The sequence below is a fragment of the Ascidia mentula genome, chromosome 9 (genome assembly GCF_947561715.1).
Source record: "Ascidia mentula chromosome 9, kaAscMent1.1, whole genome shotgun sequence".
Lineage (NCBI taxonomy): Eukaryota > Metazoa > Chordata > Ascidiacea > Phlebobranchia > Ascidiidae > Ascidia > Ascidia mentula.
Window position 1 is genome coordinate 3,144,699 of NC_138574.1, and position 62,960 is coordinate 3,207,658.

The window sequence follows — 62,960 nt, forward strand, 5'->3', positions numbered from 1 at the left end:
TTTTCCGTTGCTGCTACCGTTTTACCAACAAGATGAAATTTTCCGACCACAAACTAAGTTGCCGACAATATTTCCGCAGCAGTCGTAATAACAATAATCGGTGGTTATTTTGGCCCAACTCTGTATTTTAGCCATTTAAGCAACCGTAAAAGCATTTTTTAAGATTCCCTAACGTCAGCAATAATAGTGAAACAGCAAGTAATGTTTGCTCTCGGCTACGCATGTAGCTAAGAGTCAAGTTAAGGCAGCACACCAAAATCAACGTCAATATTACGTCACTTAAGAAAACGCTCCTATTCGCTCCTGTACTATTTGTTGTTTTTGCATAAAACCCACATATAAAGAACTGTAAATAAATCAATAACTTTTACTTACTAATAATAGATCAATTAAGATCGTCAGTGAGCTGCAGTCTCTTGGACGATTATCACCTTCATTCTCTGTCGTTGCCCAAATGCCTGCAGCAAACAACAGCGAAACATAGTCGTTCTCTGCACCATAGATGTATTTAACAACGAAAAATGGCATTTATAGCTTTAAGTTAAATTTCCTCCAATAAACAACTTTTAATCTGGATTAGTCTTCTCAAAGTGTGCCAAACCAAGAGAATTTCGTTCGTAGACATAAGACTGATACTGCACATATAATAATTCGATTATCTAGATCCGTTCAAAGTGAAAGTTGCTTTTTTGGATGTTTTCGTGTTGTGTGATTATACGATTTTAAGTTTTTACGATGTGGTAGTATTTAAGCTAATGATTTGTGTTTAAACTTTGTGTTTCCGTCATCTTATTGCAAAGGTTTAAGTTACATAAAGCACGTTTAAATTTCCTGTTGTCATATATGTTGCTGTTACTTGCCTGCCGAACATTTTTTTTGAAGAAAACCCGTTGATGTATATAGTATAACACATATTCACCTCATTGATAGTTATCAGCATGGTTGCTGTATTTTGTGAATCCTTAAATAAATTCTCAAAAATGTTGTTGGACCCCACATAATTGTGGATAGTAGGACATTTAAAGAGCAATTGTGGACGGATTTTCCGTCATTTCAGGTTTTTATTTGCCTTGACGTCTCGTTCAATTTGGACATGGCGCAATCGAAACGAAACAAGAACATTAACTAACAAATGCAGTTAATGTACAGGAGTCGGAAGAAATGACGAGTTAAAGAGTATAGCGATGGATAATAAAAATTTCAACGAAAAGGCGCTGATTGTGTCAAATCCAAATCGATTTAATAATGACAATAAGTAAATGACAAGAAATTTAAATTTAAAAGTTTTCTACTCAATAACAACTACTAAAGTACATTGCTTAGCACACAAAGGAACCAGTATCGATACAAATCTACGAACTTTCTCCATCGAATGTTTCATTTGCGTGACCATTATTGTTTTCCAGTTTCGTTGTCCCAAAATCTATCATGGCAAATTTTTTATCCTGGTTCGCATCTGGTTTGTTTTCGTCTTTCAGATTTTTACTTTTAACTTTAAACGAATTCAGCATGGCAACTTTCCTAGAAACGTTTTCGTCAACATTTGTTTGAACAAAATTACTTTTCATAAACTCCTTAATGATGTCACCAGTAATCTCCAAGTAGAAAAGAAAAAATCCAATATTGTCGGAGTATAAGGCTGGAATTAAATTCTTTCCCAATTTGTAGGCAATCTCTTCTTGGTTTTCCTTAATTTCCTGACGAAGCTCTTTGAATATTTTGACATATTTTGTTTCTCCGCTCTGCTTGCTCAAGGACAAAAGAAAATCTGTGTTGCTTCTCACTTCCGTTGTCCAGGGCCTGAATTTAAACATTAGGCCCACAAAGATAAGAGACATTATGAACAGGACAATGCTTTGGATGTAGGCGATGACTTGTGGAGCATGAAAGGAGTGATAGATGCACTGATATGTCTTATCACATAAAAAACTTCTTTTTGGTGGTGCAAAATGAGCACCTAACAGGTAAACTAGAATCACACTGAAAGAAAAGGTTAAAGAAATCGCATTTCTAATGAAATAAACCGTTCCAATGTGGCTGTTGTTTTCGTAGGAAATTTGATTAAATGGCTTCGCTTGGCTGGAGTTGTCCAATTCACTTTCAAGCATCGAAATATTGACAGTTTGCCGTAAAGCTACAAGTTGTTTGTAACCTTCCACTAATCGCATGTTTTCTCTCAAACTTTGGACGTTGTTTGTCGAACTATGTTTCGATAACTCTTCCAACTGCTCTGCAGGTGACTTTTTTCGAAGTGTTTCCAAAATGCAAAGATCTTCTGCTTTAAGAATGTATGGTTTCAACTTCCGTTCATTACTGCTGAGTTTTTCGCCAGTGTGGGATATAAAGTCTCTTGTTCTTTTCAACCGTTCATTTGGGCCTTCGTGTTCTTCTTGAGGCAGCAGTTTTATTAAGGCTTCGACATCATTTTTAATTTTTAACAAAACTTGCTTCGTACAGGACCCATCCAAACAAGAAAACCTTTCCCTTAACTTGCGAATGTTTTCAATTTGACGAAGAGCCAGTAAGTGACCTAAGGCCTCTATCCTCACATCACAATCCAAGTTTTCGAACTCATTTTCAGGTTGGAAAGCGGTTTCTCCGAGCCACGAACTACATTTAATGTAGATAGATCGTAACATCAAATGAGGAGGTTTATCAATTAATTTTATTACATCAGTGTGGGCTGTGGTTTCATAATAACACACTTGCTTCATCAGAGACTTTAATTTTGGAGATACATCCTCTTCGCATGTGTCCAGTAACTTTAGGCGTTCATCGGTTGGCTTCTGAAGTGTATTCAAATCAATGTGCCTCATTGAAACAAACCTACCAGGTGGTTGCCTCAGGTAAAAATCCAAATGTTGTACCGCGTCTTCTTGTACAGCAGTTAGAATATTGTCAAAGTTTTCATTTCGCCGTGACTAATTTCCCTTTTATCACAAAATGCCTTCGCAATCTGCCGACAAACAGTCCATTGCCTGCGTTCAAATTTATATGATTCAGGCGACCCAGCAGTGGTTACTAATCTGATAAGAAAATCAGCTGACCCACCGAATTCGGAAACCAAGTCAAACACCTTCCGAAATGACGATATTTCATTTCCTACGGATGGAATGTGTTCCCAAAAGTTGGCAAGTGCATACAACACACCAGTGGCCAGTAATGATATCCACCAAAAGTTAACAAGAACATAATCTGCATCCGGAATGCACATTTTGTTGATGAAACTCATCTTAGGTCTTGTAAAAGTTTCTGTGTTACTACTGTTCAGAGGAAAGCAGCTCAATGCGTTGTTGACGGATTTGTAAACCAAGTAAAAACTAGATGAAACCATAATCACTGTCATATACGTGCGTAACGATTCCCACCATGGTTTTACTTTGTGTATCGTGAGGAGATCAGCTTCAAGCAGATTCCCATTAAAAGACATGATTCAGACTAGTATTACAGAGTGTCACGATCACTAAATTCAATTCTGTACTAAACAAACGGAATACTTATAAATTGTTAAAGCGTTCAAGTAAATATTAGCTGAATATTGTCAGTAACCTGTCATTTTTTACATTTCAATATTTTAAAAATAACCTAAATCCTGTTACTTCCTGCAAATGATTTAATTCTACACACCTTTCACATTGTTGGTGACGGAAAGGTAAAACTGTTGTAGCCAAATGTATGGAGCTTAGCAATCGTAAACACCCATTCGTGTCCAATGAAAAACCGTCTGGCCCAATAGGTCGCCAATGATGTAGAACCCTAATAAACGTAAGATCACGTTTGATTTGTTTTGAATCAACCTATTATATCGTTTTGCTTGCTCACTGAGTTTAAAAGTAATACTTCTCATGGTAAACGCGTTCTGTTCCTGAAAATTTGTGCGAGCTTGTATGACAAAAAAATTATCGAAATGCTAACTTTGTAAAAGGTTGAATGTTGCGTTAACAACAAGTTAATAAGCCGGTTTTCTTGAACAATTGAATCGAATGCACTACGCGCAATCGCTCCACCCGTTTTTTGCGCAAGAGGAGCGACGGAGCGCTCAATTGCTCTCGCGCTCAATTGGTTCGAAGGAGGTGAAATGAATCCGCTTCGCTTTCATCACCAAACCTCACACGTAAACACATGCGAACTATGGATTTGATTGGGATGTTTCAATTCATCTAACTTCCGGCCAAACCAATTCGATTCCGGCTGCACCTGTAAACGGGCTTATGAAACGTTATTTTGAAAAACGTGTCTAGCGCTGCAAGAGCTATTCTCATTCGACCTGGAACGCTTCACGCTTGATTAACCGCAGTAGCGCACAGTACTTTCCACCGGCATTCACGTTTTCTTTCCATACATGTTCCTGCTGTTGGCCTAATTTTACATCACAAGCAAACGAATCATTTCCTCCATAAAGTCCGGATGACATAGTTCCTTCTGTGCTCAGGCAAGCATCAATTTGTACAATGTTGCGTCATGAGCTTGCACTGTTGAACAGCCGAATAATATAGAGAACCTTTTGACGAAACCCGAAGGGTTGAGAACCAAACTCACATTTTTTAAGGAAAGCGAAAAGTTGACAGTGACATGGCACCCTAAACTAGAATATCAGCGTAAGCAGGTTTTTGAAAGGCCTAAAGGGGTCCGCGATCACCCTTGGGTCATTAAAGGGGCCGACCGGAGTAAGAGCCTCTAAATCTGAACCATCACTGGCTAAAGTAATTGGGATCAAACACAATAGGTTTTTCAAGCGTTTTAAATGAAAAGTTTCGTGGATGTCTCATGACTATGCTTATCACACCTTACTACACAAGGCAATGGTTATGCATTGCTTCGAAATTTTGTGTGAAAGTTATTAAATGCATTTTGTATGTCATTGTGATATCGCAGTTTAAAAGTGTTGCAAACATGTAAAGCTGTTGAGCCAGTAAAATCAGTCACAATCGTTTGGCTCAGTTGGAGTCGTTGACCATACATGAAACCCAGTATTGGTAGCGTTACACGTTCCTACACGGAAATAAGTAACGCACTTTCAAAACGTCATACTCTGCAGATCAGGCACACTGCGTTTTTAACATATCAATGTTATACTTGGCTCTTCCATCCCACTGTTCTGGCTTCACACGAACGCGGGTTCATTTATGAAAAACAATGATGTGAATAAATGATCAACACTTTGGAGGTGCTTGTCTGTACCTGCAGCTTTTGTCCAAATTTTTACACGGTGCTAAGTATAAAGTACTCATTTGATCTTGGCGAGTTATGTCCATGTGGAAACACAAGGTTGTTTTAAACGTATTCTCAATGTACATATACTGATTCATACTTCCCATCCAGTGGCTTTAATAAATTCATTTTCACACTTATTCAAACCATCACATTTTGAAACAGCTCGGATCAAACACAGGAGGACGTTTATGAAGCCTTGAATGTAAAATCATTAAGAAGCTTTTTAACTTGTGAGATCGGTTATTGACAAGGTTTGAGTCATAGAACACAAATAAAACCCAGCACTGGTAACGTTGCACATTCCTACATACAAACGTTCGTTTTGAACAGTTCAACAGCTAAGTCGTGTTGTTTGCGGTATATCTTGGCCTACTTGATCCTGTTTATCACAAGGTCAATAGCTATCATACGCTATAACTAATAAGATAAAGCACAGAGGGCGTTTGAGTCTTTTTAGATAAAGAAATCTGTCATTATTGCAGGTTTTGACTCACAAAACAAACATAAAACCCAGCAGTAGCACCATTACGCATTCCCACACGGAAATACGTAAGGCTACAGCGCTGTCATCTATGTCAAATAAAAGTTGGTTTAGACGCGTTTGTTAAAGGTTTCCACGCTATGCCTACTCATGGTAACATGGGTTGTATTCAGCTTAAATTATATCTTTTATGAAGTGTGGTGGATCTATCTATGGTTATTCTGAAATGACAAGTGTATTAGTACAGAAACAGAAAAGGGTTTAGTGTAAAAGGCGTCTTTATTGGAAACACATTGAAACAAGTAAGCCACAAAAAGTACCCCCATTTAGGTGGTATGAAGTGCTGGATATTTAAAAATACTATGTGGTTATGCAATTCGAACATGTTCGAATGGAATACCATTACCTTAAATATTTACCATAAAAATACCATTTCTAAACGTTAAAAAACACTTTTGCAGACATATTCGAATGTAAATAAATTGGTAAAATCATTGTGTTTGCTGGATGGAAACATGTTTGTTGATTTGCTTTCGTTGTACAATTTGAAACCATGGTGGGAGAGTATTCGTACCATTGCTTTTACATCGATGATAGTTTTAAGTTTATTCCTAATTTACAAGGAAGATGGAAACGCATTAACATGCATTCCTTTAAACGCCAGTAATACAGCATTGCCATTAAACGAAATGATGTTGTTTGTGAATGAGGAATGTAAATTGGAGGCCAGTTTGTTACAAATAAATTTTTGGTGGATTTCATTCTTGCATTGTGTTGGTTTGTATATGGCCATGAACTTCTGGGAATTCGTTCCTGATGTCAGAAACCAAATTGCCAAGTCCAGAAAGTTGTTTGATAATGTAAATAGTGTTGGGGACTCAGTTGATACAGTCATCAAATTGGTTACCACACCTTAATGGCCAGATTCTCCTGAGCCAGAAAGTCAGGCAAGATGCCAAGCAATAAAACACTCGACGCTTTTCGGTACGTGCATGAAAATACCGGAGAAGCTTTGTGCCAACTTATCGCTCTTCGTCAAATCGAAAACATTCGTAAACTGAAAGAAGGTCACTCAAATTCAACAAGCGCGAGACAAAATGTTTTAAACAGGATTTTTGATGATTCCTTTATATTAATGAAACTTTTAACCTGTCCAGCCGAACAAGAAAATTTGGAAAGAAATGTCAAACATCTGAGTTAGAAAGTGCTTGGAAACCACACTTGTCAAAAGTATTGGAAGATTTATTGTTAAAGACGAGTAATCCAACTGTTATCCGTTATTTAGAATCCATTAGAGAAAATCCGCCTTCCGTTCAGCTAAGCAAAATAGCAGAAACATATCAAAACACTGAAAAGATTATAAACGAGGAGAAAAACGTAAGTGACCACTTTCGACAACAGAAAGGATACAGACAACTTTTTCTATTACTTCAGATACTTTACATTGGCGAATTGCACCGAAAGATAGAAACCAGCATGTCCAGGGATGATTGTTACCAAATGCTGTGAACTGCTGGGAAAGAATGGAAAGTGGGAAGTTATTACTTTTATAGAAACATAGCTGCTCTTGTGATCAACCTTGCTGTAACTGCTTGTATTTTCCTTCTTCTTTTTAACTCAAAACAGGTCTTCGTTTGCCTACACACTTACAAGTGTATTTACCGCTTGTTCGGAACGCAACGAATTATAGCGACTGCTCAAATGAGTTTGGTGGTGTTGCAGTCTTGTATTTTTGTGGGTCTACTGGTAAAATTCGTCATACTGAGTAATGATCCTGATAAGGGAATAAAGTTTCTTTTTCGTTTGTGAGAAAGTAGCGGACAAACAACATCCGCAAGATCATTAATGAAACTGTGTCAACAAATAAGAAACAATGCCCAAACGATAAGATATAGGTTGAACAAAAGTATGTTGAAGGCGGCCTCAGCCGGAGATGCTGCCTTTTTTCAGTTTTATTCCAACATTATCAACACAGAAATGGACGTGTTTTTAATAAGCGACTTGTCCAGAAACATCACAAACGATTCGGTTGAACTTGAACGACTTGCAGAAATCAAAAGAAGCGGAAACATTTGGCTACGTTAAAGAATAATTCACAACTTGTAAGAAAATAAATCAAAAGCCTTCTGTCTTTTTTAAGAAACTAAAATACAACAGCGTAAAATTCGGACTAGAAAAGCTTTGCAACTATGTTTGGGCAACAATTGTTTTCTCTCATTAAACATATGTTGCGTAGTTTCGTAATTTTTTTTGCCTCTTCCATACCATGTCAAAATGTCACATGGCGTAGTGGAAATACAACAAACGACGTTGAACAAAGTCGAATATGTAGTTTGAAGGAATTTTAGTTTTGACTTGTTATGGTTTGATTCACTTTGATTGTCACCCTGTCGTACTTAAATGTACATATTTTATTTGAATACTGTTTGTGTCTCAGACTTTATATGCTAGGTTGAAATTTTATCTTATTACTGCTTGACCAAAAAAATATGAACAAACGTGTTATTTGTTTCATCGTCATCGGAAGCGCCAAACAATGAATACATTCAATACATTCAAACAAGTTTACAACACTGGTTTTACCAAGTTCGTGTTAACATACACGCAAAAAAGCGATGAAATATTGACAGCTGCATCAACCAACATTTTTGCGTCGTGACGTATCCATAATTTTGATACTGGTTGTAAGTTTTGTTGTATTTTCGCTTGTTTTTAGTCAGTATTTTTTATGGGTGATTTCATGTCGTTTTTTTTGTGATAAATGTTTGGCTGAGTAAAGTGTTCATTTAATTTTTGTGAAATATTGTATTTCGCAACATGGCATCGCAGCCAAGAGATCTGCGGTAAGTTTGGATATATTTCGTAGTCAAGTTTTACTGATGCACTGGCGATGAACCTCCCGAAAAATAAGGTCAAACCATTTATCACTGCTATAGTCATATGTTTTTTGAATGTGTGTTTTGCTGCACTCTCACGATATAGCTTTAAAATATAATGGAATGCCATAAAGACATCAAGCTCTGCTAGTGTGTAGCCACAAAGCTGGTATACCACCTATAGGTGATTTTGTATCAGGATTTTTCGTCTGGTTAAAATTACGACTGAGTTGAATATTGGAGATGCAGAATTTTACGAAAATGAAACAATGCATGTTTTGTTAAACTTTCATGTAGATTGAAGTATGGCAATGTGGGATTTAATGAAAATGATCATTTCTCGTGCTTAAATTCAATAAAATACGTGCGCTAGTGGGCAGCGGTGAAGCGCGCCAGTTGAAAGTTATTTGTTCAAGTCTTTACAGGCAAATGGAAATACTGCACGACCAATTCGTCAAAAGCTTGAACAAACTTTTGCAAGCAACATGATCGCAATGCTAAACGGTCACATAAAATTATTTTTACCATTTTCACGCTTTACAGCGACTACCGATGAAATAATTTCACACGTGTCTCTTTCATGAATTGTTCTGTTTCACATTTAACTTAATTCCACTAATGGGAGGGCAATTCTATTTGCATGTAAAAATGCGTACACAAACAAACCTATGTAAACGCTGAGACGGCATTTCGCAAGAAAAATGTGTGTTGACGTAAATTTGATTTTTTCTTGTAAAACCAGAAAATGCGAATATATTTCTGGGGTATTATTAGATAATTTCAGGTGAAAGGTGTTTGCCTGCTAAATGCATTGCTGCAATTGAATTCGCCTGCTAAATGCATTGCTGCAAGTAAATATGCTGAATGACGTGATTGCAAAATGTTTCACTCGTTGCTAATCACGAGTACACCTGTGAATTACTCGTAAAATTGTTTGTAGAGCGGCCTTATCTTGACGGGCAAACACTTGTGATAAAGAAAAAGGGCACAACCTTTCGCATTGACTTGTGTTTCCAATGCAATCCTTGACCTTTAGACTTACCAGCGAACCTGGTCTGATGTTTGTAACAGTGAATTGAGAGGGAGCAAAGTTTATTCTCGCGTTATTTGCGTTGCTTGCTCTGTTGAGACAGTGGCAAACACATCGTAGTTTCTGTGTTGGTTAACATAAAAATTTTTCAACACTTGCAAAATGAAACGATATTTTAGCTACGTGATTAATTTAGGGCGCTCGACTTTCGAATCAACATCCTAAATCGTTTGTGATTTTCCGCTGTACACACTTCCTGGTCCATGATCTACATTTACGCATCATGACGGCGGTAAAAATCACGGGAGTTGGAAACATAACTAAATAAGTTAGAATTGACGTAACTTGTTCAGTAAACGGAACTCCTACTGTTACGAATCGTTGTCAAAATCATTGGTGTCTATCCATGTAGCAACATAAAGAGCACTTTTAGAACCAAAGATTCCCTCAAATATTTTACATTTTTGGAAGAAAAGTGTTTACTTTCTTCGTCTTTAGAACCTAAAAAAAATATAAGCTGAAGGCAAAAGATCACGTGGATATTGAAAACCACTCAAAAGTTGGCATTCGCTTTTAGACATTCCGCTCCCGGCATTTACAGGTTCAGCGCACCCTAAGGTTTATGGGTGATTTTATGTCTTTTTTCGTGATAAATGTGTGGCTGAATAAAGTGTTCATTGATGTTTTATGAAATATTGTGTTTCGCAACATGGCATCACAGCTGAGAGCTCTGCGGTAAGTTTGGATATATGTCGTAGTTAAGTTATACCGGTGCACTGCCGCACAACTTTGCCACATTTATGTTAAAGTTTTATACCTGGTAAACATGCAATTTCCCGAAAATAAAGTCAAACCATTTGTTACTGCTATGGTCATATGTTTTCTGAATGTGTGTTTCGCTGTACTCCCACGATATAGCTTTAAATTATACTAGAATATCACAGAGACATCAAGCTCTGTTGCTAATGTAGCCACAAAGTTGGTAGGTGATTTTGTATCAGGATTTTTCATCTGGGTAAAATTACGACTGAATTGGAGATGAAGAATTTTACGAAAATGAAACAGTATATGTTTTGTTATATTTTCATGTAGATTGAAGTATGGCAATGTGGGATTTAATGCAAATGATCATTTCTCGTGCTTAAAATCAATAAAATACGTGCGCTAGTGGGGAGCGGTGAAGCGCGCCAGTTGAAAGTTATTTGTTTAAGTTGTTACTGGTAATTTCAATACTGCACGATCAACTCGTCAAAAACATGAACAAACTTTTGCAAGCAACATGATCGCAATGGTAAACGGTCACAGAAAAATTACTTTTACCATTTTCAAGCTTAACGGTGACGACCCATGAGATAATTACACGTGTCGCTTTCATGAATTGTTCTGTTTCACATTTAACTTAATTCCACTAATGGGAGGGCAATTCTATTTGCATGTAAAAATGCGTACACAAACAAACCTATGTAAACGCTGAGACGGCATTTTGCAAGAAATATGTGTGTTGACGTAAATTTGATTTTTTCTTGTAAAACCAGAAAATGCGTATATATGTCTGGGGTATTATTAGATAATTTCAGGTGGAAGGTGTTTGCCTGCTAAATGCATTGCTGCAATTGAATTCGCCTGCTAAATGCATTGCTTCAAGTAAATATGCTGAATGACGTGATTGCAAAATGTTTCACTCGTTGCAAATCACGAGTACACCTGTGAATTACTCGTAAAATTGTTTGTAGAGCGGCCTTATCTTGACGGGCAAACACTTGTGATAAAGAAAAAGGCCACAACCTTTCGCATTGACTTGTGATTCCAATGCAATCCTTGACCTTTAGACTTACCAGCGAACCTGGTCTGATGTTTGTAACAGTGAATTGAGAGGGAGCAAAGTTTATTCTCGCGTTTTTGGCGTTGCTTGCTCTGTTGAGACAGTGGCAAACACATCGTAGTTTCTGTGTTGGTTAACATAAAATTTTTTCAACACTGGCAAAATGAACCAATATTTTAGCTACGTGATTAATTTGGGGCGCTCGACTTTCGAATTAACATCCTAAATCGTTTGTGATTTTCCGCTGTACACACTTCCTGGTCCATGATCTACATTTACGCATCATGACGGCGGTAAAAATCACGGGAGTTGGAAACAAAACTAAATAAGTTAGAATTGACGTAACTTGTTCAGTAAACGGAACTCCTACTGTTACGAATCGTTGTCAAAATCATTGGTGTCTATCCATGTAGCAACATGAAGAGCACTTTTAGAACCAAAGATTCCCTCAAATATTTTACATTTTTGGAAGAAAAGTGTTTACTTTCTTCGTCTTTAGAACCTAAAAAAAATATAAGCTGAAGGCAAAAGATCACGTGGATATTGAAAACCACTCAAAAGTTGGCAATCGCTGTTAGACATTCCGCTCCTGGCATTTACAGGTTCAGCGCTGTCCTAAGGTTTATGGGTGATTTTATGTCTTTTTTCGTGATAAATGTTTGGCTGAGTAAAGTGTTCATTGATGTTTTATGAAATATTGTGTTTCGCAACATGGCATCACAGCTGAGAGCTCTGCGGTAAGTTTGGATATATGTCGTAGTTAAGTTATACCGGTGCACTGCCGCACAACTTTGCCACATTTATGTTAAAGTTTTATACCTGGTAAACATGCAATTTCCCGAAAATAAAGTCAAACCATTTATCACTGCTATGGTCATATGTTTTCTGAATGTGTGTTTCGCTGTACTCCCACGATATAGCTTTAAATTATACTAGAATATCACAGAGACATCAAGCTCTGTTGCTGTGTAGCCACAAACTTGGTAGGTGATTATGTATCAGGATTTTTCCTCTGGGTAAAATTACGACTGAGTTGGAGATGCAGAATTTTACAAAAAAGAAACTGTACATGTTTTGTTAAATTTTCATGTAGACTACAATTGAAGTATGGGAATGTGGGATTTAATGCAAATGATTATTTCTTGAGCTTAAAATCAATAAGATACGTGCGCTAAGGGGGAGCGGTGAAGCGCGCCAGTTGAAAGTTATTCGTTCAAGTCGTTACAGGCAAATGGAAATACTGCACGACCAATTCGTCAAAAACATGAACAATTTTTTGCAAGCAACATGATCACAATGCTAAACGGTCACATAAAAATTACTTTTACAATTTTCACGCTTTGCGGCGACAACCGATGAGATAATTTCACACTTGTCGCTTTCATGAAATGTTCCATTTTACATTCAACTTAATTTCACTAATGTGAGGACAATTCTATTTGCATTTAAAAATGCGTACACAAACAAACCTACGTAAACGCTTAGACGCATTTCGCAAGAAAAATGTGTCTTGACTTAAATTTGCTTTTTTCTTGTTAAACCAGAAAATGCGTATATATGTCTATCATTCTGACGAGTACCATTAGATAATTTCAGGTGAAGAGCGTTTGCCTGCTAAATGCATTACCGCAAGCAAATATGCTGAATGCCGTGATTGTAAAATATTGGACTCGTTGCAACTTGCGAGTACACCTGCGAATTACTCGTAAAATTGTTTGTATAGCAGTTTTATGTTAAAGGGCAAACACTTGTGCTAAAGGAAAAGGGCACAACCTTTCGCATTGACTTGTGATTCTGAGAGCAATCCTTGACCTTTAGACTTTGTGCCATTGAGCCTAGTCTGATGTTTGTAACAGTGAATTGAGACGGAGCAAAGTTTGTTCTCGCAGTATTGGCATTGTTTGCTCGGCTAAGACAGTGGCAAACACATCGCAGTTTCTATGTTAGTTAACATAACATTTATTTTTAATACCAGCACAACGCTTCCAATTATGATTGAACGTTCTTTGTTTCCCCGCTGTGTTTGCTTAAAGACAGAAGAAAATATTCATTGTCTCTGCCGTCCGAATCTTTGTTGTTTCTGAACTGAAATTTAAGTCGCTTATTTTCACTGCCCAAGTAAACAAACAAGACAATGCTCTGGGTGTACGCGGCGACTTGTGTGTATGTGTATCACATTGAAAAGCCCCGTCACTTTATGTCTGTTGTAAGGTGCTGTCATTTGGGGCGTTTAACTTTCAAATCAATATCGTAAACCTTTTGTATGGCCTTTCCTTTCATGATAGCATCAAATTCCTTTCATGCAACCAAAGGGATTTAGAAATGAAATCATCGAGGAAATTGAGAAAGGTATACTCGCTTTTGTTCAAATGAAGGATTGTACTAAACAAAGACCATCTTAAAAAAAAACGCAAACGCAGGTAGTAACACAGGCAATGAAGTGCGCTCATAGGCCAATGAAAAACATAAAAGAAATGTGTTTATTTTTACTAATAACCAGCTTTAAAGACTATGCGTAAATCAGTTGAATGATGTGATTGACATCAGATATGTCCACTGAGAGATTGAAAATATTTTTTAAAATCCAACTCTGCTAACTTTTTCGGTCCATGTTCTACATTTCTTTCGCGTGAGGCGACAAACATCAGAGTAAGAAACGAAGCAGTGTTTTGTCTAGACTTTGTGAACATAACGCGCAATTAAAAAAATAGGTCTTTTGCACTGCACAATGGCGGCCCATTGTATGAATTACATTGTATCTGTCATTTTTATTTATATTTTCAGTACAGAACATTTTTAACCGTTTTGTTTTAACACAATCCCGGACATGACAAGGAAAATTCGTACTATACCATATAGTAGAGGTTTACATTGTACGTCTTTTTCTTGTCTTTATCCCATCATTTGGGATGGTTTGTTGCGTTATTACATGAAGTTGGCTTTTGTGGACAACAAAACAACATTCTTCATGCATTGCTGCAAATGCTTATGTTCGGTTGAGGGAATGCACTCGTTGCAAATACCTGATCAAACGGGGTTATGTTGTAGGCGACTATTGTCACAACATCCATTGTTATTGATGTGCATTCATTTTTGACCATCATTCCCTTGTTATTAGTTTTTGGTTAAAAATGTTTGTTGCGTGATTGTCTGCTAAAAGCATTGCAGCAAGCGCTTGGGTTAGGATGGTTATTTTGCAAAATAATGCACTCGTCGCAATTCGGTCTTTAACCTCGCGGGAATGCACACTCAACTTTCGAATCAACATTATAAAAGTGCAAAGTACGCGTGAGCTGAAGAAAAAGGTTACAACTATAACAACAAAATTTCTGATTGCGAAACAAACGTTGACACTTTATCGGCCTGTGTTCTGACGTAACTGGATCAATGTTTGCATGTGAGAACTATGCTGAGGTAATGTGAAGTTTAAATGTAAACATGGACATCTCTAATGATATGCGATAATGACTGGCATAGGCAAAACGAACAGAATTTTAAAACCCACACCTCCGAGGTTAAATAAACCAAACAACTCGGGAAATTTAAATTTGGAGAAATATTGTGAAAGAGGGTGTAGAGTTTATGCAATTATCTGGTTTCTCTTGATAACTGAAATCAGGTTTTTGTGCGTCAAAAAATGCACTTATTTCTTCGAACGCGGTAGTGAATTTTCAGAACATTTTAGGCGTTCCGTCGCAACACAATCCCGGATTTGTCAATGATATTCCTGATGTATATGGCAACCCTGTTGCGGACGTTTACATTGGACCGTCTTCTTGCCGTCTTTATCCTATGTTTGCGATGATTTTTTATGTTATTACATGAAGTTGGTGTTTGTGGTCAACAAAACAACATTCTTCATGTATTTCTGCAAGTGCTACGTTAGGGTGAGGAAATTGCAAAAAAATACAATCGTTGCAAATACTTCTGTGCACTTTACTTTCGAATCAATACGAAAATTTTTTGCATCCATAGACATATGTTTACCAACAATTTTAAATCACACTACATTGTAATACATTAAACGGGGTTGTGTTGTAGGAAAAGTTTACAACCACTTACAACAAAAGTCTCGATTACAAAAAAAAAGTTGACACGTCTTTTTTGTATTAGTGAATTGTGCAAAGGTTACGTAGAGTTTGGTGCAGACATTAAAATCTCTAATGATTTACTATAATGGTTAGCAGCGGGAATGAACACTCAACTTTCGAATCAACATTGTAAAATGTGCAACTCCTAATATTTACCAACAACATTAAATCACGTTACAGCTGGAAGAACCTCACGATAAATTAGGCACCAATGAGCTAAAGGAAAAGGTTACAAACTTTCACAACAAAATTTCTTGCGAAACAAACGTTGGCATTCTACTAGTCAGCGTTCCTGGACCAATGTTTGCATTAGTGAACTTTGCTGAGGTAATTTAAAGTTTAAATGCAAACATGGACAACTTTCATGACACACGATAACGACTGGAATTGGCAAAACGAACGAAAATTAGTAACCCATATTTCTGAGGTTGAACAAACTAAACAACACGGGAAAATGAAATGTCCAGAAATATTGTGAAATAGGGCGTAGAGTTTCTCTTGGGATCAAATTAATATTTAACTTCCTGGTGTTTGGTTTTTCTTTGCAACTGAAATCAGGTTTTTGTTGGTCAAAACTTGTAGTTGATATACGTCTATCACTCATAACAAGAGAAAAACGAATCAAAATACACTTCTATGGAGAGCTCGGATTTAAAACTCTGGGTGAAGAGCCGAAAGTTGAGGACGGATAATTAATGCAGGCGTCTGTTTTGGGATAGGGGGTTTACAAACTAATTCAACTCCAGTAAAAACACTCTTCAAAACTTGGGAACCGTCAACATTCCAATCAGCACTGGTAAACATCAGCCTTTTTGTTGACGCACAACGCTAAACCACATCAGAGTTGACAGAACATTGCAGTAAATAATTAAAACAGTGTTGAAAAACAGAGGTAAAAACATACACATTGAATTCTGAACATACGTTAGCCCTTATGCCGTGTACCACATGAACCTGGACCATTGTTTGTATAGTGAACTGTGACAAGGTTAGGTGCAGTTGACTGCAAACATTACCACCTCCGAGTTTCTGTGGTAAGTAACAGCAAACATATGGCGGTTTCGATGCCAGATGACACAACTATTTGATTAATTTCACCAACACAAAGAACAACTTAAATAAAAGCACTGTTCCCATGTTTGTGACAACCAAAACGTTACCAGAGTTGTTTAAGAAAGCACCGGAAAGATATTTTGCAATAACATAGTCGTAGCTCCAGCAGTGATTCGCGTTGACCGTGCGGTGGTTTTTCAGGTATAGTGAAGATAAGGTATCTAGTAACCAAAATATCATTACAAATTTGCAGATTTTACAAAATACCTTTACTTAAACTATACATAATGTCGTTGGACATAACAAACCTTCAGGGTGGAGTACTGAGCGCACATAAATTAAAACCTTGGTGGGAAACGATCCGTACCTTTACGTATGCAGCGGTGAATGGTACAAGCTTGTATCTGTTGTACAAAGCGAATACTGAATCAATCAGATGCCTTCCTTTAAATAGCAATGAAACTAAATGGTTCACAAGAGCTCAGATGGAGTTTGTTAATGAGCAATGCAAAAACGATGCCGACTTTTTCCAGATCAACTTCTGGTGGATTTCGATGCTCGTTTCTATTTGTTTGTACGCGGCAGTGAATTTTTGGGAGTTTATACCTCATGTTGTTAACGAGGTTGCCAGGTTCAGGAAGTTGTTTGATCTTGTGTCTGGTTTTGGGGGTTCGACAGACGTGCTTGTCAGGTTGATCACAACTCCAGATTTGCCCCAATCTTCTGACCTAGAGCGACAAGAAAGAGCTAACTGTAGAAAAATTGCAAAGGAATTTTTCAGAAGAACTGAAGGTAATAGAAAGGAAACTCAGACGAGCATCAAAAATGTATGTAAAGATTTACTTAAAAACGTACGCCACGATGTTGTTCGTTATCTTCATACCTTCCCCTACCTAGATCTCAATACAACATGTCCTGAAAAAGGTCGTTTTAGCTACATACAAAATAATAAAAGTGTTGAAAAAGATGATTTGCCAACTGAAATCCTTTTAAAAGAACCCACTGAAGACAATGAAACTTTTTTAGAAGAATGGGAAAAAGACATGTCTTTAAAGTTGGGAGCTTTGATAACGAAAATATTTCACCGAGAGAAAGTTCCTCAAAGCATAAAATCTTCATCGCCTTGTCGCGAAATTTTGAGGCATATTTTTGACATATTATCACAAAATAAAGAAAACAATCCAAAGTTGATTGATAAAGAACATTTGAGTGAAACCGACAGAGCACACGCTTTAAGTCAGCTTTTTGCTCTCCGCCAAATCGAAAACATTCGAAAGCTAAACGAAAATTTTTCTAAATTATCAGAAAAAAAGATAGAAGTTTTAAAAAGTATTCAGATGGACGCCGCCTTTCTAATTAAACTGTTGCCAGACAAAGAAGAAAGGAAAAAAATTGAAGATGCTTTTAACGCAATGAGGGAGCGCAATGGAGAAAGAGACACATCCGAAAACAAAACACAATACCATCAAGTGAAGACTGAACTTACAAATTTTAACAAGGTTTTCCAAACAAGACAAATCTCTGCTGATATAGAAGAGATTAACAATGCACCAAGCACCCAAGATGACAGCAAAATAACACAAATTTTGAAAGGGCCATATTTAAATAAATCAGTTCTTACCGAACTAGAGAAGATCAGAAGCCAACCTGCATCAGAACAGCTGAAACAAATAATGGAGTTTCTTTCTCAAAACGAAGGCACATCCGAAAACAAACCAAAAGGATTACACCAATTTAGAATGATAGCAGCATACAAACAACTTCTCGCACTGCGTCAGATTGCCACTGTTAAAAAGTGCATACATCTGGAGCACGTAGAAATAGAGATAGAGAATGAGAACATAAGCAACAACAAAACTGACGCTGAAATGAAAATTGACGCCGAAGTTTGGTACTTTTGTAGGAACTTAGTTTCTCTAGTCTTTGCTACGGGTGCGGTTGCCTTGTTTTTGATTTTTATTGACACTTCGAAACTAAGTTTCGTTTGCAATGGATCCTACGAATGCCTCTACCGTTCGTTCAGAACGCAACGCGTCATCGCCTACTCACAGAGCATTTTGATGAGCTTTCAATGCGTGATCTTTGTTGTTCTCTTGTTTGCCTTTAGACTCCAACGTAATCATCCAGGCAGCAAATACGGTTTTCTTCTGAAGTTATCCCAAAATAGCGGAGAAACAAAAAACGTTAACAGGTTTCACAAAATCCGCAAAGATATTCAAAAGAAGGAACTAAAAATTGTCTACGGATTGCGAAAATGCTTGATCTCAGCCGCCTATGCTGGCGATTACGATTTTTTTCTCTTCTATACTGACATTATGAACGAAAGCATTGCTGAGTTTCTTCGAAGCGATTTCATGCAAAACAACACAGATCCAGTCGTTCTCAGAACAGTTTCTGTGCTTGAAAGAGTTGCAACCAAAAACGATCGCAAAAGTCAACAACAAAAAGAAGGGTGTCCAGGTAATAACAATGAGGAAACAGCATCTCAAGGGGGACGCAATAATGACAATGAGGAAACAGCATCTCAAGGGGGACGCAATAATGACAATGAGGAAACAGCATCTCTTGTTCTTGCGACCAGTACAGTTTAAGTCATGTTTGACTTCGTGGTTTGCCCTGTAAATAGAATCTGTTATCTAAAAACGTTCTTTCTGTGTTGTCGTATATGTACATAGTAGGCCCGAGTATGTAGTTTTTCGCGGAGCAAAACCTTGTGTGTGATATTTAACAAAGTGTATTTTATTAGACAGCGACTGTTAGTATTTTGTTCCGGTCTTCAATATTGTGTTCTCTGCTGTAGGCTACGTTGTTCACTCAGAACGATTTACATGTTGTTGCAAACAGATTGGATTGTTATTGACCGCTATCATGTAAAACCATACAATCTTCTACAAAACTTTAGTTGAACTAAAATGAAGTCTTATTGTTGATGGAGATTTAAAATTACTCTAATCTTCGATTGTTCAAATTGTGCTGAAATTATTTTTTTTATAGGCAAAATCAGTTTAATACATGCGATCCATCAGGAGTTATTTTGTAATCAAACGCCATTTCGCTTACATCGTCGCAATTTGTTGGTTTTCATTTTTCGCAATTTGTTGGCTTAGCTTGTAACCACATAATAAACATTGTCATGTCGTTTTATTGGGTGGATGTGTTTATTACCAATCCTTTTTCACAAACAAAGCAGTTCAATGTTAAATGACGAATCTGGAAAGCCTACGTAAACATTTTGCGTTGTTGATTCATGATACCAGCTTGATGCCTAACTCCAACGTGACAGAAGTGTTCAGCAACTTAATTATTTTTTCGGGTGAAAATTCAGGATGAGGCACATTTTGTTGCACCATTGCCAAAAATAATCTAGTTTAAACCACCCATGTTAGTGGATTCCAAAGTGCCGTTGTAAAGAATGAGTGAACACATTGAATACAGGATTTGCTGGCCACAACAAAGAAAATAATTCGCTTGAATTAAATGATACGTTCGAAACTCCACCGCTCTATGATGTCATTAAATTTCCTGTGATTTGTCCGTGCAAGTTTTTTATTGCTTAGCCGTTGTTGTTTTACAACTGATAGCTGTTTTACTGCCATCGTTGACCTTTTGATGGTTTTCGATTCTATTGTCGCTCTGTTCACACTTTAACATCGTCAAGCATTTGTTCTGTTTTGGAAACCATTTTATTGGGGGGTGTTACGTTTATACCTCTGTTTGTTGTCCAAAACGCGCAATTTAAAGTTTTTCAACCACAATTTAGAAGACTTGTAAGTAATTTTCCGTTGTTGATTTAAGACGACAGCTTCTTCGCCTAATGAGAAAATTTGTAATGCTATTTTTTATGTTAAACACAATGTTTCCATCAGGAGGAATGTAATGTTGCTCTCTAGCTACTAATAGAGAATTATAACCATTCCATCTGCTTACTGTTATCTCCTCCATCATTCTTGCATCAAGGTTTTTTTGCACTATGGGAGTAACACAAGCTTAATTATAACATGTTTTAGTAGCCAAAGAAAGCACTTTTCACAAGAAAACCTGAGAGTAAGTTGAACTGGTTGAATAAGAAAAACTTATTCGCATCGCGGCACTGGTCTATGTTGATATTTTGAAATGCAAACGCGTTAGACCTGTACCAAATATATAAAGTCAAAGCAAAACAAAGTCTTTTGCGATGGAGAAATAATGCGAAGTCACCCAACCTGTGCCAATCCCGCGCCTTGATGACTATGTAAACAAAAGAAACACCAAGCAGTCAATTCAACGTTTCTGCATACATCCGCATCATGGTCCTGGGAGCAAATCATGAAATCGACAGGATAAATGCAACAAACAAACAATTCTGTGTGAAATAAGCAAGTGCATGATATCGGCATCCAACGTTGGCGATCATATCTTCCTTGTACTTTACAAAAGCATCAATCCGGGCAAAAACATCATTGAATTTCATCGAGGTCATTTCATTCGAAACAACACAAAGAGCGAAGCGTTCAGTAGAGTTTTTGTGCTTTAAGGAATAACAATACAATAAGATAAAAGCCACAGCAAAACATAGGAAAAAAAGGGGATTTAAATCATTGCAAGAATATTTAAATTATTTTTCACTCATTTATAAATTGAACACAGCCATTCGCACCCATACGTTCCTGGACACGAATTCCAATGCGCTTTGTTCATGGTAGGCATTGTTCAAACTTATTTACCAATGTTTTCAGCGATTCCAATATTTATGGCAATTTAAACAAAGGCAACACCAAGCGGTTATCATCCCTCCTACACCGTACACTTGGCGGCACAAAAAAGCGACAGGTCAGAAAAAGCTGCCGGCAACACCAACAAACTATGCCTTAACCGAACAAACTATTCCTTAAATAAAACAAAACAGACACTTTAATTTCCTGTTTTTAGAGGCCATTCTGCAAAATCATGTTTTAAATTCTGGGACTCTAAACTTGTGAACGTGAATGGCATAACTGTGCGGAATTATGAGAAACATAGTCAGCCATACTATATTTGTACAACACCGGTGTCGTTTCGAGTCGAACCAGCCACGTCCGATCGATGAAACACACAAAAAAAGAAAAGAAAAATCAAGACAATGTCCAACAGTTTTTCGCATACTTATTGCCTTAGTTTCTTGCCAAACAAGTGAGAATTTGAATCAAAGATATTTTAACCTGCTGCCTATACGGCAAACGAGAAGTATTTATTATCCTGTGGCAAAAAAATGTGTTGTTCAGACACGTACAATTACTTGTCAGTCATATGTAATATCACATCATTCGCAGCAAATTAGCATCAAGCAATCTAACGAGACTGGGCATAGTTGCTTTATTTAAGCAACGGCAGTAAAACGATTGGATGCTCTGGTTGTAGGCAGCATACCTACATGTTTGAAAAGCTACCGGATGGAGTCATGTTTTAATTGTTTTAAGACGGAACTCACCCTCTTGACACATTGTTATCATAAGACTGGTGTCTAACCATTAGAACAAAAACGGAGCTTTGTTGAACCGCGCTTGTAAAGGCTTTCTGGCAAATACAAAATTTAAAGTTGTAACGCCTTATTATCTTTTAAACCAGCCTGCATTACAATTATATCTTTCAGTGTACTGATTGCCATACATTGTTGATTTATTTCGTTATGCCATCGACAAACACTTTCCGGATAGCACCGGCGGGCTGGCTTTGCAAACTTTATTCATTGGTCAGTATTTATATAGGATAAAACAATTCCTAATTGCAAGCATAGTTGCTGGTTGATTTGTGAACAATTTCGCTTAATAATAACAAGTCAACAGCATGCAACAAAGCGGGGGCGTATATCTAGTTTTATCAAATATAGATCGGATGAAGGTGTAAGTTAATGTCTTCATGTACTTTGAACTTGTTTTCACTGCATTCTAAGTATTTTAAGTTTGACCCGCAAGACTCTTTGTTCGGTTATCGTTTACCATCCTCCCACGGAAATACTCAATTGCGCTAAATAGCATAGAAGCTAGGCATAATCAAGTGGGCGCTGCAGTGGTAAGCTTTCAGTCTTCGTTGCATGCTTTTGGCCACACGCTACTTTGTGAAATAAGCAAGTGCATGATCTCGGCATCCAACGTGGGCGATCATATCTTCCTTCTATTTTACAAAAGCATCAATCCGGGCAAACACATTATTGAATTTCTTCGAGGTAAACACAAAGCGCGAAGTGTTCAGTAGAGTTTTTGTGCTCAAAGGAATAACAATACAGTAAGATAAAAGCCACAGCAATACCAAGAAAAAAGGGATTTAAATCGTTGCAAGTATATTTGAATTATTTCACTCATGTACAAACTGGACACAGCCATTCGCACCCATGCGTTCATGGGCACGAATTCCGATGTGTTTTATGCTTGGTATGTACTGTTAAAACTTATTTGCTTAATGCTGTAAGCGGTTCAGATATTCATGCAAATTTAAACAAAGGCAACATCAAGCGGTTATTATCCCTCCTTGCGCCGTACACCTGGTGGCACAAAAGAGCGTCAGGTCGGAATTTACTTCGAGGTACACACAGTGCAAAAGCTGCCGCAACACCAACAAACTATGCCTTAACCGATTACTGTGGGAGACGAAGTAGCTACACGATATAAAACAACATGTTAGTCTTCTCGACTGTAAAAGCAGTTGGTCAGTTGTGGCATGAGCAGAGCATGTCAAATCATTTTACCGTAACCGATCTACAATGCACATAATGACTCGCTCCTTTCCGAAATAAGCACTGTATTTGGTCTCCAAAGGTAAAGCCACTAAAGAGGAGAGAATGTTTGTGAAATTTGGGGCATTTATGATAAAACAAATACCAAAACGGTATCTATGAAAACTAAAAAAAAGGCACTTTAATTCCATGGTTTTATAGAGGCCATCATGCCAAATAATGTTTTAAATTCTGGGACGCTAAACTTGTGAACGTAAATGGCATAACTGTGCGGAATTATGACAAACATAGTCAGCTATACAATATTTGTGCAACACCGGTGTCGTTTCAAGTCGAAACAACCACGTCAGGGGAGATCAAACACACAAGAAAATAAACGGATCATCAAGACAATGTCCAACAGTTTTTCGCATACTTATTGCCTTACATTTCCTTATAGTTTCTTGCCAAACAAGTGACAATTTTGAATCAGGGAAATTTTAATCTGCAGCCTTCACGGCAAGCGAGAAGTTTTCATTATCCAGTAGGCAAAAAAACACAAGGTTCAATCATGTACAATCACTTGTAAGTCATTTGGAATGTCACATAATTCGCAGCAAGCAATTTACTGGTCGTAATTGCTTTATCCAAGCAACGGCAGCAAACCGATTGGGTGCTCTGGTTGTAGGCGGCATGCCTACATGTTTTAAAAGCTACAGGGTAGAGTCATGTTTTGGTTGTTTTATGACGGAACTCCCACACTTGACACATTGTTATCATAAGGCCGGTGTATAACCATAACAACAGAATAGAAACTTTGTTGAACCGCGCTTTCAAAGGCTTCAGGATTAATTTGAAAGCAAACATTACCTTAACGACCACTTCCACTTGGGAAAATGATAACCGAACAAAGAATCTTGCGAGGCCAAACTTAAAATACTTAGAACACAGTGCAAAGAAGTTCAAAGTCCATGAAGACATTAACTTACACCTCCATCCGACCTATATTTGATAAAACGAGATATACGCCCCCGCTTTGTTGCATGCTGTTGACTTGTTATTGATAAGAAGAAATTGCAAACAATTCACAAATCAACCAGCAACTATGTTTGCAATTAGGAATTCTTTTATCCTTTATAAATACTGACCAATGAGTAAAGTTTGCAAAACCAGCATGCCGGTGCTATCTGGGAAGTTGGTCGATGGCATAACCGTGGTAAAAAGGAAAAGTCCAACCGTGTCGTCATTTTCTGTCAATGTTTTTTGGGTAATGAATGATTCTTCCACTTTGATAAAAACACGGTAATGCAACCATTTTTCCAGGAAGTACGTAGGTCTTGTAAAAGTACCTTTGAGGGTGAAATATATTGTGGTTAATGTTCATTTCTTGCAAAAAGTTGCAATTTTCAAACCAACATGTTGCTAATCGAACTACTCCATCAGGTGGTCAGTAAACAAAAAAATCTTGCCGTCAGATGTTTTGGTTTCTCAATATTTGCCTAATTCCACATACAAATAACATATTTTAGCTATATTTGTAATTTTGATATCATAGACCAAATATAAAATACGACAGGAATTAAAAGTGCCACTAGACAAGGAGATCTGCTGTATTTTGGACTTGGCGCACTTTCAACCACTTTGGAAGTGTTAGCAAAAGAGTAAAGTTTAAAGAAATGACACATCGTGGAAACAGAAATGAGACAAGACAATGTGTAACTATCGTTTCCATACTTACTGCCTTACATTTTCCTGAATTTTTTTGCCAAAACAACGACAAACTTCAACCAGAGGAGTTGCATAGGCTATCGAGAAGTTTCTATCAGGTATTGTGCAAAGTGAGGGATTGCTGGATACAAACAATGTCCATCCTCCCACGGAAATACGCAATTGCGCTAAATAGCATAGAAGCTGGGCATAATCGAGTGGGCGCTGCAGTGGTAAGCTTTCAGTCTTCGTTGCATGCTTTTGGCCACACGCTACTTTGTGAAATAAGCAAGTGCATGATCTCGGCATCCAACGTGGGTGGTCATATCTTTCGTCTATTTTACAAAAGCATCAATCCGGGAAAACACATTATTGAATTTCTTCGTGGCAAACACAAAGAGCGAAGTGTTCAGTAGAGTTTTTGTGTTCAAAGGAATAACAATACAATAAGATAAAAGCCACAGCAATACCATGAAAAAAAGGGGATTTAAATCGTTGCTTGATTATTTGAATTATTTCACTCATGTACAAATTGAACACAACCATTTGCACTCATGCGTTCATGGGCACGAATTCCGATGTGTTTTATGCTTGGTATGTACTGTTAAAACTTATTTGCTTAATGCTGTAAGCGGTTCAGATATTTATGCAAATTTAAACAAAGGCAACATCAAGCGGTTATAATCCCTCCTTGCGCCGTACACCTGGTGGCACAAAAGAGCGTCAGGTCGGAATTTACTTCGAGGTACACACAGTGCAAAAGCTGCCGCAACACCAACAAACTATGCCTTAACCGATTACTGTGGAAGACGAAGTAGCTACACGATATAAAACAACATGTTAGTCTTCTCGACTGTAAAAGCAGTTGGTCAGTTGTGGCATGAGCAGAGCATGTCAAATCATTTTACCGTAACCGATCTACAATGCACATAATGACTCGTCCCTTTCCGAAATAAGCAATGTATTTGGTTTTCAAAGGTAAAGCTACGAAACAGGAGAGAATAATTGTAAAGTTTGGGGCCATGACAGCTGCCAGGCATTTTTACACTGATGTCAATAAATCTACAAATTAAAATTTATGATAAAACAAATACCAAAACGGTGTCTTTGAAAACTAAAACAAAACAGGCACTTTAAGTCCATGGTTTTAGATGCCATTCTGCCAAATAATGTTTTAAATTCTGGGACTCTAAACTTGTGAACGTGAATGGCGTATGTGCAGAATTATAGGAAATATAGTCAGCTGTAATATATTTGTGCAACACCTGTGTCGTTTCCGAGTCGAACCAAGCACGTCCGGGGAGATCAATGAAACACACAAAAAGGGAAACGGAACATCAGGACAATGTTCAACAGTTTTTCGCATACTTATTTCCATAGTTCTTGCCAAGCAAGTGACAAATTTGAATCAGGGAAATTTCGGCCAGCGAGAAGTTTTCATTATCCAGAAGGCAAAATCATGTGGTTCAGACACGTACAATTACTTGTAAGTCATATGTAATGTCACTTAATTCGCAGCAAATTAGCATCAAGCAATCTTACCAGACTGGGCATAATTGCTTTATCGAAGCAAGGGCAGCAAACCGATTGAGTGCTCTGGTCGTAGGCAGCATGCCTACATGTTTGAAAAGCTACAGGAATAGAGTCATGTTTTGGTTGTTTTTCGACGGAACTCCCAAACTTGACACATTGTTATCATAAGACCTCTGCTAACCATACCAACAAAAAGGTAGCCTACTTTGTTGAAACGCGCTTTCAAGCGCCTACTCGATTATGCCTATAATTCTGTACTATTAAAGCGCAATTGCGTATTTCCGTGGGAGGATGGTAAACGATAACCGAACAAAGAATCTTGCGGGTCAACAAGTTTAAAGTCCATGAAGACATTAACTTACACTTTCATCCGATCTATATTTGATAAAACGAGATATACGTCCCCGCCTTGTTGCATGTTGTTGGCTTGCTATTGGTAAGCGAAATTGGTTATAAGCACAAACCGACTTTTTCCACTTGAAAGTGAGGTCATTAAGGTAATGTTTGCTTTTAAATTAATCGGAAAGCCTTTGAAAGCGCGGTTCAACAAAGTAACTTTTTTGTTGTTATGGTTAGACACCGGTCTTATGATAACAATGTGTCAAGAGTGGGAGTTCCGTCTCAAAACAACCAAAACATGACTCCGTCATGTAGCTCTTCAAACATGTAGTCATGCCGCCCACAACCACACTCCCAATCGTTCTGCTGCCCTTACTTCGATAAAGCAATAGCGGCAAATCCCTTTAGATTGATTACAGCTAACTTGCTGTTAAATGTGACTTACAAGATATTGTACGTATCCAGCAACCCCTTACTTTGCACTACAGCTGATAGAAACTTCTCGATAGCCTAGGCAACTCCTCTGCTTGATGTTTGTCGTTGTTTTGGCAAAATGATTCAGGAAAATGTAAGGCAGTAAGTATGTAAACAATAGTTACACATTGTCTTGTCTCATTTCTGTTTTCACGATGTGTCATTTCTTTAAACTTTACTCTTTTGCTAACATTTCAAAAGTGGTTGAAAGTGCGCCAAATCTAAAATACAGCAGATCTCCTTGTCTAGTGGCACTTTTAATTCCTGTCGTATTTTAAATATGGTCTACGATATCAAAATTACAAATATAGCTAAAATATGTTATTTGCATGTGGAATTAGGCAAATATTGAGAAAACAAAACATGTGAAGGCAGGTTGTTTTTGTTTACTGACCATCTGATGGAGTAGTTCGATTAGCAACATGTTGGGTAAAGAATTGCAACTTTTTGCAAGAAATGAACATTAACCACAATACCTTACTTTTACAAGACCTACGTACTTCCTGGTAAAAATGGTTTGCATTACCGTGTTTTTGACAAAGAGGAAGAATTATTCATTACCCAAAAAACATTGACAGACAATGACGACACGGTTGGACTTCTTCGGTAACATCTCCCCTCTTACCACAAAAATCACAGAAATTTATGACAAACGCTTGATTCAGGTCATGAAAATTACGGTTTTATCTCAAAGCAGTTCACACATGCGGGTTCATTCAAACAGTGGATTTGTTGATGACATTATATGTTTTGTATTTGATAAAATGGTTACGCCACAGCAATTATTGTTTCTTTCTATGCAAAGGTGTTTGCCTGCCACTATTCAAAGATAAACTTTCCGGGAAAAAGTAAATGAAGAACAAAAACAGTAGCGTGAGGCCAAAAGCATGCAACGAAGACTGAAAGCTTACCACTGCAGCCCCCACTCGATTATGCCTAGCTTCTATGCTATATAGCGCAATTGCGTATTTCCGTGGGAGGATGGTAAACGATAACCGAACAAAGAATCTTGCGGGTCAAACTTAAAACACTTAGAATGCAGTGCAAACAAGTTCAAAGTTAAAGAAGACATTAACCTTCATCCGATCTATTTGATAAAACGAGATATAAGCCCCGCTTTGTTGCATGCTATTGGCTTGTTATTGATAAGACGAAATTGCAAACAATTCACAAATCAACCAGCAACTATGCTTGCAATTAGGAATTCTTTTATCCTATATAAATAGGCCTACTGATTAATGAATAATGTTTAAAAACCAGCATGCCGGTGCCATCTGGGAAGTTTGTTGATGGCATAACCATTTCACAAATCATTGTCGTTTGGTAGACATGTGTTTGCAATAGAACTACAAGTTGTTTGCGTACAACTTTGCTCACGTTGGGAAACACAAATCATTCCCTCACGGAAATATGTCTGATACAAAAAAGAAAAGGTTGGCAAAGAAGAAAGTGCAGCCAGTTTCCTGCATATTTGTTTTCAAACTAAAATGTTGTTCTCCTCGACACTGCATGCAGGCGGTCAAGAAAAAACAGTCCCCCCACCCAATGACGTGTTAACGTGATACCATACCCGTAACGTAAAGGCATCCTTAACCGGCGCATTAAGCTGTCTCCATAACAACACAAAGCATGCAACAAAGCGTGGATTTCCGATATGCGAATTTTTTTCGCGCCCCTTTGTGTTTCACAGTCATCGAATTTCAGATATTTTATTGAAACAGTAGTTTTAACAAGGGTCGCCACCCCCCGGTTTTCCTAAACCCTTTAAATAGCCTGGTGGATGTCGTAACTCATTGCAAGGCTTTTTTAGGTTAAAATCCACGTTTTATTCTGGTGTGTTTACACGAATGCTATCAGCTTAAATTAGCGGGGTTTTCTCTGTCTGAGTCAAGTTCAAAGCTCTTCCAAAGTTAATAGAAGGCAACACAAAATGCAAACGCACGAATTGACAACACATTCGGAGTAGATCTTACAGCGTGAAATCTTGTTGGCATGTTTGTAGTATATGGTATGCCTAATTAGTTAATGATCGCGTAGAGCATTCGGTAGCGACAAAAGTTGTTGTCAAGCATAAGTTATTTGAATGTCACACAATTAACAGCAAAACGATTGAGTGCTGTGATGGTAGGCAGCCTACCTACATGTTTGAAAAGCTACAGGATAGAGTCATGTTTTGGTTATTTTGAAACGTTATCATAAGACCGGTGTCTAACCATAACAACAAAAAAGATACTTTGTTGAACCGCGCTTTCAAAGGCTTTGAATTAATTTGAAAGCAAACATTACCTCAATGACATCACTTCCGCCTAAAATCGGTTTGTGCTTACTTTTGTTGTTCGAGCAAGGCTAGTGCATTGCCAATTGTCACTATGCAACTTCACCTTAGGACTGAAAAAAAAGTAAAAAAAAATAGCGGACCACCCCTCACTTTTAAAAATATAGAAACCGAAAGTCAGTTTTCTGAAAGTACAGAATTTATAGTCGTAACGCATTATTATCTTCTAAACCAGCCTGCATTATAGTTCTATCTTTCAGTGTACTGATTGCCCTACATTGTTGATTTATTTGGTGATGCCATCGATGGGATAACAAAAATCCTAATTGCAAGCATAGTTGCTGGTTGATTTGTGAATTGTTTGCAATTTCGCTTATCAATACCAAGTCAACAACATGCAACAAAGCGGAGGCGTATATCTTGTTTTATCAAATATAGATCGGATGAAGGTGTAAGTTAATGTCTTCATGGACTTTAAACTTGTTTGCACTGCATTCTAAGTATTTTATTTTTGTTGTTGATTGTGATGGTTTTAGTGTGCTTATAAACTTCATGATTGGTAAATTACTGTACTGGATATACCTACGATGGCCGCCTAGAATATTTTTGGATGTTTTTTTGTGTAAATCTGACAAAAATATGCAAATTTATTTAGAAAATGCGCAAATTGTGTGCAACGATTGCAATCGCCCCTAGGGGGGCGCTGTCGCCTACTTTAGGAACCACTGATCTAGAGCGTTCCCAAGTGATTTCTAGGCTGTTGATGATGGTTGCGCAATGCCGCTCCAGTTATGGGGGTTGCTGTACCCCCATGAAATTTTTTGAGCAAGTGGAAACTACAGGATGAAGTCATTGTGAATCATGTTTTTTTTAAACGGATCTCACACAATGTTATCATAAACCTGGTGACTAAGAATGTATTAACAAAAAAGTTACGTTGCAGAAAAGTCATGATAATTAGAATTAAGGCATTAAGCTAAATTTTGGAGGTCAAAATTACATCACTGCTTCCACTGTCGTCGCGTTTTTTTTTAAAAAGCGATAATATTTTAAGACGCATGTAATCATCTGATGAAAAAGAAATTTCCACAAATAATTGCAGGAGTATTTGCAAACAGAGGGAGGGAGGAATCGCGTGGTTACTGATTAAACAACTTTAAAGCTACTCGCAACATCACGTATTCAAAAAGGAAATCAATGGCAACCTGAAGCAAACGGATTTACTTGCTTTATTAAAAAAAACATGTTTTTTTTCGGGTGTAACGTCAACTTGCGGAGACACCTCTTCCAGGAACAACAAAACCGTCGTCACTATTACAAACTTCTTTGTAGGTTTATCTTTTTCAAACATCTTTTCATGCATTTTTAATTTGCTTGCAATGCATACAAACTATCTTCTGATTGCCTTCACGTAGAGCTGTGCGTTCCCACACGGAAATACGTAGTTTCGATTGAAAACAGTGGAAGCTTCGTAAAACTAGTGGGTGCTGCGTTGGTACATACCTACAGCCTTGGTCGAACATTTTGAACAATGTGCAGTACTTATTTGCAGAAACTTAGTAATATAGGAAAGAGTGTGAGTGCCGCTATAGCCTATATTTGTGGATTTGCGGAAAACGCAATTTGGTTTTAACTTATATTTGTTTTGCCAGTGAGTCCACGATAACACAAAATTTACCAGATACATGATTTTTTTTATCGACATGTTGTCTTTGTAGCACGAAATTCTTAGGTGATAAGTTTCTTTTACTGCGTAGTACAAAATTTTGTCCATTACAGGTATTTTTTATATTGTTTTGAGGCTAATTGGAAGAAACCAGTAAAATGTCGCTCAGCGATTACTATTTCAAGGGCGATTTGCTGTCCACGTACAACTTAAAACCTTGGTGGGAAACCGTTCGTAGCTTAACTTTTGCAGCAACAGTGGCTTCAAGTGTGTATTTGCTTTACAAAGATGACGGCCACCCTTTGCAATGTATTCCTGTCAACACAAGTGATTACGCATTGTATACGAATTCTAAAATGTTATTTGTAAACGAACAGTGCAAAGAAGATGCCAATTTCTTCCAGCTGAATTTCTGGTGGATTTCAGTCTTAGTTACCGCTATGTTGTTCATAGCTATGAACTTATGGGAACAAATTCCTGGGGTGATAAACGAAGTCGCCAATTTTAAAATTTTGTTCGATTCAGTTTCTGAATTTGGTGATTCAGTTGACCAACTTACGAAATTAGTTACAACTGGTAATTCCAAAGACTCCTCCGATTATGAGAGACAGGAAAGATCCAAATGTCGAATAATCACAAAAGCGTTTTACGAACGGTTGGGCGACGAAAAACGCAAATGGCCGTCGAAACTTTTTCATCTATTGGATAGTGTGCACGAGGATATAATTCGTTACTACCATGCATTTCCTTACATTGACATAATTACTATTGCAAATGAGAACACCGAGTCTATACAGAATCAACTGAGAGAATTTGAACAAAATGACTGGAAGCCTCCAACAATTCTGACAGGAGACATATCGCCATTAAAGGACCTTATCATAAAAGCATTTGAGCAAAACAAAACACCAGAACAATTAAACCGTTTACTTGAAGATTGGTCAGTCATCGACAAAAACAAGAAATTCAAACCAGAAAACTCTATATTGAGCGAAAATTTACGACAGTTGTTGAATCTTTACCAAATAAATATTGTTAAGGAATTAATAAACGGAAACTTTACATCGCATCAAGCAATTAAGGAAAGTTTGGAAAAAATTAAACAGGTTGCACTAACCCATTTAAAGCTTTTATACAACAGGGATGAAATTACTGCAATGCCGCGAATAAATATAACTGTCCAAAAAAAATTTTTTCAAAGTTATGCAAATGCTCGAACTGAAGCGTTTGACGACATCTGCAAAATCGTACGACAAACACCTGAAAAAAAAACCTGTTTCAGTCATGCTCACAGTTGCAGTGTGGGCGTTATTAAAAGACTAATGAAATCTTTGTGCGACAAAACAGTTCTGAAGAGTCTCGAAAATGTTAGAGATAAGGACCCACAAGAACAACTACTGAAACATCACTCTACTCAAGATAACGACAATGCTTCGGAAGAATACGACTTTATAGAATGTATCAGAATGGTAGAGTGCTACAAACAACTTCTAGCTCTACGCCAAATTGCGTCCATTGAAGAGATACAAAAACACCTGGAATCTTATGAAAAAACACAATTCACAAACAAGGCAAGGAACGAAACAAACATTCGGCATCTGTACATTTACAGAAATTTGGCTTCCTTTGCAATCGCTTTTGGAAGCATTATTTTCTTTTTGTATGGTTTTTGGAAGCCAGAGTCGGTATTTATTTGCAATTACATGTACAAATGCATCTATCGCTCTTCTGAAAGTCCACAAACCGTTGCCTACGCTCAAATCACCATGATGGTCATCCAATGCATGATATTTGTCTTTCAACTACGTGCTTGTTTCGATGAAAACATGTCCAAAATTCAACTTTTACTGTGGTTTTGTGAAAACAGTGGTCAAACAAAAAATGTCAGAATATTTGAAAACTTGCGCAGAAATGTAAAGGCAAAAGCAACTGTGATACGTGACGGTTTACACACTGCCATGTCTAAACACAAAGGGATGACTGACGATGTTGGTTTCGTTCATTTTTTCACGGAAATCACAAAGACTGAAACAGAGGAATTTTTGAGTAGGTTAGGCAACAATACTCAAGACCACGACTCAGGAAAATGGAACATAATTGACTGGATTTGCGGGAAAAACATAAATCATAGAGACAATGCTTACAATGCTATTTGATCGACTCAAACGATGCCAAAAGCCAGCATGATCACACAACTATTTGGACAGCTTGACTATATTTGTTTGAATGTCAATGGAGCCCATTCTTTGAGGTATCTCTTTTATATTTGCTCTATAGTGTGTAACATACGCCCAATAAAAACCATACACATTCTGATTGCAAGCCTCGTTAAATGACGCATTGATATTTGCTAACTACCGACCTAAGTGTAAACTTAATCCGATAAAGTGTACCGGATGATTCAATAATTATCTGAATTTCTTCGTTAACGTGTATAAAAAAACATTCTGAGTTTCCGTATAAATATGTCCAACAGTGACTCAAAGCACCCTACGTCTCCAGCATATGTGATTAATCTGCATCCTGTTTACCACATAGCCTTGATGCGCAATTGTTTACAGTATCCTGTATCTTTGTTCTTGTATTATATTATTTCAAGCGGTTTATGACATCACGTGACATTACTGACCAATTAGCACTCAGTACGGAAAGCTTAAAAAGCCCAGTATGTACCTGTAATTTCATTCTACTATTCTTCAGTTCTACTATTCCTCTACTTTACTGCTTCAATTTACTATAAGCTGCTTTGTTAAAACTGATAGAATCAAATTTCGTTATGTACGGTTTTTTTGAACCGAATGACTTTTTTGAATACATTTACCAAGAGAATTCGCCAAGGTCTGCTTACTTTACCAGACGAGACAGAAGGATTCTAAACAGATCTAGAGACTCATCACGCGCTCACGCCATCGAGACACTTAATATCTCTGAAGCAGTTGGATGTATTTACAAGTGGATGTACAAAACCTTGTATTTCTTAATACTGACTCAGTGTCAGGTAAAAACTTAGACGATTTCCATGCATTCCTGTGTGTTTTAATGTATTAAATTTGGCCTTGACGCGTAAAGTTACAATGGACTTTTGCATCAATGCTTGGTTTAAGCCTATACATTATTTACGAAAATGGCAATAACTTTTTTAAATGTTATCCTCTCAACACAACTGAATGTGCGTTAGTAAGCAAGATGGCGTACATAGATAAATTGTGCAAACAGGAAGCCAATTTCTATCAGCGAATGATTTGGTTGGTTTCAATTCTTGTTACTGGAGTTCTGTATGTAGCTGTGAACTTTTGGGAACAGTTTCCTTACGCAGTTGACAGAGTTAGCAAGTTTAGTGAAATATTATATTTAGTTTGCGATTTTGAAGATTCAGTCGACGATGGTATGATGATGATAACTTGTAAGAAAGGAAATCAAAAGCCTTCTGTCTTTTAAAGAAACCAAATCACAACAGTGGTAAATCCGGACAAGAAAAGCTTCACAACTATGTTTGGGCAACAATTGTTTTCTCTCATTGCGCATATGTTGCGTAGTTCCGTAATTTTTTTTTTGCCTCTTTCATACAATTTCAAAATGTCACATGGCGTAGTGGAAATACAACAAACGACGTTGGACAAAGTCGAATATGACGTTTGAAGGAATTTTAGTTTTGAATTGTTATGGTTTGATTCACTTTGATTGTCACTCTGTCGTACTTAAATGTACATGTTTTATTAGAATACTGTTTGAGTCTCAGACTCATGTTGCGTTGAAGTTTTATCTAATTACTGCTTGACCAAAAAAATACGAACAAACGTGTTATTTGTTTCATCGTCATCGGAAGCGCCAAACAATGAATAAATTAACTGTGATCGATTGGGTTGCAAACATGTTTACAACACTGGTTTTACCAAATTCGTGTTAATATACACGCAAAAAAGCAAGTAAGTATTGACAGCTGCATCAACCAACGTGTTCAACTCGTGACGAATCCATAATTTAATACTGGTTGTAAGTTTTGTTGTATTTTCGTTTGTTTTCAGCCAGTATTTTTCGATTTCGAACTTTTTTATTTGTTGCCAAAACAGTAATCAAACCTGCTCAAGTGATTATCGTTATATTATGTTAAACAATATTGTTTTTAAAAGAAGTACGCTACACATCACACCCTATTGTAGCCCAATAAGCACTATATGGAATAAATACAGTGGATTTTCAAACAACAGGGTATCGCTGTAAACCTTTGAAAACCGAGAAATAAAAGCTTTATCACTTCCAACAAGCTCTTTTGCTTGTGTAGCCACAAAGTTGGTAGGAGATTTTGTATCAGGATTTTTCGTCTGGTAAAATTACGACTGAGTTGGAGATGCAGAATTTTACAACAATGAAACAGTATATGTTTTGTTAAATTTTATGATGGCTACGATTGAAGCATGGCAATGTGGGATTTAATGTAAATGATCATTTCTTGAGCTTAAAATCAATAAGATACGTGCGCTAGTGGGGAGCGGTGAAGCGCGCCAGTTGAAAGTTATTTGTTCAAGTCGTTACTGGTAATTTAAATACTTCACGATCAACTCGTCAAAAACATGAACATTTTTTTGCAAGAGTGATCGCAATGCTAAAAGGTCACATAAAAATTACTTTTAGATTTTCACGCTTTACGGCGACTACCGATAAGATAATTTCACGTGTCGCTTTCATGAATTGTTCTGTTTCACATTTAACCTAATTTTACTAATGGGAGGGCAATTCAATTTGCATGTAAAAATGGGCACAAACAAAATTCTGAGAGCCACCTTCAGACTTTGTGCCAATGAGCCTAGTCTGATGTTTGTGAAAGGGAATTGCGACGGAGCAAAGTTTGTTCTCGCAGTAGCAAAACAAATCACTTCATTTATATGATAGGTCAATAACGCCACGGGCCTATATATTGCCATCAAATTTCCACTGACTTGCTTGAAAAAAAGAATCACATTGAGCAGAGTGGTGAAAGAGGGTCTTCCCAGTCTCTTAGCAGTGGTGACAGCGAAACGGGGTTGCCCTACTGGTCACAAAGCGGACTGACGTGATATTTCGATGCAGTACCATAAAAACACACGAGGAAGTCTTTTATTAATTACCGGTTGCTGTTCTCAAACTAATGGCGGCTGTACTTTCACGGCACTTTTGAACAACGCTTTGAAACGTTTGTATAACCGCCTTTATGTTGACTTGCTGATTGCAGTACAGGAAAGACTGCGAGTGAAAAGAGCATACCCTTTTGCAATAAACTCTGTTTGCGGAACAAACCTTGCCATTTAAACTTTGTACCGTTGAGCCTGGCCCATTGTTTGCAATAGTAAATTAAATAAGATTGTGAAGTTTATCGCAAACAACAAAGTGCTCTGCAGTTAAGGTAGTAACACTGCGCAGTTTTGATGCTACAGTATAAATGAAGGCGCTTAGCTCCAACTTCGTAGCTATATGAGTACTGGCTAACACGTTACTAATGCTGCTGTGGAAAGCACAGAAGTAACGTACAAACGTTTCATTGATAAAATAAATGACATCAGTTGGCGCTCTGATCGTTCACTGAAAATTTGCAAAAAGAAGATATCAAGTGTATCAGTGACGAATTTCTCGGTTGTGGCAATGAGTTATTCCAAACCAAGTTGTTCGCAATGTTAACATTATAAAAATACTGAATATTTTTATACCTATTTTTAAGATTTGCTCATATGCAGGCTTTACGCAGTAAATTTTGTTGAAACTTTGCATAATGTCATTTGATGTAGCAAACTTACAGAGCGGTGCACTGAGCACACATAAATTGAAACCTTGGTGGGAAACTATCCGTACTTTTACGTATGCAGCGGTGAATGGTACAAGTTTATTTCTGCTGTACAAGGCAGATACTGAATCAATAAGGTGTCTCCCACTAAACAGCAACGAAACTAAATGGTTTACGAGGGCTAAGACGCAGTTTGTTAATGAACAATGCAAACAGGAGGCGAACTTTTTCCAGCTCAACTTCTGGTGGATTTCAATGATAGTTTCGATTTTCCTGTATGCGGCAGTGAATTTTTGGGAGTTTATACCTCAGGTTGTTAACGAGGTTGCCAGGTTCAGGAAGTTGTTTGATCTTGTGTCTGGCTTCGGGGATTCGACAGATGTGCTTGTTAGGTTGATAACAACTCCAGATTTGCCCAAATCTTCTGACCTAGAGCGACAAGAAAGAGCTAACTGTAGAAAAATTGCAAAGGAATTTTTCAGAAGAACTGAAGGCAATCAATGTAAAAAAGGGGAAACTCGGAAGAGCAACAAAAATGCAAACCAAGATTACATTTGTCTTCAACCTGAATCTAAAGTTCTACTCGAAAAAGTATACGACGATGTTGTTCGTTATCTTCATACCTTCCCTTACCTAGATCTCAACACAACGAGCCCAGAAACGGGTCGTTTTAGCTACTTGGAAAATGAAAAAAGTGTTGTAAAAGATGATTTGCCCATTGAAAATCTTAACAATGAACCCACAGAAGACAATGCTTTTTTAGAAGAATGGGAAAAAGACATGTCTTTAAAGTTGGGAGCTTTGATAACGAAAATATTTCGCCGAGAGAAAGTTCCTCAAAGCATAAAATCTTCATCGCCTTGTCGCGAAATTTTGAGGCATATTTTTGACATATTATCACAAAATAGAGAAAACTCTCAAAAGTTGATTAATAAAAAAATTAATGACTTCCGTGAAACAAAAAGTTTGAGTAAAACGGACAGAGCAGACGCTTTAAGTCAGCTTTTTGCTCTCCGCCAAATCGAAAACGTTCGAAAGTTAAAGGAAAATTTTTCTAGATTATCAGAAAAAAAGATAGAAGTTTTAAAAAGTATTCAGATGGACGCTGCCTTTCTACTTAAACTGTTGCCCGACAAAGAAGAAAGGAAAAAATTTGAAGAAGCTTTTCACGCAATGAGAATGCGCAATGCAAAAGGAGACACATACAAATACATTGAGGTTAAACAGTACCATCAATTGAAGGCTGAACTTACAAATTTTACCAAGGTTTACCAAACAAGACAAATCTCTGCCGATATAGAAGAGTTTAACCATGCATCAATTATCCATGATGTCAGCAAAATAACAAAAAATTTGAAAGGACTATATTTAAATGAATCAGTTTTTACCGAATTAGAGGTTATCAGAAGCCGACCTGCATTAGAACAGCTAGAAAAAATAATAGAGTTCCTTTCTAAAAACGAAGGCACATCCGAAAACAAACCAGAAGGATTAAACCAAATTAGAATGATAGCAGCATACAAACAACTTCTCGCACTGCGTCAAATTGCCACTGTTAAAGAATGTCTGGAGAACGAAGAAATAAAGAAGGAGAATGGGAATATAAACAAAAAAGATCAAACTAGTAAAAGAACTGACGCTAAAGTAAAAACTGACGCTAAAGTTTGGTACTTTTGTAGGAATTTAATTTCTCTAGTCTTTGCTACGAGTGCGGTTGCCTTGTTTCGGATTTTTATTGACACTTCGAAACTTAGTTTCGTTTGCAATGGATCCTACGAATGCCTCTACCGTTCGTTCAGAACGCAATGCGTCATCGCCTATGCGCAGAGCATTTTGATGAGCTTTCAATGCGTGATTTTTTTTGTTCTCTTGTTTGCCTTCAGACCCCGACGTAACGAATCTGGAAGAAAATACGGTTTTCTTCTGGAGTTATCCCAAAATAGTGGTGAAACAAAAAACGTTAACAGCTTTCACAAACTCCGCGAAGATATTCAAATGAAGGAACTAAAAATTGTCTACGGATTGCGAAAATGCTTGATCTCTGCCGCCCATGCTGGCGATTACGATTTTTTTCTCTTCTATACTGACATTATGGACGAAAGCATTGATAACTTTCTTCGAAGCGATTTCATGCAAAACAACACAGATCCAGTCGTTCTCAGAACAGTTGCTGTGCTTGAAAGAGTCGCAACCAAAAAAGAAGATGAAAGTAAACAACAACAAAATCAACATGCAGAAGGTACTCGGGATTCGACATCGAAAGTGTTTAAACGACGCAATAATGACAATGAGGAAAATGAACGTCTTGTCTGAAAATTTCCTGCGACCTGTATAGTTCAAATGATGTTTAACTTTTGTGGTTTGCCCTGTAAATACTCCGATCTCTTATACAAAAACGTTCTATCTGTGTTGACCTTACATGCACATTGTAAATATGTACTTTTCATCAGAGCAATACCTTGTATGTGATATTTAACAGGTGGATTTTATTGGACAGCGACTGTTCGTATTTTGTTCCGGTCTCCAATATTGTGTTCTCTTCTGTAGGCCACATTGTTCACTCAGAAGGATTTAAATGTTGTTGCAAACGGATTGGATTGTTATTGACCGCTATCATGTAAAACCATGCAATCTTCTACAAAACTTAGTTGAACTAAAATGGTCCTATTGTTGATGAAGAATTATTTTAAATTACTTTAATCTTCAAAACGCCTTTTTGCTTACAACGTCGCAATTTGTTGGTTTTCTTTTGGGCTTAGCTTGTAACCACATAAATGTCGTTTTATTGGGTGGATGTGTTTATTACCAATCCTTTTTCAGAAACAAAGCAGTTCAATGTTAAATGGCGAATCTGGAGGACCTTCACAAAAACAGCATTTTTCACATATTAAATCCATAAGCCTCAAAACCAAGCAAACATGGCATTGCAATCGTAAATGAAATCGTCCAATCACATTTCAAAGAAAATTTCTTCTTGCAAACACTGTAGGAAAACACAACGCACCATCGCCTACTCGAAAATCGCTATAATGAGCTTTTGAGGTCTCATTTTTTATTTTTCTAAATCCGCCTTTGGCCCCGATGCAACGGGTGCGACAGCTGGATCAAGTTTCTTCTGGATTTTGTACGCACAGTGGCAATAAAAAACGTCGAGAAATTTTGTTATATGGGCAAAGAATTTCAACAAACAATTCTGTGTGGGTTAAGCAAGTACATGATCTTGGTAGCAAACGTGGACGATCATATCTTCCTTCTATTTTACACAAGTATCAATCCGGCAAACACATTATTAAATTTCTTCGAGGTCATTTCATTCGAAACAACACAAAGATCGAAGTGTTCAGTAGAGTTTTTGTGCTTTAAGGAACAACAATACAATAAGATAAAAACCAAAGCAATACCAAGAAAAATAGGTATTTAAATCATTGCTTGATTATTTGAATTATTTTTCACTCATGTACAAATTGAACACTGCCATTCGCAACCATGCGATTCTGGGCACAAATTCCGATGTGTTTTATGCTTGGCAAGTACTGTTTAAACTCATTTGCCAATGTTGTCAGCGGTTCAGACATTTGTGGCGATTTAAACAAAGGCAACATCAAGCGGTTATCATCATTCCTAGTGTCGTACACGTGGTGGCACAAATGAGCGTCAGGTCTGAATTTAGTTCGAAGTAAAAGCTGCCGGCAACACCAACAAACTATGCCTTAACCGATTCACAGTGGAAGACGAAGTAGCCACACGATATAAAACAACATGTTAGTCTTCTCGACTGTAAAAGCAGTTGGTCAGTCGTGGCATGAGCAGAGCATGTCAAATCATTTTTACCGTAACCGATTTAGTTTCCACATAATGACTCGTCCCTCACCGAAATAAGCACTGTATTTGGTTTCCAAAGGTAAAGCTACTAAAGAGGAGAGAATGTTTGTGAAATTTGGGGCATTTATGATAAAACAAATACCAAAACGGTGTCTATGAAAACTAAAACAAAACAGGCACTTTAATTTTCTGTTTTTAGAGGTCATACTGCCAAATAATGTTTTAAATTCTGGGACGCTAAACTTGTAGCTATACAACATTTGTGCAACACCGTTGTCGGTATAGAAAACAACCACGTCAGGGGAGATCAATGAAACACACAAAAAATATGAAACTGAACAAACAAGTGACAAATTTAAATCAGGGAAATTTTAACCTGCAGCCTATACAGCAAGCGAGAAGTTTTCATTATCCAGTAGGCAAAAACACAAGGTTCAATCACGTACAATCAATTGTTGGTCATTTGGAATGTCACATAATTCGCAGCAAGCAATTTACTGGCCGTAATTGCTTTATCCAAGCAACGGCGGCATACCGATTGGGTGCTCTGGTTGTAGGCGGCATGCCTACATGTTTGAAAAGCTACAAGGTAGATTCATGTTTTGGTTTTGATTGTTTTAAACGGAACGCCCCCTCTTGACACATTGTTGTCATAAGACCGGTGTCTAACCATGTATCAGCAAATAAGGTACTTTGTTGAACCAAGCTTTCGGTCCAATTAATTGGAATTAAGGCAAAAAGCTGAAGTTTGTAGGCCGAATTCCCTTAGTGCTCCCACTTCAACTACAGAAAATTGATTACTAATTACTATTGTCGTCCTACAACCCTTCCGGAAGTTTATAAAAGCTGGCGAAATATACGGGAATCTTACCGGTTAGCGAGTAAACGAGATACACTATAGTACCAAAACACAAAAGTTGTCCGATAGCGTAAATGGACAACGCATATTTTTCTCATGTTTTCCCATGGCATGGTAGGATTGCTCATCTGCGAAGAGACTTAGCATAGCCCATTCAAATGATTAGGTTCACAGTACAGTGATTAGCGCATGCTATACGGATTTAGTTAAGATTCGATTTTTTTTGTTTTTTTAGTGCCGGGTTAAAAAAACAGGTTTCCGGTAACCTGGTTCGGGAGTTTTTAAGAGTTTATGCGTGGTAAAAATGTAAAGAAATACGGGAAAATCAACCTTATGTTATCACTGCTAGTCATTTTTTGTGTGTGGTGTACTCCCACAAACCATATAAGTACACCCGGAGTATCATAGAGACATTAAGCTTTTCTACTGTAAGGTCTGAAAGTTTGTAGGTGATTTTGTATCAGCCAATTTCTGTTTATGTCTGGATTGATCAAATTCAAATCTACAGACGATTATGTCTCTGAACCATCGTTTCCTATTTGGTGATCTTCTGTCATCGCACAAACTGAAACCATGGTGGGAGACAATTCGTGCTTGGACTTATGCCATAATGCTTGCTTTCAGCTTTATCGCCTATGATAATGACAGTCGGCCACTTAAATGTATTCCCCTCAACAGAAGTGACGTGGCGTCATTTACAAATGTAGAAATGGTGTTTGTAGATGAGCAATGCAAACAAAGCGCTAACTTTCTTCAACTTAACTTCTGGTGGGTTTCGACCCTTGCTTCAATTATCTTGTACGCGGCGGCGAATTCTTGGCAGCACATACCCCAGGTAATAAACGAGATTGCCAGATTCAGGAAGTTGTTTGATCTTGTATCTGGATTTAGAGGTTCAACAGAAGAGCTTATTCGTTTGATTACAACTCCGAATTCGGGTGATTCATCCGAGTTAGAGCGACAGGAAAGAACTACATGCAGAACCATAGGAAAAAAATTTCAAAAAGAACAAGCGGCGGTCAACAAAACGCAAATAACAATGAGTATTTTGGCAAACTACTTGATGTGCACAAGGATATTGTTAGTTACCTTAAAGTCTTTCCTTACCTAAACATTAATAAATCGAATCCGGAAAACGGTGTATTTTGCTACTTCGAAAACGAGGAAACTGTAACAGTAAATGATATAACAACGGACATTCTAACGGTAGAACCCATACAAGACGACTTAGCTCTTCTGGAGATAACGGATATTGATGTATCCCCAAAGTTACAAGCTTTGATAACAAAAATATGTCACCATAATGAAGTCCCTCTTGGCATAAAATCATCGAAAAATGCACGTGAAACCCTACTCCAAATATCCCACAAACCATTAACAGAAAAACCTGAGGACCCGTTGGACCAACTGGATTGTGTAAAAGCTTTAAGTCAGCTCCTGGGACTTCGACAAATCGAGGGTGTTCGAAAGATCAAAGAGGCTCCTAGCGAAACTAAGGAAGTTTTGGAAAGAATTCAGACGGATGCCACTATGTTACTTACACTACTAAGCAACAAAGAAGAAAGGGAAATGTTGAAACAGACTGCAGTCGAAATAGCAAATAATAGACAGAATTTGCCTGAAATCATCAAGAATTATGAGGAGTTTCAGCAAAAAATCAACACGGATAAATATGACATTATAAACAAACAAGATTGGAACGCCAAAAGTTTAAACGTCTGGTTTGGCTTCCCTGACCTTGGAACAAAAATTGAAAACTTAGTCAAAAATATAGACAAACTTTCAGTTCTGAATGAGTTAGAGAAAATTAGGAGTATGAATGCAGTTGATCAGCTACAGTATTTGACTATTTTTCCAATAACTACAACGGAGAAAGAAATAACTCCAACGGACAAAGTTAGAATGGTGGATGGATATAAACAACTTCTCTTATTACGACAAATTGTCAATACCGAAATATATTTAGAAAATAATCATCTTGAGGCCATGCTAAAGTTGTTTTCAAACAATAAAAAAAAAACTGTAAACCCAGCAAAATTTTGTCTTAAAAAGTGTTACTTCATTAGGAATATACTTTCTTTTTTGTTTTCTGTAGGAGGGGCTGCCTTGTTTTTATATTTTGGTTTCACTGCAGAGCCCAGGTTTGTGTGCAATAGCTCTTACGAATGTCTCTACTGTTCATTCATTACACAGCGTGTCATCGCCTACGTGGAAAGCTTTCTCATGATTTTTCAATCCATCATCTTTGCAGTACTCCTACTCATCTTTTTTCCCCTACGTGACTCAAACGACTGTCTTTTGGAATTTTGTTTAAATAGTGGTGAAACAAAAAATGTTAAGAAATTTAGGAGCATGCGGAATGAAATTCAAGAAATGGAAGAAACAATTATATACGGATTATGCAAAGGCGTAAAAACGGCCGCCAAGGCCAAAGATTACGATTTCTTTTTATTTTATTCTCACTTTTAGGCCAAGATATTCAAACGTTTCTTCGCAATGATTTCATGCGAGAAAGCATAAATGAGGATATTATTAATGTACTTTCCGTGCTTCAAAGACTGGGAACCCATTCCAAAACTCCCGAAAAATCGACACCACGCCCGAGCATCAGCCTTGAAATATAGTGACCTCCTGTTACAAACTGTAAGATTATTTGAATGTAGCCAAAACGTAATCCTTAAAATGCGGCCAGTTACTTATTAAAAATTGTTTAACCGAACTTTCTTCTCTGCTATTTTCTGTATCAAACTCTTTTCTTCGACATGTGAACACATGCATTTTGCTATAATTCAGTTATCTAGATTCTGTTTCTTATATACTGTGCGTAATGCTATTATCTGTCGTTTATTAAACTTTTTTATTTGGGTTGACTCAGTGTTTATGTTCGCTGTAAAGCATATAATTTTTGTCTATCACATCGTTCACGGAACATTGCAAAATATTTACCACTCTATGACATCTGGGATTAACTTGGTCTGGTCTCGAACATTGTAATTGTTCAAATAAGTGTTTGTTAGTTTGTATGCATATTTAGTGTTGTTGTTAGTGAGTTCGATTTTTATTCGTGTAAATAAAAGCATATCATGCATAGCCAGTCAACATATTTTATTCTCGGAAACAAACCTTTCCATAAATGTGTCTCTATAGATAATTAAACAGAGGTCAAAGTGACTTTGTTCATAACGAAAACTTAAGCAACATGTGGGAGTAAGTTATAATAGCGTAAAGAGTCCGTGATAAACAAAGCAGCATATGGTTGGCTACACACTCAACACTGCGATTGTACTGAGAGAGTTAATACTATAAAGGTGTATGCGAACCTTGGCTAAGCTACAGCGGATGGGTGAAATTAATATCACAATTTACTGACATTGGAGACAAGTTTGCTACATGGCTGACTTGTTTCAACAATGCACTAGGCAAAAGTTTCCATGTCATTCAATTACTATACGGTAAGCTACAAAGTTGTTCATTTATTTCAAGCAACGTTTATTTTTTGGGCGTCCTGCTAAAAATATTAAAAAATATTTAGTTGTTACTGTTTTGCAACCTTCCAAATTTTAACTTTTAAAGTACACATCTCATAAAAATATCGTAAATATTGAACAAATGGATGCAAGAACCCGCAACAGTGAAAGATAAATCAGAATTGAGACTGGACACCTTCAAACAAATGTTTGACATGTTTAAGCGCCCAGTTAAAGTACGTGAATGAACAAAACAAACAGAAAGCCAGCACAATTTCTGGTGGATTTTGGTGTCTGATAAACCTCTTGACAATGTGAACATGGATGCGTTTCCCTGCCCACGACCAAATACCAGCAGGTCGAAAAAGGTCCCGTGTGTTATGTGGAAGAAAAGGAAAAGGCTTACGTACACGATTTGCCCAAAGCTGAAGCTCCTTCAGCGGAGCTCCTGTATCTGCCAGATGATTGGGAAGAATACAAGTCATTGAACTTGGGGAATTTAATAACGAAAGATTGTAACAAAGAAATCTTTTACAGGCTTATTTGTAAAACGTGGGTTGCAACACGGTGGTTTTCAAAAACCATGGTTTTTAATTATTTACCTTCACCGATTTCGTGTAATTGCAACACACACCCGTTTCTTTTATGCACAAAATGACACATCAACCACAGAAACAGTCGCGTTTATTCAAACCAAATGTTTAATAGGTTTTTTTCTGATGTTCGAGGCTGCCTATACAAATATTCGCATGCTGCAAATTACAAATGTGCGTTTCCTGCCAATCGGCAGATTTAATATACTTGATTTTAAGGACCCTCACGAACAACTACTGAAACATCACTCTGCTAAAAATATCGACAATACGTCGGAAGAATGCAACTTTATAGAATGTATCAGAATGGTAGAGTGCTACAAACAACTTCTATCTCTACGCCAAATTGCGCCCATTCAGTGATACAAAAGCACCTAAAACCTCATGAAAAACACAAATCACCAAAGAGGCAAAGAACAAACCAAACATAAAACTTTATACCTTTATACAAATTTGACTTCCTTTGCAATCGCTTTTGTAAGCATTCTGTTGTGTGCGTATGCTTTTAAGAAGCATCCAATGCCTGATTTTTTTCCTTCAACTGCATGCTTGTTTCGACGAAAACAAGTCCAAGATTTAAATTTGAAAACAATGGTCAAACAAAATATGTTGGAATATTTGACTTGCGAGGAAATGTAAAGGCATACGCAACTGTGAAAGGGTTGACTGATGAAGTTGGTTTCGTTCAATTTTACTTGGAAATCACCAAGACTGCAACAGAGGAATATTTTAGTGAGTTAGACAACAATACTCAAGGCCGCAACTCAACAAAACGGAGAATAATGGATTTTAAGGAGATACACAAATTGCTTTCAACAGATAAATGGTAGAGCGTTGCGTACGAATGACAATTTCGAACGAAATTAATCAACACGAACTATGCCAAGAACCATGATTGCACATCTAACACAACTTCAGACAACGATTACGTTACTACAATTCTCCGCATTAGCCTCCGTACTGTTCAACAGTTTGGCAAGCAAAGAGTCCTTTTTTGAGCTTTCAGAAATGCTTGTCTATTACAAACAGATTATTTGCTATCATCAGCAGCAAAACCAACGGGACCAATGCCTTTTTTTGCTCCCTGATCGGGCTGTCGCAGCATTTGCTTCGCACCTTATGAAGTTAGTTACAACTGTTAATTCCAAAGACTCCTCCGATTATGAGAGACAGGAAAGATCCAAATGTCGAATAATCACAAAAGCGTTTTACGAACGATTAGGCGACGAAAAATGCAATTGGCCGTCGAAACTTTCTCATCTATTGGATGGTGTGCACAAGGATATAATTCGTTACTACCATGCATCTCCTTATATTGACATAACTAACTTTGTAAATGAGAACACCGAGTTTATACAGAATCAAACCAGGTCTATACAGAATCAACCGAGAGAACAAAATGACTGGGAGCCTCCAACAATTCCGGCAGTAGACAAATCGCTATTAAAGGACCTTATCATAAAAGCATGTGAGCAAAACAAAACACCAGAACAATTAAACCGTTTACTTGAAGATTGGCCAGTCATCGACGAAAAAGCAAAATTGAAACCAGACAACTTTAAATTGAGCGAACCTTTACGACAGTTGTTCAATCTTTACCAAATAAATAATGTTAAGGAATTAATAAACGGAAAGTTTACATCGCATCAAGCAATTAAGGAAAGTTTGGAGGAAATTAAAGAGGTTGCACTAACCCATTTAAAGCTTTTACGCAACAAGTATGAAATTACTGCAATGCAACGAATAAATATAAATATAAATGTCCAAGATCAAGATGAATTTCAAAGTTATGCAAATGCTCGAACTAAAGCGTTTGACGACATCTGCAAAATCGTACGACAAACACCTGAAAAAAAAACCTGTTTCAGTCATGCTTACAATTGCAGTGCGGGCGTTATAAAAAGGCTAATGGAATCTTTGTGCAACAAAGCGGTTTTGAAGAGTCTCGAAAATGTTAGAGATGAGGACCCACAAGAACAACTACTGAAACATCACTCTGCGAAAAATATCGACAATACGTCGGAAGAATACAACTTAAAAGAATGTATCAGAATGGTAGAGTGCTACAAACAACTTCTATCTCTACGCCAAATTGCGTCCATTGAAGAGATACAAAAACACTTGGAACCTTATGAAAAAACACAGGCAAAGAACGAAACAAACATCCGATGTTTGTACATTTACAGAAATTTGGCTTCCTTTGCAATCGCTTTGGAAAGCATTATTTTGTTTTTGTATGCTTTTTGGAAGCCAGAGTCCGTATTTATTTGCAATAACATGTACAAATGCATCTACCGTTCTTCTGAAGGGGCGCAAACCGTTGCCTACGCTCAAATCACCATGATGGTCATCCAATGCGTGATCTTTTTCTTTCAACTGTGTGCTTGCTTCGGCGAAAACATGTCTAAAATTCAACTTTTACTGTGGTTTTGTGAAAACAGTGGTCAAACAAAAAATGTCAGAATATTTGAAAACTTGCGCAGAAATGTAAAGGCAAAAGCAAACGTGGTACGTGACGGTTTACACACTGCCATGTCTGAACACAAAGGGATGACTGACGATGTTGGTTTCGTTCAATTTTACTCAGAAATCACCAAGACTGAAACAGAGGAATTTTTGAGTAGGTTAGGCAACAATACTCAAGGCCATGACTCAGAAAAACAGAACATATTGGACTTGATTTCCAGGAAGACAACTGCTGTCGAAATGAATCCCACCGACTCGCACGATGCCGACAGCCAGCATGATCGCACAACTTACTGATGTTTTGTTTTGCAATTTCAACAGACGGTCTCGTCCCTATACAATTCTACACATCGACCACGTGACGGCAGCGGAAAGACGCCAGAAACGCAGGAACTTCAGGAGAGTCCTGCGAGACGCAATCTCCATTAACGTCACTACTCATCGGCGCCCAAAGAAGCTACAAGACAAACACCAATAACTAATGAGATCTGCGACTCAACTGAGACGGGGAAACTAGAGGATTCTGTTCACGCATACGACCACCAACGTTATATGCATGATAGTTTACAGAATCAGCAAGCATCATATACAATTTCACACAAGCGACAAATTACGAGCATTACCACCGGCGGCTTGGTCAAACATCGTTGTGTTTTACTTTATGTTTCGTTGCAAATGTTAACCTTGTAGTGACCAACATGTTAGCTGTGTGTGTGATGTTTTTACTGTTTTGTATCATTATAAAATTTGAAGGTAAACCAACAAAGCAGTCGGAAAAGTAACTCTGTTATAGCCTTATGTTAACACTTGCACTAGAAAGGAATATTTCAACAGACGTCACCGTTTGCAGATTTAGTTTGTCCGTAATGCTAATGGATGTAATAGATCTTTGGTGCTTTTAGATACCAAATTTCTAGAAAACTACCCGTAAGCGTGATGGTATTTTCTGGGAGCGTTTTGACGGGCATTTAATCTATTATATATGTTATCCTTTTGTTGATCTTTTGACCGCAAAGTAACGAGTAACGAACGGGGTAAACTTTGTTTTGTGGTTATGTGAAAACAGCGGCAAAAAGAAAAAATGTCCTGATTGAAAATACATACATGAACCCTTACAGAGAGGCAACCGATTATATTTTTTAAATAAATGTGCGAATGATCGGCAATAATAAAGAAAAGTAACTTACACCTAATGTTATTGTTTTAGGATCGTATACTCAGAACCCAGTCAGTACAATTAATAGTGGTAACTCTGTACAGTTCTCCGGCGTCACCATGCGCAAATGAAACAAATTCGAAACAAAATATCGAAACGAAAATTTCGTTTTCAATTTTTTTTTGTTTTAGACCGTGCTATACGGCACGTTTCTTTCAAATAATTGAATGATCCGACATGGGCGAAATATTTAAGGGACCAATGGTATGGCACCTATTGGCTGCACATTTTGTGATTGTTCATGCATATTGGTTTTGTTTGCTGGCTGTACATATTAAATAAAAAAAAACATTATTTAAATAAAGCACGTATTGGGGCGTGGCAGAAAAATGGCAGGATACAAAATGTGTCAGGGATGTTTAAAACGCGCAGGTGCTGACGGAGGAGTCATGGCAAGTTCTTGTCCAGTCGTATGAGTAGTTTTATGGGCAGAAATTTTCTAAATCAATGACTTGTTTTGATGGATTCGCCATTAGTTAACAAGGTCAATTACAATACCAAAGCGTATCTGATAAAATATTCACGCGCACACAAGATATATACGTTAAGTATCTCCAAACAAATCCCAAAGGAAAGATCTTGCATCCGAATACAATGATGACACCCACTCTCGATAGTATGCTTACTATAGAGAAATTTCTTATAGCCTCGACGAAAGCCTATACTAAAAGCTCATGTGATAAATAAAGGCTTGCAAGAACGTTAAACTACAATGATAAATACGCGTGATGAAAAGAAAAAGTTGATGTCAATTTCGGTCAGTTTTGCACTGATATCACTAACACCAAGTTGGAGGACTTCCTAATACATTATTTACCAGCGGAGAATGAAGACAACCCACGAAAACCCCAAGGGGAGAATGGAAACAACCCACAATATCCCCCAGGAGAGAATGGAGACAACCCACAAAATTAACTGATGGTATTCACAAAAGAAAACAGTAATATACCAATTACGCAAATGCATAATTTCAGCGGCTTTTGTTGGCAATTTTAATTTTGTGAAAAACTGCACAAGCGACGATGTTGGAAAAACTGTTTTCGCGATCCGAAGACCAAAGACAACACTTCCAAAGAAATAGAAACCCAAACTGCTCAGTTTACCATCAAGACTTCGGTCAGGATCTTCTTCGAATCACAAGAATGAAATAAATTTTATCCACGAGACAAATTTGTTGGAGAAAGTCAAGAAAACAATTATTCAGCACTCTCTTGAGACTTGCGGCAAGCACTAGACAGGTAATGCACGCGTGGCCTCCAACAAAGTTTAATGTAACCAACTACCATCATGCATGTTTAACCGTGTAATCATTGAGACCTATATACGTTTGAGAGCACCGGTTGTGAAGGAAATCATGCAATTATTGAGATTTGCATGTGTTTTCACAGCTATAGCTCTTAATGAATATTATGGGTCTCTTTGCACATACATGAAAATATAGAAATTTCATCTAATTCATCCGACACCTAGTTATTTAGTTAAGAAATTAAATAGTTTCTGCATTTCTGCAAAAAGGCCCTGGCCAGCTTAAAATATTAACAAACTGTTCAATACGCAATGCGTTCATTAAGCGACTTATCTATACAACCGTAAAATGACGTTACGTATGTTAGTTTTCAACTTTTTTTTACTAATTGAGTATGCTACTACACCACTTTATGTGAAACAAATGCAAAATAATCCGCAGTCACCGCCGCATACTTTCGCAACCATATGCGCAATGATAATGACAGATTCCAACCGAAAAATATCGGTAAACTTGTATGGAATAGCACATTAAATGCCAGCAATGCTATTTTGCAGATTTAATAAACACAAATCGATTTTACCCTTCCAAAATATTTAGAAAGTTTACATGCATAAAAGGACAAAATATTATTATAGCAAGAGTATTATAGCCAACGTCAAAAACAGATAATACTGTAAAACAGCAATAAATAAAAAAATGACACTCACCCAGCAAAAGTAATCCCTGTATTGTACTGGAAAACTCCTACAGAAGGGTTGGTTAGTATCAGTCATTCATTAAATCCACAAAGAGTAATACACTACTTTCATTCACTTTTACAGTAAGAGAAAGTTGCAGATTCTCTAGTAAACACGAAGATAAAGCTTGGTCATGGTTTTAACTTAAAACATTCAACACTCAATGAACAATACCTGTTTTGCTGTTAAACATAGCACAGTGGCAAGAAAGATCACCATACAAAACTTACTTCTCAAAACTTACAATGCTTGCTGGTACACAAGCTTATAATGCTTGCTGGTGTTTTTGTAAGAGACTGACTGGTCAATAACTTTTCAAAGCTTATAAAAGAAACACAAAAAGCAAAACAAATAGCCGTGAGCTGTTGTCACTTGACCTTTCCTGAAGACAAAAACAACTACAATACTGGACTGAATTAACTGGCTGCGTCGAAACAACTACCTTTCTCTTATTTAACAATCCATGGAATGTGATGTTCATTCGGGAATTGTTACGCACGCTACAGTGTCAACAATGGTCCTTTGAGAAGTGATATAACTTACTGGTGACTAAAATGCACTGGCGATACTTACTTCGTCAAGTAATTCTTTTTCGAAAGGCCCGCGTGGGACGAATGCGTGGAAGGCGTGTAGTGCGCTGATTGGCCAGGATGCCGTCGGCAAAACAATAGGTGGAAAACTGGCAGTCCTTTTGAGGGCAGCAAGATTTGAGTTGTTTTTGCCGAGGTCTCGTGTATAGAGAGATTTAATATTGGGCGCTGGATTTGCAGATTAAGTGCAAGCTTTGTTTCCATAACAAACGTTGTTTTAATTTAGTTCTATTCTTGCTGCCAGGCAAGCATAACAGTTACGAGATGTTTTAGGACAACCGACGTTTTGTCTACTATCCGGTGAGACTTCTTCAGGGTTATGTGACAACAAGTCATGTACATAAACACCAAAAACGCAAGAACAAATGCAAGAAAAACGTAAGAAAACACAGGAAAAATGGGGGTATAACAATGGCGCCGCTTGTAGCGTCACGTGACCAGGTGTGTAACGGGGCGCAACAATTACAATTAAGTTGTTATAAACCGCTGGAAAGTACGTACATTGCTCCTTGTCATTAACACAATTGTTGTTCTTATAGATGTGGAGCGTTTCCAGAAATAGACGTCCCTCTCTAGGACTTGGGCCTCATCAAAGTCAACTCGGTGGCCAGGTGTCCTTCGGCTGTTCTTCGATGCAACGTCGCGGCCGTGTTCTTTTAGTCTAGTCTGTAACGTTCTTCCGGTTTTACCTATATGGTCCACCACAGGCCTTGCACGGAATTAAATATACAACTTCCTTGGGTTGGGTCGTCACCTCCTCGAAGCTAGTACGCCAGGCATTGAGTGAGTTCCATCAAAGCGAGAACAGAAAAGGCCCACTTTGTTTAAATCTCATACGTCTTGGCGATTTATGTTCTTAAAGTATTGAAATGTAATCGGATTCGGCCACTATATATAAGTCAAAATATTCGAAATAAACGAGTCGAAATCATAGGAATTTCTTACTTTAAAGAAACCTTGTATCGAATACCATGTTTTTTGGGGGGTGTTTAATGTTCTATGTGTAACAGTATATTAAATGTAATGGCTTGCGATCAATATTGTTTGCAAAAAAACTGTAAAACACTGTGCAACAAACGTACAAATAACACAGCCAATATGACTGAAGAAAATTTATTTCGGAAAAAGTCTCAGTTCTTTCTACAATCACATCTGTAACTGCGCCCCTTGTTTTTTCGATTTTACCTTTTTTCACTCCACCGCTTAGGTTAAACAACTGAAACGTTTGCCGAGAATATGCAATGCACTCTTATTGGAAGTAAATTCACTTACTGGCAGTATAATTGATGGAGAACCTAGGTGTAGTTACATATAAGTCGCTTGTGAAAGTTGCTCGTATGATGTTACTGTGAGGTGGCGTTATGTTGGCACCACGACTAAAAATTCCACTGAAATCTCCTCTTGAAAAGAGGTCGAAAACCTAGAATAAAATACTATTGGAATCGAGCTAACTGTCATGTTTTCTTTTTTGAAATTCTGTGACAACCCACCAAAGGGTGCCATAAACTTTACAGCACAGGTGATCGTGTTAAACCACCCTGGGCAAATTTCTGCTGGATATTCTCCAGTGTTGGATTGTCATACAGCTCATATCGCATGCAAGTTTGCAGAGTTAAAAGAAAAAATTGACGGAGGAGGTGGAAAAAAATTTAAGATAATCCCAAATTTGTCAAGTCTGGTGATGCAACGATAGTCACCATGATACCACAGAAACCAATGTGTGGGGCCGTTCAGTAAATACGCTCCCTTGGGGCGCTTTGCTGTAAGAGGTATGAGGCAGACTGTTGCTGTTGGGGTTATCAAGACTGTTGCAAAAAATGAGAAGATGGGTAAGGAAACCAAATCGGCCAAAAAGGTTCTAATCAACAACAAACCTGCATGTTCTGTACCTTCAAACAATTGTAGGTAATTTCTGCAGTTATTGATCAATAACATCGACGAGGAAAAATTTAACGAACTACGAACATTCCGCAAGGGACAAGTATTTTGTTTTAAGCTTTATTTTGTGAAACCTTTAATGGAAAATAACTTTTACAAGCGCTCACTTCGGAAATTAACTTACCCTTAATACATCGTATCCACTCTCTGTGTCAAACGAATTGACCACAAACAATATTGTATGATCAGGAGGTGCCTCGATCACCCATTCGCAATTTTCCCCGTTTCCATAGTTACCAGGCCAGCCTGGTGACGTCAAAACGTTTGTGACGCTGCTGTTTGCAGTTCTGTTACGTGGACCGCAACGAACTGAAACACAGGAAAGATGAAGCTTGTAAATTATGATATGCAGAATGTATTTAAATTGCGTATAGTTATAAATGAAACGCAAAATTATGCAAAAACACGAACTCATACAAATGTGGCATAAAACACGTTAAAAAAAACGGGCATATTGTGGTCAGGATACACTAGGGCGCAAGCGCACAATTTGTCAGGCGACTTTCGCATACATACAGAGGATCTCCACAAGCGTCATCAAACAACGTAGTGGGACAACCCCGCCTTGTCATGAGATTGCATGATATGATTCAAAATTACTTGGAGTTCGTTTTTTATTCATGCTGAAAAGGTGTTGTAAAAACTGCGTAAAACAAACAAATTTACAACTTATTAATCAGAATTGTTCTTCTGGCACTCAAGTTTCTAGTGTTTATTTGAAACCGACGTTTCGTCTGCCATCCGGCGAGACTTCCTCAGGGTTATGTTAGCAATATTGCATCAAGCCTGGCAGCAAAAATAGCAGTATATTTGCTTGATGCAAGTTTCGGTTCCGGCCGAATATTTTTGCAAAATTCGGCCGAAACCGAAACTTTTTTACTGCATGCAACACAGATACGCAAAGTTTAGAATCATTGTTTAAACTGTACTAGTGTGTTTTATTTATTAATTGACATCGAAATCAACTTTAAGAAGTTGGTACAGCATTCTTTAAGTGCCAATAAAAGGCTGTATGATAGGATCAGATCCATTCCAGCACATGTTTTGTTTAAATTTATTGCGATTTTAAAGAGATGGACACCAAAATTAGTTTCGGTTTATTCGGCCGAATTTATTCGGCAACTTTTGCCGAATATTCGGTTTCGGCCGAATAAAAAAATTGCTGTTTCGATGCATCACTAATTTAGATGCACCAGTCTTAGTAGTGACAGCCACATGTGAATGCGTTGCTTGGCAAACTTGTGCATGAAAACTTGCCTGAAGGTAGTCGTGCGTTTGGAGGTGAAAGGACTCAATCGAAAACGTAGTCACGTGATCTAGAGGTGCCACGAACTTCCACACACAGTCTTCATTGTTGTCATAGTTACCAGGCCAGCCGGGAGAAATGAATGTTTTCGTCACGCCAATAATCGCAGTATGTAACTCAAACCCGCAGCCAGCAACTACATGAGAACAAGAAGGAACAATTTAACAATTTTCATTGACCAGACAAAACGAATTAAATGACTGTTTTTCGAAATTTACCTGTGGCATCTTAGTGAGCATAATTTCGATAAATATAGGTGGAAATTATTTGATGAATTACAGGACTAGCTTAAAAACGTACCTGCTTCGAATGTGATTGAAAACCCAGAGCGGGAGTAGATTGCATCAGGTGTAAACCGGACTTCAGCAGAATTATTGTTAGATGAAAAAGTTGAACCTCTTCTCATGGTTTCGGATAAACGTCGAATCACGCCCCCCTGGTCGGTGATCTGAATGTATGCCACATGGCAACATGCTTAATATGTATGTTATACATCTACAAAAATAATAGGGCGCCAGTCGAAATGTTTTGCATAAATTCGGAGAATATTGAGAAAACTTTTTTTTTTAATTTTTGAAAAATAGCCAAAATTAAAATTCGACAAACATTTCCATCCAAATGAAATTTGGATCTCGTGACACAATGGTGGTAAATATGATTAAACAACAAGGTAACAACTATTAGTAACTCACTTGCAAGTTTGGGATTCTAAATAACTTGACCACGAAACGTATCACGAAACCTTCGGGGGCTTGAAAAAACCACAGACAGTTTTTCCCGCCATTTTCCAAAGGCCAACCCGGCGATATGAACTCTTGTTGCACGCCCACCCTTGCAGTGCGATTCCTTGCTCCGCATCCAACTGTGGTTCGAAATAAGTAATATGTGTAAAACGTCAATTTTGCCTCACAATCTCTCCTGTCAAAAATTTAGTTGATCAACACTTCTGGGCTGTTTGAAACAATGTGTTTCTGATTACCGTCAGTCAGTTTATTTTTGAAATTTTAAAAATCTATTTTGCCTACAAAGGCATCATCAGTTTCTGCAAATAAAATGCTTAAGAGATTACGTTGCTGGGTTGTTTGCAATTACTCACTTTGTCCTGATAAAGGTCGCTCGTATACCGACTGGAAAGTCAATCAAGTGATTAGTTTTTTTTGCCATAAGAGCTTTTGGGGTTATTGAAAGATCGTTTGTTGGGTGACCAGTTAAACAGCGTTATTTTCACCTCTGGTTGTTCCGACATTTTCCGACTCTTCACTAACTTGCTCTGATTCTTTAAAACCTTGTGCCGATCCTGAATTAATAGTTATTTTTACGGTTGTTGTGTTGGCAAGTTCACAAAACTACTCGTTGCGCGAAAAGGGTTTTTATAAACGTTGCTCACGTTTGGACAATGTTTTGTATTGTGTCTAAATCTCGATTTACGTTGGCTACATCTTACCGATGTCATTTGTATTTCACTTATCAACCTACTTGTTTCGTATGTAATTGAAAATCCTGGGCGGGTGATGCTTTTATCAGTGTTGAAATGCGCATCAACAGAACCGACTCTTGATGTAAAAGTGTATCCGCTTCTAAGGAGGCCAGAAAATCGTCCAACCAAACCTCGCCCGTCATACACCTATAAGTTGAATGTTCCATGTGGTAAAAAAATTTAGTTTCATCAATTTGCTTACCTGCAATGCATCGAATACATTCTCACTCTCAAAAGATTGTACGACAAAACGAATCACGTGGTCCTCAGGTACTTCAAATGACCAAGCACATGATTCGTTGTTAGAATAGTGCCCAGGCCATCCTGGTGACGTCAGTACTTGCGTCACGCCTACGATTGGAGTACGGTTTCTTATACCGCATCGTGTAATGATCACCGCATTTGTAGCTAAAAAGAGTATATCATGTTGTGAAATCATAAAGCTTAAACATGTTAAAATACCAGTCACTGAAATTGAAATCTCATTTTGCATCAGTTTGGTTTAATGGTCATCGTAAATTTCCTAATGGCGAACTTTATTACCGTAAAACGCATTTCAAACAACAAATTATACTGCTTTTTCAGGATAAAGAACGTCGAAATGGAATAAAAGGTTCTGAAGGATAAAGGCTTCAACAACATTTTGGACTGTATGGTTTTGTCAGAAATGTCAGTTTTCTGGGTTATCGGATAAAAGAAATCTGAAACGAAATAATTTTATTACTTACTCTCCGGCTGAGGAGTGGTTGTTTCATAAAATTCCACCTGAACTGCAATAAAACACAATTGAGAATGTAAGATTTTTGTTCACGCGCAATTGTTTAACGGTTTGCTTCCTTTTTTTGCTCACAAAATGGAACACAACAAAGCACTGAACTACATAGGGAACATCATAGAACCAATTTCTTTTACACAACGTGACCGTGCATTTACGGAGGTCTAAACTCAACAAAATTGACGACCAAAGGGATACGACATAACCTGCAGAATTAACGAACAACTAAATCTAGTTGAGCAAACAATACGTTACTTTTGATACTCAACATAACATAAGACTTAGAAAAGAAATGTGTCTCATTTGTTTGAGGAAAGGCAAAATGATGTAATCAACACGTGTTCAACGGGTTGTCATTAAATTCATAGGAGTCGAAAACCAAACGAGAAACATGAGGTGGTTTACATTCAAAACTGTATATTTTAAGCCCAATAGGCTCCGGTTTCGCTAAAAGCATCGTCAATTCTAAATAAAAATTGAAAACAAAAGTAAAATGCTGAAAACAACACATGCTTGCGGCCGTGGTGCTACAACACGCAAGTATAGGTCACCTGACATTGTTATTCAGAGTCACTTGGAGGTCTAGTTCCACCAGCAGCCTATTTATTCAGCCAGTTTTAACGTTTCATTTTCAGCATTTTACTTTTGTTTTCCATTTTTCTTTAGAATTGACGATGCTTAGCGAAACCGGAGCCTATTGGGCTCAAAATATACAGCTTTTAGTGAAACATGTTCTCTTTATAATAAAATACGTTTGACATGAGGTTATTTATATTGTAATTTTGCAAACGTGAAGTTTCCACCTGTGTCAAGCACAACAAGTGCCTTTGGAAAAAGATCGTTTTTTGAACGAATATATTGAATGTTGTCAGTAGGCTCTGGAGTATAGCACTCTCATTGGAAGTAAATTTACTTACTAGCTGTATAATTGATGGAGAATCCAGGTCTAGTTACATACAAATCGCTTGTGAAGTTAACCCAGATGATGTTTGTCGTCAGATTCAAAACGGGCCCATGAACTCCGTTAAATATTTCCGTCATATTGTTCTCGCCGTCATAGACCTGTTATTTACATATCATTAGAATCTATCAGCAAGGTTTAAACTAATGCTGTTGTAAAAGTATTATTCTGTCAAAGGTTATTCAGTGAGGAGGGTCATTTTTTTAAATTCAAACCATGTTTCTTCCTTTTTTACAGATGTTGCTCGAACGTACCCATAATACATCGTATCCACTTTCGATATCCAACGAATCGACCTCAAGCAATATTTCATGACCAGGAGGTGCTTCGATCAACCATTCGCAACTTTCCCCGTTTCCATAATTACCAGGTCACCCTGGTGATGTCAAAACGTTTGTGACGCTGCTGCTGGCAGTTCTATTTCGTGGCCCGCAACGAGCTGAAACAGCTTGTAAATGGGAATTTTTCGCTGATTACACCAAAAACGTTACTGACAAATATTGCAAATGTTCCACACTAATATCATTCCAGCATTAAGCTATCTAATGATTACAAAACATCTAAACCTATAGCATCAAGCGAAATATGGATAATAACACGCAGGCATAGCGTAATTATTTTAAAAAATCATTGGAGTGATTTTTGATATATTTGTTGGGCATAATATCATAAAATACACAGTTTATAAAACAAATTTACTCACAGCTTGATGGTTGATTGGTTGCGGTGATAACTGAGACTGTAATAAAAATTAATTATATTGAAAAAAAGCTACACAAAAAATATAGCTGTACAGACAAAGTAAATTTTTTGCTGTGAAATATTTAGGTGTTGTTTCGTAAGTTTTCTTTGATATTGTTATGGTATGAAAGCATATTTTGGTTTCTACTGATATTATGCATGTAATTGTGGGTCAACATCAAAATATGCTTAAAAGATAACATGCGTAAACGGCTAACACTACCACAATCTATATTACAGGTACATTTGCCGAAAAATTATCATAATTTGCTTGAACAAAATATATTGTACATACTTGCTGTGTAGGTAATATTAAAACCAAATCCAGTTCCCCTGTGATCTGCACGAAATCTTCCCAGAATGTTGTTGGTTCGTGATGTTAAAATCAAACCGTACTCAAAGTGACCAGTAAAATTTCGAATGAGGGTTGAATTGTCGTAAATCTGTCACAAAATTGATAAACTCTTTCAACTTTAGGAACACTGTTTACGGATTTGCTCGAAATTCTGAGAATGAAGAGATGGCCAATACTATTGTTAACATTGTCATAAGGTCTTGCCGAAAACGTTTTTTGTATGAAACATGGCAATGTTAACAATAGATTAGGCCAGTCTCTTCATATTCTCTTTCAACTTTGCATTCATAATATGGCCGTGTGGGGTTTATTTCTAACTATGGGCCGACTGTTGCGTGAATTATACAGATTTCAAAAATGACACAGCAGTTTGGGACAAAACATTAAACCGTGGGGCTTATCAGGTAACATTGCGTAGCAACTTACCCAAAGGTAGTCATGCCACCACTGAAGGTCAAACTGCTCGATTAGGAGCGTGATCACGTGACCCGGAGGCGTCCGAATATTCCATTCACAGTAATCGTTGTTGCTATACCTAGAAGGCCATCCGGGTGACGTTAGGGATTTCGTCACACCGACAATCGCACGGCGATTTGAAGGCCCACAGCCAGCAACTACTGAAGCACAAAAACAATTTTCTACCGGTTACGTTGGTAAAATAACAATGCATGACTTTAGTCTAGAACTTGAAGTATTTTTGTGATGTTCGATATTACTACCTATGGTTGTCGCATTTCCTAAGCGTTCACCGACATGTTCCGATTCCTTAGTAGTTGCTATGTGTGAAAGTTTGCACAACAATACGATTTAATTGTGCATTTGTGCAAATCTTGCACAATGCCAAATCCTCTTAGTGTTGCTTTGTTTACTGAACCTACATTTTCAAAATCTTAATCTAAGTGGCTATAGCTATAGTTTGGATAAATGTTTAAAAGTGCATAAAATACATCCGTATCCACCTACTTGCTATGCATGTAATTGAAAACCCTGAGCGGGTAATGCTACTATCCGATGTAAATCGTAGTTCTACAGATCTGGTTCTTGAAGTAAAAGTGTATCCCCTTCCCAAAGAACTTGTAAAACGTCCAACCACCTCACGCTGATCAGTTACCTAAGTTATATTTTCCACCTGTTACAAACACGAATGAATTTTTTTTTTTTTATTGTATGCGCTTACCTGCAAGATGTCATAACGATTTTCTATTTAAAACGATTGTACAACGAAGGGAATCACGTAGTCCTCGGGTGCTTCAAACAACCACAAACAGTTTTCGTTGTTACGGTAGCGTGAAGGCCATCCTGGTGACGTCAGTGCTTGCGTCACACCAATGGCCAGTGTACGGTTTCTTTCCCCGCATCGTGCAGTTGTTCTTTGTGCAGCTAAAAGTAAAGTTGTTGTATTCTTATTCCAAAAATATATGAAGTTTTAATTCCTTGTCCATACATTGAAGTTTTTTAACCATATTTGACATCATTAGGGACTGATGATCAACTATAATTCGAGTCGAGTGTGGTAAAATTAATTACACACAATCGTATGTATTAAATACGCAAAGGAGTTTCCCGCTATATATATTTTTCAAATTTCATATCATTTACTTTCTCGTACCTGTTGAGCAGATGACATAGCTTCCAAATGCAATTAGAAAACGAAAGTAGCGAGCACTACTCATTTTTTCCATTGCCATTGAAAGTAAGAGGAAACTGGAAATTCTGTTTCCAATCACCGCCTTTTCGCTTCTGCTTTACCAAATTTAGAATTAGTTTTTTATACGGGGCACGAGGATCTTCAACACGGTTGTACGTGCGTCAGTGTCTTGCTAGAGTCGTTAACGCAGCACGATTGTTACAGGAGGCGCCAAACGCAACTGATTTGGTTTCGCTTAGTTGACGTCATCAGCATGAGGTTTGCGTCCAAAATATGACACCACTGCCACTTTTTAATCAAATTTTGCACAAAAAGAAAAAATCAGTGTCTGAAGTGGCTGAAATTTTAACATAGAAAAATTCTCGCCCTGATAAAAAGTGGGTCTACTTAGTTTGAGTTATATGTTTCAATTAAGCATCTAATCGTCGTTTTGATGTAAGCTATGTTCTGGAAATATCGATTATGGGCTACGTATCATCGGTTTCTGCAAATAAGACCGAATAAAATCACACAGAAAGACTACACTGGAATCAATGAAGACTACAAACACAATGTTCTTTTCACTTTGAAACAAAACTAACAGCAATGTGATAAGGGACCAAGATCTAAGATAAGGGAGAAACGCACCCACGCAATTTAAAACCCTGCACCGTAAACGTGCTTCACAAACATTTGCCAAGTCCAGTAAAAGACCAAAAAGCAATTACAGTAGAACCAGCGTAATGTGTGCGGTTGTGTAATGGTGGAGAAGGGAAGTTTTCTTGTTGGTGCTAATATTGCATGTCGCCCTGTTTCAGTCGTACCTGTGCCAAGTCCATCGAGTGTCCAATTTGTTTATTTGCCGAGACATTATTCATTACACGTGTTACGTCGCAACGTATATGCCAGAACTCCTTCTGGTTATTAACTACTGTATCAGTTGCATGTCTTTTCATTTTCCCGTCTCGTTAACCATGGATATGTTGATGCCTGTAGAATTGTTGCAGTCCGTATTTAATATTATAGCTACCGGTAGTTAGGCAATAGGAGACATAGCCATAGAGACTGGACGTTAAAACTATTCATAAACGTTTATTTAATGTATCTCTATGTGTTTTGTGTGAAAATGGGAAAATGCGGTGTCCCATGCAACAATAAGGATTACAACTTTGGCCGTGTCCCTATACGACAAAGGCCGGTTCCATTTATACAGGCGACTTACACGACTGGCTTCACCCAGGGTAATGAATTAGTGTGCGTACTTTGCATGGTAGGATGTAAAACAACAAAAAAGTTCCATGCCGTCTTCTTGACAAAATCTCTAGTGACAAACCCGAAGTTGAACTTTAAGAGGTCGCCTATCTTGGCAGTGTTCATTAACTGTTGCGCAACAGAAACTGATTCTGGGCGAATGTTTAAGATGACCTTTCCAAGCTGAGTGCACCAGCATGACGGGAATGTCACAAATGTACTCACAAGTTGTTCAATTGAATGCTTACCAGATGTAACCAGTGGATATGCACAACCGGGAGATTGGTTGCACAAGTACTTTGCAGAAATATTAAATGGTATTAAGCCCGTTGCTATGTTTAAAAGCTCTTCGGAAATGCCACCAATGTTGCACAATATTTTATGTTGAAATAACACTGAGATTGCATCGATTCCAAATACTCGTGACGTCCGGTAATTAATCTACTTTGTCAGATTTGCATTTTACTACATCGCTCCCGCGATATTGTCGGTCCATCTGGACATTGGTACAAAGTCCAGCCCTCGTGTAAGGACCATTTTGGCGTAG

At 37.6% G+C, this 62,960-nt stretch overlaps 1 protein-coding gene across 1 annotated transcript; it reads right to left on the reverse strand.

The window, feature by feature from the left end:
* Positions 1 to 53,675: 53,675 nt before the first annotated feature.
* On the reverse strand, positions 53,676 to 60,726 carry LOC145913837 (tolloid-like protein 1). Its single transcript, XM_083001597.1, has 11 exons — positions 60,713 to 60,726; positions 59,962 to 60,070; positions 59,476 to 59,623; positions 57,432 to 57,473; positions 56,906 to 57,111; positions 56,703 to 56,850; positions 56,455 to 56,523; positions 55,919 to 56,088; positions 55,527 to 55,674; positions 54,045 to 54,229; positions 53,676 to 53,840 (listed from the first exon to the last, which is right to left on the reverse strand). The coding sequence occupies exons 1-11, from the start codon at positions 60,724 to 60,726 to the stop codon at positions 53,676 to 53,678; spliced, it is 1,404 nt and encodes a 467-aa protein (XP_082857723.1).
* Between the last annotated feature and the right edge of the window lie 2,234 nt (positions 60,727 to 62,960).

Bases quoted from the DNA above. Each gene is read 5' to 3' on its own strand.
- LOC145913837 (XM_083001597.1), bottom strand. The intron at 59,624-59,961 runs GTAAGTTGCTAC...ATTTTGTGACAG, and splicing joins GGTGGCATGACTACCTTTGG to ATTTACGACAATTCAACCCT. The intron at 55,675-55,918 runs GTGAGTTACTAA...GCATACATTCAG, and splicing joins TTAGAATCCCAAACTTGCAA to ATCACCGACCAGGGGGGCGT.